The sequence below is a fragment of the Lissotriton vulgaris genome, chromosome 7 (assembly GCF_964263255.1).
Source record: "Lissotriton vulgaris chromosome 7, aLisVul1.2, whole genome shotgun sequence".
Lineage (NCBI taxonomy): Eukaryota > Metazoa > Chordata > Amphibia > Caudata > Salamandridae > Lissotriton > Lissotriton vulgaris.
The window spans coordinates 40,149,619-40,221,707 of NC_141695.1; the positions used below are offsets into that span (position 1 = coordinate 40,149,619).

The following is a 72,089-nucleotide window of genomic DNA, read 5'->3' on the forward strand; positions in this document are numbered from 1 at the left end:
GGACCTGATCTACTTTGGTCTTCCAAGCCAGCAGTTTGCCTGCACCTTCACTATATTCGAAGTGGGCCAACTTGCTGGCTTCCCATCTCTGTTGGATCCTCAAACTCAGAGTCGATGCAAGGGTACCCTTCAAGGTCGCCAATTTGTTATGTAGGGGATCTAATATCGACCTCGAAGATCTGTTGTTTAGGTCGATTTCCTGTTGAACACAAGCCATATCTGATTCTATAGAAGAAATTGTTTCGTTGTAACTCTTTCTCCGAAAGGCTACTTTGGCAACAATCAACCCTCTCAATGTTGCCTTATATGAGTCCCAGATAATTTTACCAGAGGCAGTTCCTTCGTTAGATAGAAAGAAGTTACGTGTCTCTGTTTTTGAAAACAAAATGTCCCCCTCATTAGTGAGTAGGGAACGATCAAAGGACCAAACAGTTGAGGGTTTTTTTACTACCAAGTCCCATCACCAATTTAACAGCAGAATGATCTGAGTGGTGCGACGGGAGATATTCTATTGTTTTAACTGAATCGACCAGTCTTTGGGTCATTAAAATATAGTCTATCCTTGACTTATGGTGATACTTATAATTCCTGTAAGAAACCCCCTGTTGGTTTCCTGACCCTTGTCGCCAAACGTCAACGAACCCTTGCTGTCTCATGGCATCTAATAAAAAGGATCTGCTTTTAGACAAAACCATGGAACGATTATTAGGGGACTTGTCCAAGATGGGGTCCACAACAATATTAAAGTCGCCGGCTAACATTATAGGTCCTGAAATTGATAGTAACTGCAAAAAAATTGTTTCCAATGTCGTGGGGTCATCCTGATTCGGACCATAATAGCCAACTATTGTAATTGAAACCCCGGCAATAAGAACTGTCACTATAGCCCACCTACCAGAAGAGTCTACGACCTGTGAGAATAGCTAGCTTTGGCTCCCTTTTTAAAAATGATTGCAACCCCTCTTGTGTGGGATGTTTGTGTGGTAGAGACCATAAAATCGATCCATCTATTCTTTTTAATTATTACCGACATTTCAGTATACGTAAGATGGGTTTCCTGCAACACCATGACCTGCACAGCCGATTCTTTCAGATATTGTAGAATTCTATTTGCACGGGGCTTTGTGCGCAGGCCATTGACGTTCCAGGAAAGAAGACCTGTACTACTCATCGCTTATCCGATAGGACAACTTGATTGGCGTTGCATCAGAAAGAGATACTTGTAATACTGTTAAATGCTTGTATCCAACGATTATATGTAAGATATGTGAGATATATAAAACATGAATTACCATTCAAAAAATTTCCCTACTGTTTATTTAGGACATTTTATATTTTTGCCACCCCTGTGCACTCACCCGCTCAAGGTGAGAGCCCCCCGTGAAGAACCCTTGCATTATCTAACCGGAACATAGTCCCAGTAGATAGTGCCCCACCAGTTGATCCCCTACAGAAAAGTCTATGCGCTAACTATTCAGGTAGGTAGACCTAAATGAATGAGAAGATTATTGTCTCACTTTTTTTTTTCTTAAATTTTTTTTATCCTCTATTTCCCTTTTTTCTTTCTTTCTCTCTTCCCTTTCCTCTCCGCCTCCCTTTAGCCAAAAAAATATATAATTTTATTAAAGCCATACTGTTTTTTGACTAATGAATATTAAGTGCGTATATAGTGCAATTTAGGAATATGTGCCTCTGCTCATTATCTTCAAAATTAAGATTATGACAGAATAAACATCAGACTTACTAAGGCTATTTAGCGAAAAGGAAAGAGGAAGTTATCTAAGATTTAAGCCAAGGTTCTTTTCATCCAAACCCATTTATGGCTCATACTGGTTATTCGGATCATTATTATATATTAACCCTAACAGGCTGTTTTACCCAGATCCATTAACAACTCATCTGCAGCTTGCACCAACCTGATGTTATACATCTTGTTATTGTGCATTACTTTAAGAGCTGCCGGAAACATCAGCTGAGCTGTTGCCCCCAATCTTCTGAAAGTATCCAGGCGTTTGCCAAATTCCCATTGTTTTTCGAGTGTTATTCGGGACAAGTCTGATCTTATCAAGAAGGTAAAGCCTTTCCCAGACAAAGACTTTTGCTTCAAGGCCATATTCAAAATACGTTCCTTCAAGACGTAAGTGTGAAAGTTAACCAAAATCGTTTGTGGTTTAGAACGCTGTGGATTAAGTCTGAAAGGGTCTCTATGTACCCTCTGGATATCAACTGACAACTCTGCAGTAGTGTGTTCTAATGACAATGCTTCCTTCAGTAGTGAGACGATGTATTGCTTTATGTCTGACTCTTCGGAACCTTCCGGGACATTCAAAATGCGGATATTTCCTCTTCTCGCATTATTCTCAAGGGTCTCCATCCTCTCACTAAGAGCCAGATCTTCCTTTGTAAGTTTGACTATATCCTGCCTTGCCTGATCCAGATAAACTGAGTGAATGCCAACTATTTCTTCTACTACTCCCGTTCTTATAGTGAGACCTTCGATTTTACTGTCAAGGGATTCACAATCATTTTTGAACTCTTGTTGATTGGCAGAAGACTCAGCGAATCCTTATCCTTTCCTTATCTCCTCAGTGAGGGCTGAGAACATCTCTAGTACAGAGGCTGCCGTCAAAGGGGCTTGAGAAGTTAGAGGAGAGACCAGTAGGGAATTAATATCGGGTCGAGCCGAATTTACTGAATCATCCTCAAGTGGACCCCCAGATGCACCACCCAACTCAGTGGAATCTGATTCTTCAGCCTCTTCAAAATAAACTGTAGTGGGAGCTTGGAGTTCGCTCAATTGCTGCTCCAATGACGACTGTGACTGAGGTTGACCTGGCTCTCTTCCTGGATCTAGCGATCTTCGCGAACTAGACTCTACAACAGAGGTTACATCAGTAGCTACAACCATTTCCATTGTTTGATCAGGGAGTTTCCTAGCTTGAACCGACTCTTCGGATAGCACTGTATCCATTGATATGAGTGATTTACCAACTGATATAGTATTGCACTCTGATGTCGACGCCATACCTTGACTGTTTAAGCCTTCAGAAAGATGTAGGATCTGTGGAATGGCTTTAAAATAGGCGCGGAGTGAGGGAGTTAATTTAGAGCCTGCGGGGAGTTATACTTTAGCGTCATTGGTCTTGGTCTTTGCTTTATTTTTGGTCCTCACGCTTGGGGTTTTGGGCTTGAATTCAGTATTTAAATACGAAGAAGGTTTGGTCTTGGATGATATATTGGTCACTTCTCCTGTTTCTGTCCCCCCTTCTAAGGTTCCGACCTTATTTAAATCTGTCTTCTTTTTTTGTCGGCAACCTCGACCACATTTAGACCCGCTTTTGGGAGTATTAAGTAAGCTGTTGGATGCGTTAAATGCACCAAAAGTGACTGAAGTATTCTTATCCAGGGGGGCCTGTAAGTGTTCCCCTACCCAGACAGCACTAATGCCAAAATCAGACAAAGTGTGCCTGGTCTATTGAGCTGACATTGACCAATTCCTGCCCAAGAGCCCCCTCCACTGCTGAAACAAAAGCAGGAACTTGTGGATATTGGGGCACTTCGTGAATGTCACCCTTAAAGGCTGAAACCACACTTACTTCAGCATCTGTGACAGTGCATCCATCAGGCTCTGAAGCTGTCTTTGTACCCTTGTGGGGAGAAAAAAAAAGACTCCTCAATCTTTTGCCCTTCCTAAGCTCCAGGGGGGCTATGCAGATCCTCGGACTAAATGAAGTGTCCGGTGTACTTAAACACTTCTCAACAGGAGGTGAAGGAGGTATTAAGGTGTTGCTGAATCCTGGCTGTTGAGGGGTGCAAATGTCTTTGAAATTTCCTCTAACAAAATCAAAGCCACTCTGGCTGCAGCAGATCTCGAAGTTCCAAGCATCAAAAAGCAACTTACTTGTGGCTGATGAGACCTCACCGTCCCCCCTGCAACACCCGCTACCTCTGCAGCCGCACCCGCAGCCGTCCTCCTCACAGCACTCACAGCACTCACTCCAACCGAGATCGAGAGTGAGCGAGCATGGAGACAGAGAGAGGACTCCCGCACTGCACCGGTCGCTTCGCCAGGCAACCACCATCGGAGCGAGAGATGAAAACTGAATCCGTTTCAAAAAGTAAGCAGAGTTTTTGTTCAAAAATCGCCACTGCTCATGACCGAGAAACACGTCTCACTCAGGTCCCCATACTCGTGCAGTCTTCTGCTCAGCGGGAGACAGTCCCGCGGGGGATCAACCTGAAGCACCGCGGCGAGCTAGTATGCCGCCGCCATGTTGTCCCTCTACCAAGTTACTTTATAGTTGTTGTTAACTCCATCACTTATAATTTTTTTACTTTCAATCTGTGAAAGAAAGAACAAAAATTTGAAAAATATTAAATATTAAATAAGGCAGTAAAAGACAAATTTCACTAAAAAAAGTGAGTTGAAGGTATTCATCATATAACAGCGGGGAAAAAAAACACAATCAAAATGATCGTGTTTAAAAAACCCATATAATATAACAAATCAGAAATCAGAACTCATCAAAAGTACACTTACTTTCCATGACCTCGAATGATATGCGATGAACAGCTTATACTCTGTTGTGCTCTAAAAAATCTGTGCCCGCCACTTTCTGAAAAAAAAGCTCTTTCTTTCTGAGTAATATGTTAGAAACAATAAATGACTTTTTGCTCTCTACCACACTTCTCCTCACGGCCAAATCGTGTTAGAGCCAATTTAATCTCTTCAAATTCCTCAAAGCAAATACCCTCATTTTCTTTTTCCCCGACTTTCAGAAAGAAAACGTCAAAAATCACTTTCACAATCTTGTACTAATAATATCTCTCCTTCTAGTTTTGTTTCACATTTCCTATAACATTGATACCACTTACTATGAGGCACACTTACACTACCTCCATGACTTTTCCAATGTTTTCATTTTCTTGATCTCAGTTACTAACAAAGCAATTTTAAACAACAGAGTAAATCATATCAACTCTTTGAATCATTATAGACCAGTTATGTATCTCTATGACTACTTTACATTTTATTTATTATGATCACTCTAATTCACAAAGCAATTTAAAATAGCAGACTAACATTTATCAACTGCTCCAATCTTCATAGGCCACTTTCCTTCCCTAAAATTTTGGTTTTAAAAACAAACGGTAATTGTTTTTTGAAAGTTAAAACAGAATCATTGCAGAATGACCAGCCGTTTCCAGATTTTAAATAAGCTGTGTAATGTCCTGAAGTTGTTGAAGGACCGTCATGATATATAATTGCTGCAGTTACAAAAGTCCTTCCTGATATTGACAACTGCGAAGCCACAAAACTTTTAATTAAAGTTGTCAATTTAGTTCCATCAGACCTACATCTTTGGAACATTAAAATGACATACTGGCCATAACTTCGTATAAATAATGTAGACAGCATTGCAGACTTACATTGGCTACACTCCATGTTTTGATCGGCTGCTTTTACTAGCTTATTAAAGGATACTGATTTACTGTCAGGCAAAGTTAAATATATAAATCTTTCTGAGTCTACACTAGTAGTACTTGATAGCCTACAGTTCTCGCAGTCATGCTGCCATTGATAAGAAAGGCCAAACAGATAATCTACATCTACACCTTCATCTTGCAAAACATCAAGCATATACATTAAAAACTCCTGACAATCCTGTTGAATATTTTGAGAGAATTGCGTTTGACCTGAACATTTGTCTAAGAGATTTCGAATTTCAGATACACTTTCTATTTTTCTTCTATCAGTGCTACATTTCTCTAACACAAAATTTAACAAATAGCAAAATCTTTGATCTGAATTGACCACAATCTGTTCTTTTATAGTTACTAGAGAAAAGACAACATTAACCACTACATTAGCATAGCAGTTGACACCAGAACTATTTTCAAATTGAAAACCAACAACATCTTGAACAGCATCCATTTTCTTTTTGCTTACAATTTCGGGTTCATCGACTTTTCGTGTTTTTGCTAGAACCTCCCTACTATTGGTCACATTAGTTTGTTTCCGGCCTACCACAAGTTTTTCAAACAAAGGATATTGAGGCAAATGTGGCGCATACTCTCTTCTTAACCTATTGTATTCCTTAACACAATCTAGATATGCACAAATATTTGTTTCATCACACTCAATCAAGTACAATCCAGATAAAGTTCTGACTCGTGACAATGCCACATAAGCCATACTCTCCTTGAACACAGAACTACCAATATTCACCAAAGCACTGTCTACACTTAAACCTTGTGATTTATGGATTGTCACCGCATATGCCAAGCAAACAGGAAACTGCTTACGGCGAACATATAAGTCTTTAACAAGCAAAAAGCAGAGCAGAGCAACAACCAATTTGCTGTACATCCTCAATGCCATCAAATTTAATTTTTATAAATTCAATTCCATCTCTATTTCTGTATTTCTCAAAATCAACAACATTACCCATTGATCCATTTACCAGACCTCTTTCAACATTTAAATTCCTTCTCAAAATGATACGGCAATTTAAGCACACATTTAGAGTCTTTTCAAAACCCGCAGTTTTAGATATAGTCTTCTCTAATGAATCCAATTTAGATTTCAAATTTTCAGACAAAATAATTGTTGCTCCCATATGCTCAATTCTGTCAATAGCTTCCAGTTTCACTATGTCTTGGTTTTCTAAATTCAACATTTTGTTGTTGAAGATGGAACATTCTTGCAGAGTTGGCATCAAACATATCCCAGATTTCTTCTCAGTAATTTTCTGAAAAATATTCTCTGGCAGAACGTCTTCATCTGGATACAAATTTGACAATAATCATGCATGTAAAGCTTCCTTCCCATGCTCAGTCACTTTTCCCATTCTAACATCTTGTAGAATATTCTTATAATCTTCATCCTTCGCCTGACGCATATTTTCACGCAGTTCAGCATAATTGAAGTTTAACCATATATTGACGTTGCCAATGCTCCCTAGGCACTTCCTGGTATCTTCATGCGTAAGTAGTTTAAACACTGGTTGTCCTTTCACTGGTGTCAGCTGCAGAAGATCACCGAAAACAATGATGTGTTTGCCACCAAATAACACATCATACTCTGTTTTAAGAACTTCTTGCATTCTCAAATGCACAAAGGCAAGCATGACATTGGAAACCATGCTTACTTCATCAATGATAAGAAGTTTCATCTTCTTTAGGAATCTTGAAACTTCACAACAAGCATCTCCAGATAACTTGAGGTATTGTAATGTGTTATCATGCTCCACTGGCAGCATCAGTAGATGATGCAAAGTAATACCTTTAATGTTATGTGCTGCCAGACCAGTTGGAGCGGTGACAACACAAGACAGCGATGACTCAGTCCTTTTCTGCAAATAACATGAAATTGCTTTAATGAGGAAACTTTTTCCAGTTCCTGCTTCTTCACTCACGTACAGTCGGACAGGCTTCAACGACGTACATGAGCATTCTTTCTTCTCATGACTTAATCCATGATCAATTTGGTTGGTAACTTCGTCATATATTTTCCTCTGCTCAACGTTGAGTTGTCTTTCCAAATCTTCTAAGTTAAACGCATCTTCCTGAGCATGTGCCATGGCTCTTTCCACTTCAACCATGGCAGTGGCAGCCTCATTTTTGATAGTGGGTCCTCCTAGTGGATCCTGACTCAATGAAGTGGAACTCTGACTATCCTGAGAACTGTCTCTAGCAATCTCGGCTGCAATTGTTGCTTCCTGCTCGATTTCTGCATTCAACATTTCTAGATATTTTGGAAAAACAGGACATTCTATGGACTCCTTGGCTGCATTGAAAGAATCTTCATAACAGAGGAAATCTCCAAGCAGTTCCTCTTCTGCACCCCAAGGCTTGAAAAGTTGCAAAAGAGCTAAATAGAAAAACTCTTTTACTTCAGGAGATTCGCAATTCAATTTTCGATGATTAACCAATTGGCATTTTCTTTGCTTGACCAGACATCCCTCACTTCCAATTACAGCATACACTCCTTTATCAATATCTTCTTTGATGTTCCTCTTGAATATGTAATTTTGTAGAACCTCATACAGACAAACATTCTCGAGATGACTGCTTCTATTTGGATAATATGTATCCAACATGTTGGTCTTCAAAATATCTGTACTGTTTGGCTCCTTCTCCGCCAAATACTCAATTTCCCGTACAGGTTTCAGAACTCGATTACGTGTTGCAGCAAGACCAAGACTCACCCAAATTATACTCCTAGATTTGGCATAGAGACTTGCTGAAGATAACCGATCAGGATTCTCGATGCGACAACATCTTTAGACTGAAACTGTACAACTTCTTACTGAGGCTCTTTTCATGTGAAATGTCATCCCACATATCCTTCAGTTCTGTCTTTTCTTTTTTTGTTATATAAGAAGTCACATACCGAGCCACAGCCATACAGTTGTCAGCCACAAACTGTATATCCATGTTAGCATTCCACATGGACAAAATCACTGGGTTGTAGTCGTTGATGTACTTAGACTCTTCATTTCTTTTTAAATTGTATGTATTTTTGGGTGATTTCCTCGTCACATTATGTCGCAGCGAAGACATCAAATTGTTCACTCTTCCTTCAGATATCACTGATCGTGGAAACCCAAAACGACATTTTGTATAGAACTTGTTCTTGTTTCTGAATTTACGACGACAGCACTTTCCACAACGATGGTTTTGAAAGCGTAAAACTTGTTCTCTTAAACTTTTGTCTTCCTTTGTCTTTGGAACAGCACATGTAGAATACTGTTCTATGAAACTCATCACTAACTCATCCGGATCTGTTCCAAATTTCGGTGCATCTTTGATCCATAGCAGCATATGTATATGAGGAGCACCTCTTGCTTGATACTCCTTTCTCCAGAAGAAATCCAACACCTCTCCAAGAGGTGGATTTTTCTTGTTCCTAATGAAAGACATCATAGCTTCAAATCTATGATTGAAGTACCAGCATACATTGACTGGATCCAAGGAGCACAGTTCTCCGGGCGTCTTGAATTCGATATTTTCAATGTTTCCATTTGCCTCTCGTAGAAATTCAAGTAAGTCTTCCCAGCCATACTCGGCACAGCTGAGAGTGAGGAACCATGTAGGAGTTCCTAAATTCCTCAGCATACATTTTAAGTCACCATGACGACGGTACCAATACTCATTAGTACCACGCTGACATGCCATCAGATTAATCAGGTGAGAATCCAAAATACTGTCTTGCACATTGACTTTATCCATAAACTCCCTTGCTGAGATATTTTGCAGCTGTACACCACTTTTCAGGATGTGGTTCACTGCATAAGACAGTCCAGACAGATCACTTTCATACAGTAGATGAAACAAATAGGGAATGCATTGACGAAACCTAGGATCTTCTGCATACAATCGCAAAGTCCGGTATTCAGAAGCAGGAATTTGATCAGGTCGCTCATCATATCTTCCTCCTCGACCTGTTGGAAATAACTGTGGGAAACACAGAGCTTCCAAACTTTCCTTCCAAACACTAATGGGACTCCCTTTCGCTTGTTTCATTTGAAACAACTCAATAGCATTCCCCATGACTGCTTTAGAATGCAAAGGATGAACACTATAATGTTCATATATTTCTTCATTTTTAGAGGCATCTACTTTCTCTATTGCCCAGTACACAAATCGCTGTCCTCTTCTTCACTTAGTTTGTCTTCTGCAACACATACATTCTTGTAGTACTCATTGTTTTTCATCAAATACAACGTTGCAATTTTGACTTTCCTAACATCCACTAAATCTTGCCAGATTTTCTTACTCTTTGTCGGAACCCCATTAACTAGGATAACCAGAGGTTCCTCTTCCACTTTGTCTACACCAATTGTATCAATATTTTTCTTCAAATCCAGAGGCAAATAAACCACTCTTCCCTTTAATCCTCTCTGTAAATCTGAAGGAGGCAATTTCCCTGTCTTAGGCTCCATTCAAACAATAGCCTGAAAAGGATGGACACTTTGAATCAATATAGATTCATAAGTATTTAAATCCTACAGTTCAGAAGGAATGTCAACCAATTCCATATTATTGTGAACCGCTCTAGCAGGCATTCGGTTTTGATTTAATTTGTTAAAACAATAAGTACACATACGTTGATCTGATCCCAAATCAAAATGATTTTCTACCATCAAGTATGTTGCAAAATCCTTCCATTCACCATTGTTTACCATTTCACTTTTTGTATATAAATCCACTAACTTAGTCTGATTCTTATAATAAGTCCGTCAACCACACACACAAGTGAAATTAGGCCTCTCACTTGATTTCACCATAAACATAAATGACTTCAAGAAACGTTTTTAAATACATCAAGTAAACAAATTATTCTCCCTGATTCATGGGGAAGTGACTTAAAATGCCCTAACACACATGGGGGCGTATTTACAAGGCCCTTGCACCACTTTTGCGACACTATTAACATGGGGAAAATAACGTGAAAGTGGCTCAAAGTCCTTCTAAATATGCCCCATGCTGGCTATAAAACTCTAGCAGTACATATCAAGATACCTAAATGACTTGAAGAAACGTTTTTAAACACATCAAGTAAGCAAATTATTCTCCCCCATTCATGGGGAAGTGACTTAAAATGCCCTAACACACATAAGGGCGTATTTACAAGGCATACTAGTCTCTATCTAAATTAAATGAATGTTTTCTCTCCTTATCAAATGCTTTTTGAATTTCAAAACAGTCTCGGACACACACCAATGTTTCTTTAGCAGAGCAAAGGGTATACACTCCAGAGACAGCAACCAGATTATTCTCCCAGATTCATGGAGAAGTGACTTAAAATGCCCTAACACACATGAGGGCGTTTTTACAAGGCCCCTGCACCACTTTTGCGTCACTTTTAACATGGGGAAAATAACATGAAAGTGGCTCAAAGTCCTTATAAATATGCCCCATGCTGACTATGAAACTCTAGCAGTACATATCAAGAAACATAAATGACTTCAAGAAACGTTTTTATACACACCAAGTAAGGAAATTATTCTCCCTGAATCATGGGACAAGTGAAATATTTGTTTAAAGAAGCAGACACCATTTTTTCCTTCTCTTAAATTTAAAAAGCATTGCTTTTCCTTAAAAACGATTTTCAAGTCATAATTTGAAAACACAGCACCGCTCCTATGTACAAGCACACCCTGTCAGTACTAATACTTCACATTATCTCCAAATACAATTTCTCAAAAAAGCAAAATCTTTTTATAAAACACTTGACACAAAGCAACATTTTAAATACACAACTTTCTTCCTAATTTTCTCCCTAAAGCATACTAGTCTCTATCTAAATTAAATGAATTTTTTCTCACCTTAGCAAATGCTTTTTGAATTTCAAAACAGTCTCAGACACACACCAATTTTTCTTTAGCAGAGCAAAGGGTATGCACTACAGAGGCTGCAACCAACAATGGCACAGAAGTGCTGTAATTCATCACACATATCTCTTATATCACCCAATCAAAACTCTTCCCTCACTTTTTTCAAATCAACACCCTTCCCCCCTCTGCCCTTTCTGCCTTTTGTCCATAGCAACTACCTCCTGAAAGACCTCTCATGTTTACAAGTTCACACAACAATGTTTCAAATGAACTCTGAACTCTCAGTACACCTGCTTATCCGGTGCAATGTTTCTTAAAATGATTTTTTCTTAACCATTCGAATTACATCTTTCAAAGAATACATCCATGCACCCTAACGTTCTGTTTTCAGCAATCAAAATCCACCAATCACTGCTAGTGAATCATTAGCACTGAAACTCCATAGTTTTTTTCATTACAAACTCCTACTGTTTCAACTGCCATTTCATTCCCACACTTCATTTGACTGCAGCAGAACCTCCTCTCATCATGTTTTCTGTCTGGATTCTTGGACATAGCTACATCCACTGGGCTCACAGGTATGCTGATAACAGAAATTTACACAACCTCAATTTACAAAATGTGGAAATCAAATGGATTGGCCAGAGAGGATTGAAATGTTACCAATTGATACCATTGGCGAAAACCTTTTTGCATTTGCCAAACCCTGACCTCATAATAGTGCACTGTGGAGGAAATGATTTGGGCACTTTGACTGGAGTAGGTCTGGAAATGCTTTTAAAGGACAACTTTGAGCAATTGATGCCACTTTTTCCTCAAACTGCCTTTGTATATTCCAATATATGCCAAAGACAGAAATGGCGGTGGTCCAATCAATTTTGTCCACAAATTGAGAAAGCGAGGAAGCATGTAAATAAGTCTGTTTCAGCTTACATGAGAGACCATGGAATGGGGTCCATCTACAACAATAACTTGCGTTACTACATGCAAGATATCTACAGAGGAGATGGTGTGCACTTCTCAGATGAGGGGAACAGAGTTTTCATCCAGAATTTAAGACTGTGTATTGGTACATACTTATAAGTACCTACATCTTTCACAGACCCAAAAGCTCTTTTCAGAGCTACTCTAACTATGATCACTCTAAATAAATTTAAATTGTAACTTTTTTTCACTAATTTTCACGATTTACGCTTTCCGGAGCGCTACCCGGTTCGCGCACCGGGCGCTAACCGCGCAAAAATTTGAATTTCTTTTTTCTTTTTTGGGCACATATGGGCCTCCTCATCCACCCTCACAAAACCTAGGGGGTCAGGATATGTCTCCCTTGCCCCCTTTTACACAATCCCAGCATTGTTTATCATCCATCTTGTGTCCAAATTAGACCTTAACGCAAGATGGCGGACTCCCATTACGCTACCGGTAAGCTACCCGGTTCGCGTACCGGGTAGCGCTTCAGCGGCGAAAAATTGAAAACATTTTTTTTTTTTTTGCCCGCGGGGCCCTTTAAAAGCCCCCACATCAATCCTAGGGGGTCAGGAAGGGTCTACCTTGCCCCTTTTCATTCTTCTCCCCCTTCGTTTATTTCCACCTCTTGTCTCTCGATCCTACAGAGAGACAAGATGGCGGCCGCTCCGAACTGTTTAGAATGTTCACAGAGACCGGGAAGCCAATCCGCTTCTCCACGCAAAGTTCCGTTACGCGTCTGGTACGCGAACCGGGGCGCTAATTGGGATATATTTTTCTGAACATTAATTTCTCAAAATCCACTGGAGCACATTTCTTGAGACCTAGCAAAGGCCCATCGGGCTACCAGTCCCTACAATTTTGCCAAGTTTCATAGAAATCCATTCAGCCGTTCGAGCTAAAAGTGAGTCCAACCGCCCTATGGAAATTAACATAGGGAAAACACGTTTTGGGACCCCCCTTTTTTCTGGTCCCCCGCTTGACGACCCCCCCCCCCCCAAACTTTCAGGGGACGCTCAGAAACAAAATGTGCCATTTTCCTGACAATTTCAGCCAATTCCGTCCATCAACGCCTAAGTTATTCAACATAGAATTTTCAGAAATCCCTATTCAAAAAAATCCTGACTATATATACCTACTGGCGACCGCCAACATTGATGAATTGTCAAATTTCAAATGAACTTAATTATAGATTTATGAATGGGCAGTAATGAAAATTGACATTATAAACAAGCAGGCTCTATCTCCACACGACTCAGTGTGAAAGGCAGACCCTTCCCAATCCAAAATGGCACCCATATAAACAACAGTTTAAACAACTATACTTAAGGCATCGAATATGGAAGAGTGCAACACAACGATAAAGCGCCCCAACTTTAAAAGGGCTAGCAAAAATAGATGCAACCGCTAAATAACATCGTGAAAATCCCTTGGACACAGGGCTCAGAAATAAACTCCATGCAAAACACACCAACTAAATTACTTTTAAATAAATGCCAAAAGCACAGGGCCACGCAAGGGTTAAACAATGAGAAGCTGGGATAACAGTATGCCAACAAAAAGACTAAAATAAAAACACCCAGAACAACTTTTTCCTTCAAAGCAAAGGGAATAAGAGACATGATAAGGGTAATAGATTGCACATTACAAGATGGCGGCCACGTTATGTGACCGAGATCACCATACAAAGAAACCGAGCCCGGTTTGTACATCCTGGCACCGGCGAATAACGTGAGCGCATTAGAGGTGTTTTGAGTAAAAAAGTGAGCACTGGTACAACAAAAAACAAAAATACGCTGCTACTATCAAAAGCAAAAATACGCGAGTATTATATAAAAATTAACACCGAATAGAGACAATTCAAAAAAGTCCGCAAGAACGCTCCGTTTTAAATGGTCTAATGCCGTAAATACACGGAATTGATATAAGACAAGAAGAAACCCATTCATAGATACTTAAAAAAATAGAGAGACCCATAATCACAAGGAACAGTAACAAGTATATTAACTAAAAAAGGCACTACAAGATGGCGACCGGTGTGCCCAACCAAAAACATCCATCGAACGCAACAGATGGAATGATTAACCACAGGTGCAAGTAATTACCCAATAAGATGTAGTATAAAAAGGAGGGTTTAGAACAGCAATCATTCATTCCAAACGAGCCCAGGAAGGTGGAGGACGCCGTGCAGTTCAGCTATCCTTGACAGGTGAGCAAGTGAGAAAGGACCCCTCTGACTACTAACAACATGGCTAGACTTAGGTACTCCCTAAGAGTTGAAGTAGCTAAAATAATTTATAACAGTTAAAGTTAACTTAAGAGTAGAGTATAGCAAGGCAATGCTTGACTAAATGTGAGTATTTTCTGATTCTCCCTGATAGAGTGGACCGCTAATGTGATAAAAAAGCCCCACAAAGAAGAAGCTATAAGGAGAAAGAAATAAACTTAAGATGTATTCATTCTAACCATACAGGTAATAAATTTCCCCTGTAAAGTAGAATTGAGTGACAGAAGTTAGGGCATCAGAGTAATAAATATAACAAAATGTATTTCACAGAGTTAATGGTGGATGAAATTATCAGAAGGTAGCTCCCAGAGGCGTCCTCCATCACTCTCAAAAGACCAAGAGTAAAGCGGACCGGTAAGAAATGTCAGGTTAAACTTAGACTAAATAGAGCCTCTAGACAGCCAGTAACATGCTGTTTTAGTTGCAAAAATATGTTGAATGTTAGAGCAAATACACTAGATAACCAGTGGTATAACCAGAACACATCCTCTTAACAGGACTGAAGCGTGTCCCCAATCTTTACCAAAACAAGTGACGCTCAACCAAAGACACTTGCATAAGGTAAAACATTTTTGGAATAAGTTCATTATAGTGCAAAAACAACAGTTAAAGTAAAAAACAAGCACAGTTATCGATCATGACCTACGATACAATTTTCCTTAGAAATAAGTGATAAGGAAAGACAGCGAGCACAAGAAGAAACGTGTTCAATCTGAAATACAAGAAAGATCACCAGGATGTTCGCACCTGGGTAAGTTAAAGGGTTCAGTTTGAAATTTAAAAAAATCAAAGAACCCACTAAGGCGATATATCTACCCTGAAAGTGAGAACCTGTAAGGAGTAGAACACTAGGTGTCTAAATAACAACAATTAGAACCCCCATAACACAAGGGATGTATTCCATCCCTGGCATTCTGTTAACAAAATGAATGCTAAGAAACCGCAGGGCGCTTGTATTGATGTTCAAAGTTACCAAATATTAGCTAAGTCTAGAAATGTTATTAAATATCTATGTGCAAATGTACGAAAATATGGGCCTAACATTATGTATCACTGTATGTTTTCAGAGTAGAATAACTGAATCGTGAACGAGTCCTTGAAGAAGGTGCAAAATAAAGAGGCACCGAAACGCCGCGTCGACACTTTTTCGTTCCTATGTCCCAGTAATTTTTAACAAAAACCATTGTATAATTGACAGTATGATGTTTTAATAATAATCTTTTTTAAAATGATGAATGTTTTTTGCGTTTGTAAAAACCTAGAATAAATTTGTAATTTTGTACATGTTGTGACTTATTATAAATTGTTTGCATTATGTTTTTTAAATAAATAATTGATCAATAATTTTATACAACAACACTATTGTTTCATGTTTTTGCTGATACCTATGGGCACCATTTTCATTGAAGTGTAAATTTGGTAACTACTGTAACACTACAAACCCCCTTGCTTCTCTAGGGAAGACCCCATGACTAATTAAAGATTTGATAAATAGTGAATCCAGGAGAAGGAATTCTGAATTTTTGCTATTGTTGACCCAATCCTTTCCTGATAGAAAGGGTAGCTCCCAAACAACCTATGTTGTTCCTGAGATTACCCACCACAAAGGTTTGTTATTATATTAGTATAGATATTTCTTCCTTCGCCAAGCCTCAAAATGGCTTACCTCAGAAACCTCCCCATTAACTCCCCTTTGGCTATCGATCGAACATGATCTCTTGTCGCCGTTCTCTTTTAAGGAAGTTCTCACCTTTTCTGTGAAATCCTCTTACATGTCTCCTCCCTTGTTTAAACATACAAGTTCTTTATTAAAACCTATAATTTCTCTGAAGCCCATATCCAGAGAAACATTTTTGGAGTCGTCTATTTATAATGCTTCTCTTACATTGCTGCTCTGTTGTGCTGGTTCTACTGATATATTTGTAACTCTTTCAATGAAGCTTTTTAAACTGAAAAAAAGGAATCATTCCCAATGTTCAAACCATGATGCTACTACAGACTAAATTAGCTGCACTTACACCACGGGAGAGTGGCTTGTAGGGTAATGGAGTTGGGTGCTTCCTTGTGCCCTTTCGGCTCCCCCCTACGCTAGCACCACACAGAGAGGTTTTAAGGCAAGGGCACTGTAGGCTCTGGCCCTGGGCCCCTGGCTTTCAGTGGGCCCCTGATAGAGCCAACTCTGGTCCGCACAGTCTTGCCCTGATGACCTGGTATAATTTGTAAACAGATTGTTTTAAATACCGTTTTTCTTTCACCTATTTTAATGTGGGTGATGTGTGAGAGTCCATCACAGATATTCTGCAGATAAATGTTGTGTTAATGTTTCATGCAACAGCCATTAAAAGTTTATTTTAGATCAAAACAGGACCTCACATATAAGAAGTGGGAAGGTGTCACAGAGGTGATTTGCGGTAAAATTAGTGAGCTGCTGCTGTGGTACAATACTGAAAATGCATATCACTATCCCTGAATATTAGATGTAAATTCATTTCGAATTTATATGAGTGTGCCTTTACAGTGTCAGTGACCTGGCCAAAGAGGGCATGAAAGAGCTGAAACTGATCATAAATTCAAAGATGTTCTGGACAGTGGTCCCCAAAATATGTTTGGCCCCGGGTCCCCAAATTGCTTATGTCCCTGGCACCACAGTTTACTGGCATTGAAAATACTGAGGGTTCTGCCTTCCAAGTGTATCCACAGAGTGTAACCCACACAGGGGCAGTGCACTCTGACTTGCCTGCAGCAGATTTTGGTCTGGAGCTCTCATGCCAGAGGCTAACTGGGCAACAAGATGGCAGCCACTGCATGGCTGGAGGCTCTTTGATTGCAGCAAGCTCAGAGTGTGTAAAATTTACGGCAGTAATGGGAAAACTCTGCTCCCTCATTGGGCAACTCACTTACCTCAGATATTGGACCTGGTCCTACTTGTCAGTCATAAGCTGTGATGAAAAATGACAAATGCGGTACGAGCCAATGGAGCAGGGAGGGAGAAGCCACTGATTGAACAGAAGCACAAAGGGCTCCTTGAGCAGAGTAGCTGCTTCAAGACGCCAGAGCTGTACTCACTGTACTCAATATAAACACTAACTTTGGATTTGGGAGGGGTGGACCCCCTCATGATGATGAATCCCCCGTTCACCCAAGCTAGAATATTCTTGGACATTCCACCACCTTGACACTGGTGGGGAAGTGCATCTTACCGCTTGGGCTCGTGCATGGAGTGTTTGGTTGATGCGCAGTAGCTACGGTGAGGCAGAGACTGATAAAACTAGGACATGGGCTTTGTAATGGGGACAGCTGGGCCCATGCTGGATCTTTAATGAAGGTGCTGTGAGCAGATACTTTTGATGTTTTGTGCTGAAGGTTTTCAACATGGTAAAGGTGAAGTTGGTGAAAGCATTGCCCAAAAGGGGTCCCCATCTGACACAGACCTTTCTGTGGATACTGGAGCTAGCATTTCTCTCAAAGTGGTGTGTAATATTTTGGAGGGGCATAACAAAAATATTTCAGAAATCTTACAATTAGCACTAGAAAGCAAGATTGAGGTGTTGGTTTTAGAGGTGAGACTCCTCGAGGCTGAATAATGTAGTTAGAGTAATGGCAAGGGACACAAGCCGTGCTGCGTTAGACCCTACTGTACAGGAGCTACAGAGCAGCCATTGTGTAAGGTTTCTTTTAAAAGTATGCACAGTGCATATGGACATTCAGATAATACCAGATTATATTTGACACCACCACAATGACACAGCAACGCCCACTTGGAATACTTGAATGACAGTAAAACAATCCCCTGATAAGGAGAGAAAACTAAGATATTGACACTTGGTTTGCCACACTATGACTTCCACGTTATAGGAGTTGACTAAAGTGTTGTGCTCTGTTAGAGATAGCAATTTCCAAGAGCCTCTTTATGAGGGTTTGACGTAGGGCAGCCCTGCACGGAACCTTGCTGCTCTGCCCTACGTCAAAACAAAAGGGCAGCAATGCGCCATATCTATGTGATACGGCAAATTACAGTCCGTTTCCCCAGTGCCAACACACTGGCTGTCGTGCCCCAACGCAGGCTCCATTGCACCATGGGGTAAGGGTGCCTGATTTGTGGGGCTGTTTCATTTCTGTAGACCTTCCTGCACAAAATCAATCAATTCAGGCGATTTCATTTTTCTGTGTGTGCTGTAGAATGTAGCACACATTGAATAAAGAAAGCTTGAGGAGAAATTAAAAATGTCTCCTCTTTGCGCCTCCTAACGACCCCCACTCCCAGGTGGCGATTGGTTCTGACGCATTCCCAGGTTTACAATTTTTTATACATTTGGGAATGTGTCAGGTTCGATAGATGTTAGGTTGGAACACCCACAGCAACATCCTTGGAAAGACACTTTAACACAGTTTTGTGCGTGAAAGGGGCACATATGTATAAGGCCATAAAAAGCCACATAAAGTGGCTTTATGTGTCCTTATAAATATGTTGAGGTACATTTTGCCATCAGAAAGTCAAAAAAAGAGAGGGTCGGTGGCGCAAAAGCGCTGTTAGGGCCTCATAAATGAGGACCAAGCTTTTTAACATAAAGTGGGCAACAACGTGATTTATATTCACCTTTAGGTTTCGCTGCCACCAAGTAGGTGCTTGAAGACGGACAAGCTAACAGTGGTTCTACTCTGTTGAGTGGTTGAATGGTTTATGGTAGATCATGTAACCCCATCTGAAAGTGATGGGCTAATGCTATGTGGAGAGTCTTTGGTTTTGGGGAACACCATTGAAATTTGGGGATTATCAGCTTCAAATGATAAGGCAGGTCTGATCTATTTTTACAACCTGGGAGCAGTTTATCCTAAGGATGGTATATCATTTAATTATTTACTCTGTGAAGAAATTACTAGACATAGGATCGTTTTTCAGCTGTAAACATAAAGCAGTTGCTACAGCAACTCAGGCCTGTAAACAAGCCACTCCTAACAATGAGAGTCGTCCACCCCTAAAAAAGGCCGGACCCTTTCCCATGCACTTTGTGCTATCCTTCCTAGCCAGCATGCGATACCCCAGTAAGGGAGTCTGGTTCTCCATCCTTGAACCCCGTAGCCACGCACTCGTGTGTCACTGAGTCATTCATCACTAAGAGAGCCAAACCTTTAATCCTGAGCCTGTGAGCTACCACTAGTGAGCTTGTGTGTTCTACCCCTTCATGAGCCAGTAAGTTGAACCTCTTCCTGAAACTGCAAACTTTTTGCATTCCAAACATGTCAGGCTCTACTTAGCTGTACTCTTGTGAAAGCTACACATTTCATATATTTGTTCGACAGTTTCTGAGCATGAACCAATTATCTTAGAGCCAAAGCACACTATCCCTTTCTGAGTCTGTGAGCTCCACCTGTTTCACACCCTTTGATCCTGATTGTCCATTCCAGAGCCTGAGAACTACATCTTCTAGTAAGCTGCTGAGCCTCCTCTGTTTCTGAGAGTGTGAGCTGTTAATTGTGGAGCCTGGTTTATACTCTTTAATTCATAAAGTAGAATCTGGTGTCACCAACATAGGAAAGTCTTTTTAATGCATTTCAGGCACACTCTATCCCCAAATCCTTCAACATTGTGTAATGACATTTCGTAACAAATGTTCACTCAACGTCATTTGAGTACACTATGGGGCATATTATCAAGCACAGCATTAAAATTATCGCCGCTTTAGTGGCAGAAAACTGCCACTGAAGCGGCGGTAATGGGCTTGATAATATGCTCTTGAGAATTCCAATAGAAGCCCATGTTGACACCAGAACATGGGATTCTTTTGGAATTCTCAAGGGCGTATTATCAAGCCCATTATTGCCGCTTTAGCAGCAGTTTTCTCCCGCTAAAGAGGAGATAATTTTAACGCCGTTTCTTGATAATATGCCCCCATGTTTCGGAAAAGCTGGTTGTGGAGAGCAATAAAACGAATTGATGACTGAATTTCACAACAAAGTACACACCTTCATCCAGAATTGTATATTAGATTGGTGTCCTTCCTACTGGTTCGCTTGAGTGCCTTCTTTACCTCCTTATTTCTAAGAGTGTATATGACAGGATTCAGCATTGGAATGAGACCCGCATAAAGCAAGGAGAATATCTTCTCTTGCTCTTTGGAGTACACTGAGGTGGGCTTGAGATAGGCACTAAACACAGTCCCATAGAAGAGGAGGAGAGCGGTGAAGTGAGCAGAGCACGTTGAGAAGGCTTGACGCCTCCCAGCAGCTGAGCGTATTCCCAGGATGGTGGAAATGATGAAGACATAGGATGTTAAAGTAATGATTGAGGAAGTGACCCCTAAACCAAAACCGATTGTGAAGGTGGCAATGACAATGCTTGTGATGTCAATGCAAATAAGCTGTATGAGTACAGGTACATCACAGAAGAAATTAATAAGATTCTGATGCCCACAGAAAGACATGCTGGACAGCAAGAGTGTATGAGGCATTGCATCCAGTACTCCTATGGTCCACGTGATAGCTGCCAACTGAGCACACATCATTCTGCTCATGACTGTGGCATATCGTAAGGGATTACATATGGCAACATATCGGTCATAACCCATGGCGGTAAGCAGCATTACCTCTGTACTCATGAAAAACATGAAAAAGTAAATCTGGTTGAAGCAAGAAGCTGAAGAGAAGGACTTCTCATCTGTCAGGTGGATGGCAATAGCTTCAGGGAGAGTGACAGAGGTGGAACAGATGTCTAGGAAGGACATGTGGCGCAGTAAATAGTACATAGGCTTGTGTAGATGAGGGCTGAAACTAATGATGAAGAAAACCATGAAATTCCCCAACCCGGAAATAAGGTAAATGAGAAAAAGTAGAAGAACGATGGGCGCCCGCAAGGCTGGATTGTCAGAAAACCCAAGCAAGATGAACCCTGTCACCGAGGAGTTATTTCCAACTTTCATGTCTTCTCCATTCTTTGGCTGTGGGAGAAAAAATGTGCATTGATTAGAAATAGAAAGAACATCTCACAACACTGACCAAAGTAAATGGCATGTCTGAAACTACTCAGGGGCAAAGTTGCAAGAACTGACACATCTCTGAATTTTAGCAGAGATGCGTCCGTTCAATTGTGTCACGCAAAAAAACCCTTGCGCTTCCAGGTATCAGTTGCATTTACAATGCGGCGCACCGTGGTGCAAGGATTGACAGATTCGCCACAAATCTATTGGCTTAAAGGCAACGCATTGCAGGAGTCATGTCGCAAGTGTGATGCACTCCAGCAATGCTCAGGAATGCCTAATCCTATTGTGCTGCATCACTCCTTATGCCTGCTACCAGAAGGCATAAGGTTTTGATGCAGTAGGATCGTAGAAGTTACGCAGTCACTTTTACAAGACTTTCTTGCATTGGAACGCCCACCCTGCATACATTATACCTGACGCAGGTATAATTTGATGCAGGGCTTTACAAAGTGATGCATCTCCCTAGATGCATCATGGTGTAAATGTGTCGCAACGTGGTGCATTGTTTACGATACCACTTCGTCACAAAAGTGACACAACTGCAGCGTTAAAGTGTTGCAAGGGGCTTGTAAATCTGCCCCCTCCGTTTTTTATTTCTCTGTTGTCTTTCTCAAATGGTATTTTTCCATAATCTTGCCACCAGGCTCTTCTACATCAGCTACGTCTACAAAGAAGCCATGTCTACTTGACTAGCGTTGTCTTGGGCTTCAATGCTTCTGACACACCCTTAACGTCCTTCCTCAATCCACCATGTGGTCCCCAACATTACCAAGTCTGTCTTTTGGGTAGAAGTTACAATTGTAAAATAATTCATATGCAAAGTATTCAATGGTCATTTTGATTCTACATATAAAATAGTTCAGAAAGTGACCAACATTGTTGCTTTATAGTAGGAGCTTTAGTCTTGCAGGACCCACATGGTGTACTCACAAGAGCCTGTGTATGGAATTTTGGGACGCACATCATCAAAAGAAACCCATTAGATTATATCACCTCTTTCGACCTGGCAAACCTTTGTGGCTCATAAAGGCCTTTGTGAATCAGCCCTGACATTTGTAATCATTATGTGCAAGAGCTCTCCCACTCCCTACATGAATGTTGAAATAAGTGTGTATTGTAATAAACATTGATGTTCTTAGTTTTCATCATCAATATTTGTGAATAAGTTTGTGAAGTGAAGACTGGCACAACAAGCTAAGTGCAAAAGTGTCTTTAATTCAGAGTTGTAAAGGGGATGATGTCCTGCTCCTACTACTCCTGTGACTACTGCAACCAACTGCCAGTCGGCACCTCTGACTAGAACCCAGGGAGTGGAGAACCAGAACGCAGAACACCAGACAAAAGAATTCCATCTGAGAACATACAGGTAAGTACAAATACACATAAACACACATATCGGATATACAATTCATCATCTTCCCCTTCTTAAAGAAGTAACAATAAACCTAGTGGCATTAACTCCTAAATGCCAACGTGAGTGTCCGTTGGAGTATACTGTTGGTTTTACTCTGTCTTTTTAGAAAAGAGTTTATCCGCACGAATGCATACCTTATACTTGCCGATTATTGCTTACATAGTCCAGTCTCACCGATCATGGTGTTCATCGTGGTTTGAGTCTGTGACAATGAAGTTTGTGTTACCTTAGAATTTTTCAACTTGCTGATCCTTTCCAGTTCAGTTGCATACTTGGCTTTTAGTTTATTTTTCTGCCTTCCAAAGAGCTTTTAAAATCTGTTTTTGGATGTAGATGCCTTTGAATTTGCCAAGAATTGTTGTTTTGGATATATACTCTTGCCTCCATTTCTTTAATTCTTTCAGTATTCTAGCTTCTTTGGCACGGCTCAATGGATTTCTTTACCATGAATTTTCTTACTGCTTTATTTTCCAGTTATTTGCGTTGACTTTTCAATTCAATTCGCATGAATTCTCTTTTAAGTAAATGCTTGAATATTCTTCAGACGTGGGTTCTTGTGCTGGCGATCATCACCACTTTGTAAAGTACTCAGCATACACCGTATGTCAAGTATAAGTTGTTCTTTATTCTGTCCTTGGACCTGTTTTCTGTTGCTTTTGGCTCCGTGCGGTCTAGTTCCGTGCTTACTCTGTCATCCTTCGCCCTTTGGTTGGGCATATTTTCTGGCAGCACTTCCGGTCTCGGGGTTTAAGGTTTTTGGCCCTCCCAGTGTCTTTCTGTCCCGTGCTGGTTCTTCCTGCTCGTGGTTGCCTCTCTCTTGGGTGGTTCTTCAATTAGTCTGGTCTTTGGGGTTTGGTCTTTTTCGTGGGCGTCCCATTCTTGGCCGTTGGTTTCTTGTGAGTTTTCATGAAGCCACTTGGCTTGCATATGAGCTCACTCTGTTGGTCATGTGGCGAGGAAGACTAACGAGGAGGTAATGCCCCAGTTACTTACCTGTAATCTTCATCACTCCGGGTATAGTCTTCCTCGCACTATGAGTTCCCATCCCTCCCTCCCTGTCTGGCTATCGGCTCCATGTTTGTGCTTGGTAGTATCAGGCTGATGGGTTGGGCTGGCCCGCTTCTTATAGAGGTCAGGGTGTAATGGGCCGGCAATATTGGGAAGGGATGCTAGGCTGACTTTTTTGCTATGGAGAGTTCTGGTGTGGAGCTAAAGCTCACTTTGTTAGTCATGTGGAGAGGAAGACTATACTCGGAGTAATGAAGATTACCGGTAAGTAACCAGGGCATTAATTATACCCTGATCGTTTCCACTTTCCACTATGCTCTAAAAAACCTCATACCTGCACTTGCTTCATCATTACTTATAATGATACAGTTAAAGGAGTTCCGTAACTTGCTCTTTTAGCTGTGTGATTAGAAATGCAGCGCATCCACGCTAGTCGGTACGCAAACGCGACACAATGAAAAACTTTGAGGACGTTGAGAATTATGGTGTACATTCTGCCATCCCCAAGTTGCATTCACCGGCAGTTTGCACCCAACACATAAACAATTGAATCAGATTACCATCAAACAGTAACATCATCACGAGAAAGGCAGTGTTCTATTCATGTTAAAGGGATAATGAGTCAACTTTGGACGGTTCATTTGGGTCTACAGTCGCAAAAACATACTGGAGAGGAATGCATATATTCCACTGACAATTGTCTGTTTTGTTTTATAGGACATGGATATATTAAGACACAGTATTAGTAATGGAAACACGAGATCACATTGGATTGTTTGTTTATGTTAATGTTTTTTTTAGGTCACTTTTTTACAGTTGAACGAGCAAATAAAGGGGATGAAGGGCTTGCTGTGTGGGTTCACATAGATTTGGTGAAATCAAATCGAATACAATTAGCAGTAGGTTATGGTATTATGTCACGAGGGGTGGATAGCACCAACTGGGAGTACAAGGCAGGGGTTAGAAGTGATACGTAGGGGTTGGTGGAATATGTAGTTCACTATGTAAGTGGGTTGAAGGTAATGAGGAACAGGTGTTTTGTGGAAGTTACAGTGGAGGAAGAGCCTAAATACTAAGTATGGGGAGGAGTCAGTTGTTTGAGCACCCGCCTGGCAATATGGTCAAGATGAAAGGAGTTGTTGGTATCATTAGAAGTACCGATGAATCAAGTGCAGATATGAGGTTTTTTAGAGCATAGTGGACAGTGGAAACAATCAGGGTATAAGTAATGCACAGGAGTGTTGAATTTGAGGCAGAAGACATGTGGGAGATTTGACAGATGGAGGAGGAATAGCAATAAGTACAGCACGTTGGGTAGTTGAGAATTCGTTTCATAACACGGTTTTGTTTGGCAGGTATTAGATCGAGGATGGATGTGGGGGAGGTTACTGCATTAAGTGAATTATTCCCAGGGTAAAATTACAGAGGTTCTTTATACCAATTTGACAGCTACCCCTGAAGAAGGCCCAAAATGAATTGGGATATTATCTAATCTAGAGTTGCTGATCATGAATTACATGAACCCACGTGATGCAGTAAAAGGCCAGATGTACATAATTGCTTCATTTAAAAATATTGGGGCTTTCACCAGCCTTATTGTGAATAGAAAAGTAAAGATTGTTGAATCAAGAATCATATGGAATAAACATGGATTAAAGTTAAAGGCGTTTCGTAACTTGTTCTTTTGGCTGTGCGATTAGGAATGCAGCACATCCACTCTGCATCTGGCTATGAAGTCCAGATGATCTTGACATGAATGATGCAATCAATACTTTTAACACCACTTTTCCCATATTGTGAATGACACTGCTCCTATTAAAGAAAAAAGAATCAAATGCAAGGGGTACACCAGGGACCTAAATGATGAGAAACAATTGCTCAAATTGATTCAGCCATCATGGCATTTTAACTGGTCCATAGCCAATCTGGAAAGCCTATGTGCAACAAGATGGCATACAAAAACATTTTCAAACTGAATTATCCACATATTGGTCTATACAGCCTTTTGAAATTGTTAATACTGTATCTAACCTTTTGCCCCCTTTTATTGTTGTAGAACATAAACTAAAAATCGGAGAATTTAGCCATTTTTGCCCCCAAAGTTTAAACTAAAAAAACATGTTCTCCTTTAATCTGCAATACATTCCATTGGCAGAAAGTCTCCAAATAATTGGTTTTAGGGATCTAAAGATTTTATTATTTCCTCACACGATTAATCAAAATCATTGCAAATCATCCGAAGAAAGAAGAAGAAGAAAGGAAGATAAAGGGCAAACATAATAAAGCCTGACACAACAAAAGTGAATGATAATTAATTAGTCCTACCATATAACTTATTTTAGTTGGCTGGCATAAATCACGGAATTAGTAAAAATATATATTGTGGCTGGCATAACGTGGAGTACATTTTATAAACTTTTAAAAACACAATTAAGGCACAATGAAATAAAAGAAATTGCAACTTCCTCAGATAAATATTCTTAGAGTGCATGCACCATTGCCCTCAAATGATGCCTGTACTGGCAGCCCTAGTACCAACACAAGCCAATCGCATATAATAATTGGCTAAAGAATTAGTTGTGACCTATAACAAATAGAGCTTAAATACATGAGGAAGGGCTGTGGTAAAAAATTGCACAGAAGATCATGGCCTTATGAGAAACTGTAGGAATTATGCCATAATCGCATTAAATATAAACATTTCACCTCAAGAGCAATTATAAAGCCATACAGTTAACATCAAAACTAAATGGAAGGTTTTGAGGTGATCTCTCCATCATATCCACTATCTTATCCATCACTGCAACATTTAATTCATGCAGATGATCCAATACCTAACCACATTGCTAAGGCTATGTGTTTTAACCTGTTAGCATATTGAATAAACTTGATAAATCTATCCCGCCCCCAAAGGGTATTTCCTGTTTCAAATTGCATCAAGTCTTCTTAATAATTTCCTCCCTCATGCTGGCCTTCCTTTCATTTCCAAAATTCTGTAAAGTTGTGTGAAAAATCAAGTGAGATAATTTGTGCGAAAGGATAAGCTACTGGACAAGTTCCAATCTGGTTTTATAGTGGATTAGATAATATTAAAAAAGGCTGTGCACATTCTAGACAATGCAACAACAACTCCTGCCTTTCAAAACCACTCAATCTTCTGTAACAATCGACAAGACATACTCATTCTCAACCTAAAGGAATGTGTGTTCATCAACGATAACATTCCTGATTTGTTCTACTCTTGTCTAACAAATTGGTCCAAAGTGATTTTCCAGCCTGATGCCACTATTGCAAGGTGTCCACCACAGGTCTTTGCAGACACCTTCTTGTAATATTTTGAACAAATCTGCAGACACTTTGGAATTTCATATCATCAATATACTGATTACACTCAGCTTGAGGGCTGCCAGTGAACAAGATCTCAAAGTATTTGCCCATACACTGGCATTATTTAGACTTGTTTTAAGCAATGGCTGCCTCACTAGCCTTCCTAAAGTTCTTCTAGCCCCACTGAAAACCGCATTGCATATGGCAGCTCATGTGATCTCTTAGACTGGCCATTCTGAACACATTACCCCCAAACTGAGATCCCTACCCTGACCCATATTGATGGAACCGCAAAATACATTCATGCTGGTGAATGAACGCTACATTTCAGAATACACTCACTACTTAGCCTAGACGTTAAATATCTCTAGGAGTCACCTCTATTCCACAGCTATGAGACCCTCTTCTGGGAAACCCCTGTTTTTAACAAAAAAAAACACTGTACATGCCACTAGATTATGGAACAAGAACTGCCTAATCAATCAAAGCATTTCTCTACCTTTTGGTATCCCTGATCTAGGGCAGCATTTAGAGTTTGTTGGGTGGAATACCCCTTCACAAATGTGACAAAAATCGGGTCTACTGTACTGCAAGTGCATAATATCCTATGGTACTTGTAATACCCGGGCAGGGTATCTATCCCGTTTGTGTTTTTACTTAATAGCATGCACTGCAGCAGGTTAACCCGGGGTGTAGTGGCGAAGCGGGCTACGCTGAGGTCCACAGAGTTGCAAATAAACTCCTTCGAGCTCCGCTACACCACCTGCCTCCACCCTGCCTATTAACAACTAAGTAAACATTGATTCAAAATAAATTAAAAGTTTAAAATGACTTACCTCTGTACTGCAGTGTCCCTGGGCTGCCCTCCTCCTCTTCCTTGCCGTATTGGTAATCCTTGTGAAAATTGCGCATGCGCGCGCACCTGCTCATCAGCATTTCATGCGAGAACTCTCTCTTCTCCTCTGTAATTACTACAGCCACAAAGGACCCACAAAGTCATAAACATACATTAGCTTGGAATTGGGGTAAATCTAGCATAGCAGAATTACCCACCCCTGTATTGTAAAACTCTCCCATCCTAAGAAAATATTGGATACAGAGACTTAGGATAAAACCCTGTGGGAACAAATGAAATAAAGGATTTATTCAGAAATTAAATATAAATTATTATTGTTAAAAAATGGTCTTGAAATAAAACATTATTATTAATTATTAATACAATATTGTAATATCCTACAAAAAAATGTATTTTAATGATTAGATTTACTTTTAATAATATTTATCATCAAACATTTCTTAGCTGTAACTATCGGAATATAATTTTATTTACATTTTTTTATTTTTTATATGTAATTATTTCTTTAATTTGGAATTATGGTATTAATGTTTATATCATTCTACATTTAAAATAAATATATAATGGAAAATATTGTTAAACATTTAAAAACATGTTTTATAAACATTTCTGAATACTTAAGCATTGGGAGATGTCTGCTCTGGTAGTAAAGACCTCACCCTATGTGTGAAAAGTTTCATGTTGTAAAGTTACACTTCCAAATTATGCTCTCAACCCTGAATTCAAGAGGTGGGGTCATGTAAATCCACACTTTTTAGTACCTTTATACTCGAACCATGCGAATAGTCCAAAGTATAGTTACTAGTCTAGAAATGCTCATGTATAACTTTACCTTTGCGAATAGCCTCTAATGTGTTTGCTGTCTCCTTGTGACTGCAACATACCGGTTGTATTCCTACCCAGTTTCTCTTAGTTTATAGTCCAAAGTCCTTCATTTCTATATTTACCTTTTCTGGAGATCGTGTTTGCATTTTCCTTCATAATTAGTTTATGGTAAGCGCTGTGTAATACTGGATCAATGCTGCCATCTATTTTTACATAAAAAAATGTTTTATTCTGCAGTGTACAACTTTAGTTTGTATTTACACACGTTGCAGCTTCAGAATGCTTCAGAAGTACTTAATCTTCCTGAACTTGCAATAGATAAATCCAAGGCAACAAGCCCATTACCCATGCAAAACTAAACAGGGGTAACAGAATATGTCTTGCCTACCCTTTCTGACCACTGGCCATACATATAACATACCTTCCAACATTGTTATGCTACTTGGGAAACCCACAACGACCTCTCAAGTCTTTGCAGGTGCGTGGATATTGGGTTGGGAAAAAAGTACAGGCTGGAAGGAGGAAACATTGCATATGAGGAGGGAATTGATAATGTTTCAATGGCAGCCTAATTAAAAGGGAATGCATGATTAAACAAAGAAGCACATGGAGAAGCTAAGGGAGGGGACAATGAAATGGGCGAAAAGTTGAAAGGACTATCAAGGGGTTGATGAAGCATCTCCAGGAGACAACCTCTAAAGGATTCAAAACCAAATAGTCATAAGAAAAGCCAATGGGTGTTGTCTTTAAATTTGAGCGGTAGGCCAACTGACTTTAAAAATTCCTGCTTGTTTTTGGCCTAATAAATAGTCAAAAGCCTTCCAAGATTGACAAACTTGCTTGTGCATGCATCTTGGGATTTTTTTAATTGAAATATTTTCAAACTGTATGCAAGATTGCTGCCCTGAACACTTCAGCAGCCATTTTGAAATCATTTTTGTTGTATTTTAACAAACACCACTTCAAGGTGGTTGCCCAGCCATTCACATGCATTACCATGCACTAGGGGCATTTTTAACCAAGTAAAAAAAAATTTGCAAGACGGGTAAAGTTTATGAGCATACTTGTGCACACGGCAGAGGTCCTGTTACATTGATTTCTGTTAACCTTTGACATACACCATTTCTACATGCTGCCTGTGTGTCTACATGCATTAGGACATATTGGTGCCTATCTTACAATGGTCATTGTCAAAGTATAACAGACATGAAAGCACGATGTGCGCCACCATAACGCATTCTCATTAATACATCTGATTCATTTAATCCAGTCTTGGATGAGGAAAAATAACTCACAGGATTTGAATAGATCTGAAAAAAGATCTATAGTTGGTAGTTGCTATGAACAATAATTTGTTGTAGAAGATCCCATAGGCCTCATTTATGAAAAGTGACGCATCGCGGCGTGAAAACAGCGATGCGTCACTTTTCATTGCTCCCTCCATGTGACACCAATGATGCGTCATATTTACATTACGACGCATCATTGCACAAGGAGTTACAGATACGTCAGTATTTCTGACGTATCTGTAAGCGCAAAAGTGGCACATTGCTGGAGTGTGTCACAAAAGTGACGCAACTTCAGCAATGCATCCTTTCACATGGGGCAAGCCCCATGTGAAAGGGCCTGCGTCAGTCTTACGCCTGCTGTGAAGCAGGCGCAATATTTTGACGCAACAGCGTTCTGGAAGTGACGCAGTGAAATCTCATAGATTCCACTGCGTCACTTCTACGACCCTTTCTTGCGTCAATACGCCCCCCTTGCATGCATTAAACCTGGCGCAGGTATAATGTGACGCAGAGGTTTACAAAGTGACGCACCAGCGGCGTAAAAGTGACACAAGGGCTCATAAATGAGGCCCCATATTTTTTCAAAAAAAGCAAATGAATTTTGGTTTTTGCTTTAGTGTCTTCTTGATGTAGAGCACTAGGTGAACGCCTTCAATGGGCTTCAGTTACAATTTCCATCTTCTAGGGAAACAGTCCATTCCCCAAAGTACAATCCTCAGCAGAAATTGCTAGAGCCATAGTGGGTTTACTGCAGCAACCTTTACATAGGGACCAGAAACTTCAAAATGCACAGTTAAGGCTGTTATTGATTTTAGGAAGTTAGAGCAATCAGTCCTGCTTTGTGTTTTCCACACTGACTTCCTATGAAAGGCAGTGTGTAGAGTATAGAAGCCTAGGGCCCATGCACTAGTCTCTACAGTTTGCGGGTTGGTACAGATGCTCAAGCTGGCTGTATGGTTTGCACCCAGGCTTGAGTTGATATCCTAGATTGGCTTGAGATGCCTGTTTCCATTTAAAGAAACGCTAAAGGCTGAAAGATTGTATTCCAAGTAACCAGCTCACCATGGTGAAATGATCTCTGTCCTCCTTTAAAACAGACTATGGAACTAAAGTTTTTAAAATATGCTAAGTAATGAAACCCATTTTTATCTCAAATGTTAGTTAGACTGCCCTGGAGCACTTAAATATCTATAAATATTTTGTAACATTAAATGATGGAGGAGTCTATTCTTTTAATATCAAATTGAAGCCACACTTTTGTAAAGAAGAAACTCAGGAAATTGGAGTAAATTTCTAGTTTATTTGTAGAGTAACAGACCCTTGATATCACTAGGTGAATATCCCAGCTCCAACTGCTTTCTACATTCTAATGCATATACAGAGGCAGAAGCCAACATTCCACATCTATTAAAGGAGCAGTGGTGTACAATATAATATGAGAATGTAACACATCTTCTTTCCCATATAAAAAAAATAAAAAAAATGATATACAATAAAATTAAATATAACTATCAACTGTTTACAACATAGTTACAACATATAATCCTTAAGCTTAACAGGTTTCACAATAATGCGTCCTGACAATCTCCTTGGCATAGGGACATCTTCCTTCGGAAGTTCAGTTAACATGGGTTTGACTGAAACAGGAAAATCAGAATTTGGACCTGGTTTCAACACAGGAATCGTCGTCAACAAAGAGGGAGTGTGATCAATGGATCGAACGGGCACCGATTACCACCTCAAGAGGGGAGGTGGAAGGTCCAGTTACAGCGTGTGCCCGTGTGTAGAGTACTCAAACAACAAGCGGGGTTGCTGAACTGTTCCTAATAGGAAAGAGGAATAGAGAATGGGCTGTACCTTAGGGGTATAATATCACCCTTGGGCATCCATTAGGTTGGACATGTTTGCCTCACACACCCCGAAGGATGTCATGCTTCATCATCGGCGGTTGCTCCTCGTCGGGGAGGCGGTGCAATCCCCGACAGGCTCAGCTCAAGGAGGGGCTCTTTAGCGGAGATCTTTTTGTCCACTTGCCTGTTGATGAAGTGTGGGTATGTGGGTTTGGGCAATAGTATCCTAAAAAAGGTAAGGTTTAAAATATAGTAGAGGGTCCCGGAAAAAACTTTATTCTGGAGGTCCTCCTACTATTGTTAAAAAGGTGAAGTTTAGTTTGCAAGGTCACGGAGAGTTACGTGCCGTGTTTCAAACTAGACTAATGTGATGGTCGGTCAACATGTTTCTCGCTTGGGTTCTTCCCGCGATTCTTCAGGACCTAGTGAAAGTGTGAGTGGGGGTTTAGAACAAGGGCATGCTAGTGTCATGAACCTAGTGTGTTACCTCAGGGGAATCCTGTGCCTGAAGTATGGAAATATAAAAGAAACATTAATGCAGGTATCGTTACAAATGTCAGCAATTATAAATGGTAACAGCCAATTTAAGCATCTCAGTGCAGTGAAGTGGAAGTGGTGTGTGTGAATTTACACATACGAACATGCCTGTGGTGTACAGAGAGTGTGTAGTGTAGTGAACACTCTCATGCCTATGTCCGTGGTGTATCACACAGTGGTTAAAACTAGTGGTTAAAAAAACAACTGCTATCTCTAGGAGAACTCTAGTCATGGAAGGCAATTACTGACGTGGTATATATCAGACTCACCTAAAGGTCTTGGATTAATAGCCACCTGAGTACTCGGCGGGTCGGAACAACAGAAATTGCCTCAAGATCAGGCTAGAGAAGGAGAACTAAGGTTAAGGAAGTTCAGGGAATCAAATTCTACCCTACTTGGCAACTCGGGGATTGTCAGATCTTACCTCAGGTTATCCGTGTCCGTGCTGAGTCACCTACCCATCACCGCCGAGCTCGAATAGGTAATGGACTAGCGGGGTGTGGGTTATTTATAGGTGGACTCGTCATGAGTAGGCGTCAGGTAACGCCCTATGTGTAGGTCACGTGGTAACCAAGGTAATACCGGCCATGATGGAGTGGTGTACTCAGTGTTTAAACAGATGTGGGTTAAATCCCTTGATAAGGCATCGCATGTTCACAGTGAATGCCAGGGGATGTCCTCGTTCAGACCTTGCCTGTCTGTCGAAAGGCGGTGTACCCACCTTTGTTCTTTACGGAACAGAGCGTTTTTTGGGCAATTAGGACATTAGGCAAGGATCACCCATTGTATGGAGTCAGCGCTGTGTTGGTTCTCTAGATAGTGTTTACACATCTTGGTGTGTGACTTTTTGCACCGAAAATTACTGCGGTGTTCGGTGATCCTGGTTTTAATTGTGCGTGTGGTCATCCCAATATACTTGAGGCCACATGGGCAAGTTAGCATATAGATGCAGTGAGTGGTATTACAGTTTGTGTGCCCCTGGAGAACCCACTTGAAAGTGTCGGTGAGCTGTATCGTCTTTTGGGGAGTGGTGTATTTGCAAACCCCACAGTTACCGCATGGGTAGTGTCCGGTGACTGGTGGCATGTTCCATAATGTCTGCTGGGAACTCTTTTTATTATTAGTCTTCGGTCTCGTGTGGATCAATATGTCCTTCACGTTCTGTGTCCTTTTGAAAGCAAACCTAGGTTGTTCAAAGGGTATATCCCCTGTGTTGAGGATCCCCCAGTGACGTTTGATGGTGTTTTTAATCTTGGTTGACAATGGGGTAAATGTCGTCACACAAGTGATGGGTTGGTTTTCAATTAGTGGTTTTTCCCGTCTCTCTAGGAGTGCCTCTCTGTTGTTGTTTCTTGCTCGCTTTTTCGCTTTCGTGACCTCTCCTTTCGGGTAGCCTCTATCTAGTAGGTTTCTAGAGAGGATGGTTGATTCCTTTTTGTAGTCTGCAATATTGCTACAATTCCGTCTGATCCGAAGGAATTGCCCAAAAGGTAGATTGTTCCTTAAGGCTTTGGGATGGTGGCTCTCAAAATGTAGGAGGCTGTTACGGTCTGTTTGTTTCCTAAACATTGTTGTCTGGAGTCCACCCTCTTTCAGTTGTACTGTGAGGTCGAGAAAAGCAATCTCTTTAGGTGAGGAAGACATAGTGAACCGAAGATATGGATTCAGTGAGTTAACCCATATGAAGAAGGCCTCATGTGAGTTGGGACGACCCGACCAAAGGATCAGGATATCGTCAATGAAACGCTTCCACATTATGATGTTTGCTGAGAATGGGTTGGATTGATGGTGAATGTGTTTGTCCTCAAAATCGGCCATATACAGACATGCCACCGACGGCGCAAAGGTGCTGCCCAACGATGTGCCTTGGGTTTGGTGGAAGAATTGGCCCTTGAACTCAAAGAAGTTCTCAGTGAGCGCAAGGGTTGCGCATTCCATAATGAATGACGGTGGGGTGTCGGAGTCCCATTCCTCCATCCTCAGGCGTGATTCGATTACCTCTAGAGTAGCCCTCTGTGGGATGTTAGTATAGAGGGCTTCAACATCTAGGGTAATCAAAAGGTCAACTTGGTTAGCATTGCCGATTGTGTTGAGATGCCGTAGGGTGTCGGCCGTGTCCTGAATGTAGGAAGGGATGCGTTTAACCAATGGCTGAAGAAAATGGTCGCAAAATTTCGACAATGGTTCTAATACCGAGTCGATACCAGAAACTATCGGTCTCCCCGGGACTGGTCTTGTCCCTTTATGAATCTTTGGAAGGATATAGAAGTAGGGAACCCTCGGGTTCTTTTGGTTCAAAAATTCTGCCTCCTTCTTACTAATCCAACGTTCACATTCAGCGGTTTCCACCAGGCCTGCGATGGTTGTTTGCAGGCGAGGGGTAGGATCACTTGGAATGGGGGTGTAGTACCGATTGTCGTTAAGTTGCCTAAGGCACTCAAGCTCATAGTCTTTGGTGTTCATTAAAACAGTGGCCCCGCCCTTATCAGCTTGTTTTATAGTGATGAGAGGGTCGTCTGCCAATGTTTTAAGTACCTCCATGTCTTTCCGGGAGATATTGGAGTGGGTCTTTCTCCTGTCAAGGGTCTCGATGTCTTGACTCACACAGCGGTGAATTACTTGGTTTACCCATCCTGGGTAACCTATCCTCTTTTCTTTCTTTGTTTCTTTTCACCGGCTCCACCTGACTAGTACACAATGGAAGGTCAGGGGCTCAGCTTTGGTGAAGAAGACGCAGCTGCTATTATGAGAACTCCATCACTTTTTGGCATAGATGTGGAAACCGCTTCCGGGAGTAACACCACCGAGTGGCAAACTTTATCGGACCTGAAACGAGAATGGATCAGGATCACAATACATGGAGCTATGATGGCACAATACTTTAAAGCCAAAATAGCCCCGAATGGCCTAATAGTGAAAAACTTCCCAAGAATATTCTGGGAAGATGGACAGTTCAAGATCGAGTGGTCCCAGATAGCATGGAAATGCACCCACGATCTCTTGATTCTGATTGTCAACACTGCTAAAAGACTAGCAGATGCACTACTAGTCCGCATTCAGGAAGCTGAGGCAGCACTAAAGACCGCAGGCCAGAACACAGGCTTCAAAACTAAACTGGCTGAATTGAATAAAGAAATGGCAGAACACAAGGAGTACTTGATGAATCAGAAAGTGGCTAAGCTCCAGAAGGATATCAAAAGATTTTCCAAGGAGAAAGTCTACCCGTACCTAAAGGACGACTACGTCCCGCCGGGAATCAACTACAACTCGGACTCCAGTACAACTTCGTCCAGACGAGGCTCCAACAGTGGCTCCGAAAGTAGTGACGACAATGGTACAACCGATGTTCCTCCTAGGGCCAAAAGAGGTAGAGGGCGGGGACAACAGAACCCCCACAGTAACCAGTACTATACAAACCAAGGGCAACCAATGGGTCCCCCGTTTTGGCAATACCCTCACTTCCAGCCGTTTCAGCCACCATTTGTACCACAATACCCACCTTTCTTTGCGCCCCAAGGGTCAGCACGCCCCCCTTTTTTAGGCAGAGGCTGGGGCAGAGGGCGCGGGCGAAAGCGAGGCAACGCCACCGAGAAGAAAGTACAGTGGGAGGACACACGCCCCCACGGAATGGACACCCGGAACACGAACAGGTCAGGGCCAAAATGAGCCTCGTGGTCAATCTCTCGGATCGCATACTGACCGAGCACGAGGAACAAGTTCTCCAAAAAGGACTGGGCTTTGTCCCTACACCAAAGGTCGACCTATTCAACCAGACCAGGGAATTGCAATCTTTCTTCAGGAAGGTGAGACTTAAGGCTTTCTTCGAAGGAAAACCCCAAGAACCAGCACAAGACTCAGGTTTACATAACCCGTCGACATTTACACCCCACAATGGGATGGTTCCCAATGAAGTCCTGACCTTTGAACAGGCGGTACTGAAAGACATCGAGACCCTTGACAGGAGAAAGACCCACTCCAATATCTCCCGGAAAGACATGGAGGTACTTAAAACATTGGCAGACGACCCTCTCATCACTATAAAACAAGCTGATAAGGGCGGGGCCACTGTTTTAATGAACACCAAAGACTATGAGCTTGAGTGCCTTAGGCAACTTAACGACAATCGGTACTACACCCCCATTCCAAGTGATCCTACCCCTCGCCTGCAAACAACCATCGCAGGCCTGGTTGAAACCGCTGAATGTGAACGTTGGATTAGTAAGAAGGAGGCAGAATTTTTGAACCAAAAGAACCCGAGGGTTCCCTACTTCTATATCCTTCCAAAGATTCATAAAGGGACAAGACCAGTCCCGGGGAGACCGATAGTTTCTGGTATCGACTCGGTATTAGAACCATTGTCGGAATTTTGCGACCATTTTCTTCAGCCGTTGGTTAAACGCATCCCTTCCTACATTCAGGACACGGCCGACACCCTACGGCATCTCAACACAATCGGCAATGCTAACCAAGTTGACCTTTTGATTACCCTAGATGTTGAAGCCCTCTATACTAACATCCCACAGAGGGCTACTCTAGAGGTAATCGAATCACGCCTGAGGATGGAGGAATGGGACTCCGACACCCCACCGTCATTCATTATGGAATGCGCAACCCTTGCGCTCACTGAGAACTTCTTTGAGTTCAAGGGCCAATTCTTCCACCAAACCCAAGGCACATCGATGGGCAGCACCTTTGCGCCGTCGGTGGCATGTCTGTATATGGCCGATTTTGAGGACAAACACATTCACCATCAATCCAACCCATTCTCAGCAAACATCATAATGTGGAAGCGTTTCATTGACGATATCCTGATCCTTTGGTTGGGTCGTCCCAACTCACATGAGGCCTTCTTCATATGGGTTAACTCACTGAATCCATATCTTCGGTTCACTATGTCTTCCTCACCTAAAGAGATTGCTTTTCTCGACCTCACAGTACAACTGAAAGAGGGTGGACTCCAGACAACAATGTTTAGGAAACAAACAGACCGTAACAGCCTCCTACATTTTGAGAGCCACCATCCCAAAGCCTTAAGGAACAATCTACCTTTTGGGCAATTCCTTCGGATCAGACGGAATTGTAGCAATATTGCAGACTACAAAAAGGAATCAACCATCCTCTCTAGAAACCTACTAGATAGAGGCTACCCGAAAGGAGAGGTCACGAAAGCGAAAAAGCGAGCAAGAAACAACAACAGAGAGGCACTCCTAGAGAGACGGGAAAAACCACTAATTGAAAACCAACCCATCACTTGTGTGACGACATTTACCCCATTGTCAACCAAGATTAAAAACACCATCAAACGTCACTGGGGGATCCTCAACACAGGGGATATACCCTTTGAACAACCTAGGTTTGCTTTCAAAAGGACACAGAACGTGAAGGACATATTGATCCACACGAGACCGAAGACTAATAATAAAAAGAGTTCCCAGCAGACATTATGGAACATGCCACCAGTCACCAGACACTACCCATGCGGTAACTGTGGGGTTTGCAAATACACCACTCCCCAAAAGACGATACAGCTCACCGACACTTTCAAGTGGGTTCTCCAGGGGCACACAAACTGTAATACCACTCACTGCATCTATATGCTAACTTGCCCATGTGGCCTCAAGTATATTGGGAAGACCACACGCACAATTAAAACCAGGATCACCGAACACCGCAGTAATTTTCGGTGCAAAAAGTCACACACCAAGATCTGTAAACACTATCTAGAGAACCAACACAGCGCCGACTCCATACAATGGGTGATCCTTGAGGCAAGTCCTAATTGCCCAAAAAACGCTCTGTTCCGTAAAGAACAAAGGTGGGTACACCGCCTTTCGACAGACAGGCAAGGTCTGAACGAGGACATCCCCTGGCATTCACTGTGAACATGCGATGCCTTATCAAGGGATTTAACCCACATCTGTTTAAACACTGAGTACACCACTCCATCATGGCCGGTATTACCTTGGTTACCACGTGACCTACACATAGGGCGTTACCTGACGCCTACTCATGACGAGTCCACCTATAAATAACCCACACCCCGCTAGTCCATTACCTATTCGAGCTCGGCGGTGATGGGTAGGTGACTCAGCACGGACACGGATAATCTGAGGTAAGATCTGACAATCCCCGAGTTGCCAAGTAGGGTAGAATTTGATTCCCTGAACTTCCTTAACCTTAGTTCTCCTTCTCTAGCCTGATCTTGAGGCAATTTCTGTTGTTCCGACCCGCCGAGTACTCAGGTGGCTATTAATCCAAGACCTTTAGGTGAGTCTGATATATACCACGTCAGTAATTGCCTTCCATGACTAGAGTTCTCCTAGAGATAGCAGTTGTGTTTTTAACCACTAGTTTTAACCACTGTGTGATACACCACGGACATAGGCATGAGAGTGTTCACTACACTACACACTCTCTGTACACCACAGGCATGTTCGTATGTGTAAATTCACACACACCACTTCCACTTCACTGCACTGAGATGCTTAAATTGGCTGTTACGATTTATAATTGCTGACATTTGTAACGATACCTGCATTAATGCTTCTTTTATATTTCCATACTTCAGGCACAGGATTCCCCTGAGGTAACACACTAGGTTCATGACACTAGCATGCCCTTGTTCTAAACCCCCACTCACACTTTCACTAGGTCCTGAAGAATCGCGGGAAGAACCCAAGCGAGAAACATGTTGACCGACCATCACATTAGTCTAGTTTGAAACACGGCACGTAACTCTCCGTGACCTTGCAAACTAAACTTCACCTTTTTAACAATGGTAGGAGGACCTCCAGAATAAAGTTTTTTCCGGGACCCTCTACTATATTTTAAACCTTACCTTTTTTAGGATACTATTGCCCAAACCCACATACCCACACTTCATCAACAGGCAAGTGGACAAAAAGATCTCCGCTAAAGAGCCCCTCCTTGAGGTGAGCCCGTCGGGGATTGCACCGCCTCCCCGACGAGGAGCAACCGCCGATGATGAAGCATGACATCCTTCGGGGTGTGTGAGGCAAACATGTCCAACCTAATGGATGCCCAAGGGTGATATTATACCCCTAAGGTACAGCCCATTCTCTATTCCTCTTTCCTATTAGGAACAGTTCAGCAACCCCGCTTGTTGTTTGAGTATTCAACACAGGAATGTCACGCGATCTATTTAACCATAGATCACGTTCCAAATCATTGCAAAGGACAATATTGCTCAAATTCCATTTACGCCCATCATCTAATAGTACACAGTTGCCCATCACTTCCAACACTTTCTTGGGATGAGACCATTTGGAAGAACCGTCTTTTGATAACCCAAAACGTTCTTACCCAATCATCAACCTGAACATTATTCACACATTTCTTAATCTTATCATTGTGTCTATCAACATATTTTTGTTGGTATGAATTCATCCTACTGCTAAGATTTTCTTTGTAGTTGTGACTAGCAGAAATCTTAAGCATCCATGCAGGAGTTACTTTATTACCAGCTCAACGCCCCTTTAAAAGATGGAATGGAGACACCAAGGTAGCTGAATGTGGAGTATTTCTATAGCTCCAAACCATATTTTTGACAGCGACCTTGCAATCATCACCATCAATCACAGCTAATTTAATACATTCTTTCAAAACACGATTGAATCTCTCTACCATACCGTTCTCCCTAGGGCAATAAACAGCAGTGGTAATGTGTTTTATTCCACACAAACGCAAGTAACTTTGAAATTCTGAAGCAATAAACTGTGGGCCATTATCAGTAGTAATGCTTTCAGCGAAACCTTCTCTATGGAAAACCTCTTCACAAAAACTTATGACATTAGAAGCCTTAACCTCTTTGACAAACGCAACTTCTGGCCATTTACTGTAATAATCCATTAGGACAACGGCAAACTTACCAGCAATACCGCCAATGCTAAATGGACCACAGATATCCATAGCCAATTTCTGCCACGGTTTGTCTGGGAATGGAACAGGACTAATAGTAGTTTCTTGAGAAACATGAGATTTGTCACTACATGTGCATGCAGCACAATTCCTCACACACCTTTCAACATCCTTGTCCATGCCTGGCCACCAGAAATCACACCTACGTCTTCTTTTCATGCCGGACATGCCTGAATGTCCCTCATGCATAAGGTCCAGTAATTTATTGCGCAAAGAAGACGGTACTACAAGTTTATCGGCTCTTCTAACTACACCAACAACAAGATCGTAAGAGAGTTCAGCCCAAACTGTTTTATACTCAGACAAATCAGAATCACTCCAAGAAAAATTGTTGCACGGTGATGTTAAACGTGCAATTACTTCCTTCAACACAACATCATCCTGAACAGCTTGTTTCCACACTTCTAAACTAAGAGCACCCTTACAAGCTTCGTCAACAGTAGCAATTGACCAGTCTTCATCATGATCCACCACATTGTCCTCATTGCCAATTGGAAGACGAGATAGACAATCTGCATTAACATTTTTGATACCAGGTACATATTCCATTGAAAAATCGTATTCTTGTAACTTATAAATCCATTTAGCAATTCTAGGAGTAGCCTTCCCTGCACCCTTAGTAGAAAAAATATCAACAAGAGGTTTATGGTCGGTTCTCAACTCAAAATTGGTGCCCCAGACGTAATTCCTGAAATAATTCACACCCCAAAAACAAGCTAGAGCTTCTTTTTCTATTACAGAGTACGAAGGTTCTGCACCCATCAATGTACGCGAAGCAAATGCTACAACCCATTCGAACTTGCCTTTGACTTGCATTAAAACCGCACCTAACCCATATGCACTAGCATCTACTACAATGATCGACTTTTTGTTGGGATCAAAAGGTTTAAGTGCAACTGCATTTGCAATTTTTTTTTTTACATCATCAAAAACTGATTGACATTCAGTACTCCACAAGAATTTTGTACCCTTTTTCATCAACAATCTTAAACAAAAAACCTTCGATGCAAAGTTTGGCACAAATTTGTAATAGTACTCAGTGAGTCCTAAGAATGAACGAAGCTGATCTTTATCACATGGTGACGGGGCATTCTTGATAGCATCTAATAGATTTTTTTTTGGTTTTACACCTTCGGCAGATAAGGTGTGTCCAAGATATTCAATTTCATTAGTAGCAAATTTACATTTCTCAGCAGCAACAGTTAACCCAGCCTTTTGAAGTTTGCATAACACATTATGCAAAATCATGTCATGTTCAATTTTATCCCCACCCCAAACAAGTACATCATCTTGAAACACTAACATGTTGGGTATACCCTCAAGAACTTTGCACATGACTCGCTGAAAAACAGCTGAAGCAGAAGGTAAACCAAAGGGCATTCTTAAAAACTGAAATGCCCCCTCAGGAGTGATAAAGGATGTCAGATGCCGAGACTCAGGATGTAATTTTATCTGATGGTAGGCATTAGACAAATCAATTGACGAGAAGTATTTGGCATCTTTAACAGAAGCAACCATTTCATTGATTTTGGGTAAAGGGTAGCGATCTATCCAAATATTTTTGTTCAAATCTCTCAAATCGACACACGTGCGCAATTTTCCATTAGGTTTTCGTGCCAAAACTACTGGACTAAGCCAATCAGATGCTTCAATTGGTTCAATAATATTTTGCTGACAAAGGCGATCAAGTTCTACCTTGAGTTGAGATCTTAACACCAAAGGAACGTTGCGTACCTTATGGACAATGGGTACACATTCGGGTTTAAGGATTATCCGATGTTCAAATTTTTTGAGACATCCTAATTTAGAATTAAATAGGTCTGGAAATTTTTTATGCCATTCTAGCGCTGCTTCATCATCTTGGGTTACTAAGACTTCATCAGAGTGTTTTTTATGCCAATTGGGAGATAATAAAACTTGATCTGGATGATTAGGATCAAGAGTCATCCCTAAATTCCATAGTTCTTTCCATCCTAGCAAGGCTCTGCCTTTTTCTACAACGTAGATAGTTCCAAGAGTGTTCCTATCTTTAAAGATAATTTCAGAAGTGAAACATCCGATTACAGGTAACTTAAAGCCTAAATAACCCACAGGGGTTCTTTGTGAACAAACCAGAACTGGTTTACCACAAGTTTCCCACATGATCTTATCAATGATAGTATATAATGAACAAGAATCAGCCCAGAGAAATAACTTGTGGTTATTGATAGTGACTTCACATTTAGGAGGATGAATTTCCTCAGAAATATGGTTACATTCGTCATTCCAAATTGCCATAACTTCAATATCACTGTCACTATTGGAACAATTAGGTTCATCAATAAAATTGACAGAACTTTTCCAAGCATTAGGATTGCCCGATCTACACATTTTTGCAAAATGACCAGACTTATTGCATTTGAAGCAAGTAACATTTGAAGCAGGACACCATGAATTTTCAGTAGTATGCTTAGTATTACCACATCTAAAACAAAATTGTTTGTTAGAAGTAAATGTTTTGCTAGAAGATGGTTTGTTATATGACAAGGTGCTTTTGTTATTACTGGATGAAAAACGAGGTTTAAGCTTAATATCACGTTTGACATAATATTTACTATCAAAAGTTCTTGGCTTATTAGATACAGTACATAAATCACTGGAGTCTTTACTATCAAAAGATTTGCGATCAGAATTATGTATGCTGTTTATTTCCTTAACATAACGAGAATTATTCTCAACTCTCCTAGCAACTGAAATAGTTTTATGTAAAGATGGGTCTTTTAAATCTAATAACATCTCTTGAATTTTTACATTGTTAGTTCTGTTAATGAATTGATCTCTTATGATTTCTTCGTGTAAGTCTTTAAATTTACAGGTAACCGCTAATCTTCTTAAAGCAGTAACATACTGTTCTACCGTCTCACCAGCCAATTGTGTTCTTGAAAAGAACTTATGTCTTTCCACTACAATACTGGTTTTCTTACCAAAATTCTCCTCCAAAGCATTCAGTGCATCAAAATATTCATCAGATGAACACAAATCAAGCTTTGAACAATCAAATACAACCTCTTCTATACTGAGATCTTCATCTCCACCCACACATGCTTTGGAAGTAACACTAGGTACACTCGGAAGTGTTTATAATACTTTTCTACCTTCAACGCCAAGACTATGTTTAAGTAACGCTAACTTTCGTGAAGCAAGAAACACTTCTCCACCAATGGCTTCAAGGTAAGTTTCAAAAGACTCGCGCCAATCCTCCCAATTCATAGGAGGCACACCAGGATCTTGTAAGAATTTTGGTGGAGCTAAAATATTATTGGTTTCCATGCTTAATAGTTTATAATGACTAATGTATGAGAAACACACAGAAAAAAAATAATTAATGCAGTAATATAATGTGAAATAACCTAAAAAAAATAAACTAACAAATAAAAGGTAGTCACCGTTTTCTGCGTTGAATACAAGAAGAATACAGTTGTAAAAACTCAGTACTGTTTGTCTGTTGTGAGGAACTTAATAAAGCTCTTCTTTTTTTTTTAGAAACACACCCCAGAATGCTTTGCAAATTACCCAGAATGCATTGCGCGAATGGGGATAGAAAATAAACCAGGAATAAAGACTGGTGAGTCCGATGTGTTAATTATGCGGATACATGAGTGCTGGGTTGATAAAATGCCAATCCGTTTTAATATGTGTTCATATGTCAAACCGTTTTAGCATGAGTTCATTTTAAAGTATAGTTTGTTGTTCCAGTGAACGCATTTTGTTCGATATCGTTTCCTTTTGTAACGTTTACTCAATGCGCAATATACCGCGTTGTTGGGCTGGTTGCTAAGTAACACGAAAAATAAATATAAATGGCCGCCACGTTGCGTAGCGTCGCTACATCATTTCCACTTGACGATGCTCTTCGTGTGTGACGTTGAAATTTCGATCGAAGACATGAAGAGTTCTAAAGGTAAGCTCGTGTTATTTCTCTTGTGCAAAATTCAAAAGGCGCTTGTTTCAAAAGATGCAGAGAAATGCTCGATGTTTTGTTTATATTTCTCTCTTTTGACTCAGATTGCGACACGATCATCAACAAGTGTAGACAAAATTAGCAATGTAACAAGAGGTCCGCTGATGGTCCGCTGAAGCATTTAAAAACAAGGGAAGAGTTCCCAAAGTATCGTTGTTTCCTCTATTTTTTAAGCAAAACGGTTAGAACTAAAATGTCAGAGTTTCTTGAATAATGCTGCTTTCTCTACTTTTAAGCAAAACGAAAGGAATTAAAATGTCAGTAATCAGTAATAAGGATCTCTTGAACTCACCGTGGTTTGAAAAAAAAAAATGTTGTTGGTTGTTGGTTGATGAATTCAGTTCTTTCTTTGTTGTATTATTCTTGCTTGAAATATCTTGCTTGAAGATTGAATTTGTTGCTTGAAATATCTTGCTTGAAGATTGAATTTGTTGTGATGAACGCAAAATCTTCTTTTATGGTTTCCTTTTTTTTTAAATTTACGTGAAGATATTCAAGGGTCGAGATGGGTTGTTTCCTCCCTCGTCTCCACTTTTGTAAAGAAGAAACTCAGGAAATTGGAGTAAATTTCTAGTTTATTTGTAGAGTAACAGACGCGGAATGGTTCTGGTATGACTCTGTGAGCCTGGTCGTTTCCAGTGGGGTTGAAAAGGGGTCTTTGAAATTAGGTACCTTAGAGGGTATCTCAAGAGCCTGAGCTTGTTGGACAAGTATCTGAAAACTGGGTTACTGGATTCCTTTGCATGCTAAGTCTTTGTGCACCATTGACTTGTTTTACAGAGCTAACCTGTCTGAATCTCATTATTTCTATTGGGATTGCAGAAGATTACTGCGAATGCAAAGATGTGATTGCCATTTGCTTGGACCATCTCTGTGACACTTGTATAGTTGTTTATGGTGAGTTTGCCATGTGTCCAAGAACTACCTGAGGCTTCTGAGAAGTCCATACTTCACCAATAAATGTTCATACGCAGAAATATGGCATCATGTTTTTTGATGCTTTTGGACATTACTTAACTATTTGTGTTGATGCCAAAATCTAAACTTAAATGTTTGTGTATGAAGAGGAAGTTAGAGTACCCTCTTTTGTTTAACAATGCCCTATATTGATAATCATAAATGTTTCTGGTCCAGGTGGGGGTTATGGATTGTTGTTCAGTTTTCTGTATTTTCTCTTTTTCCTGCAACAGTGAACTTTGCACTCAATGATTTAAATCTGCAACTGGATTAACACCAATAATTATTTTCAGGTGCACCTTTTTTCATTCTTACTTCCACATCCTTGTAGAAAAATGATAATAGAGGCTTAGACAAACCATCGTACACCTGAGTGACTCGAACCCAGTTGATGGTACTGTCTTTTGTCATTGTTCATGGAGAATTGATCAAAACCACCTTTAGCCTCTCGGTACTGGCTGTGGGTGTGACCTCTGCAGCCTGGCAAAAGTACCTCAAAGTACCCCCCAATGGTGATGAGGGGGAGTGTCACTGATAGTCTTGGACCTGGGCACTTCAATTTTAAGCCCTTAGGTACCCATAGGCAAGTGTCAATCAGTGACACTTCGTCATTGAGTTGGGTGAGGTCAGTAGCCTCACTGACCCCATCCCACTGTGTGGCAAGTGAGGGAATGTTGTCTTCTCTCATTGGCAGTCCTAAAGTCAGCCAAGGAGAGATGGCAGCAGTCTCAATCCTCCTATGACCTCTGAAGCTTCTCTCCTAGAGAACTGCAGTGAGGGTATTTTTTATGTTCTTTGATGAGTGAGTGTTGCAAATGGGTGTGTAGCATGTGTGTGAATGCTTTCATGTGTGAGTGCATTTGTGCCACCCAACTCCCTCTCTGCTACAATTACAGGCCACCAGTGATTAAAAAGTGTTGAATTCCTGCTGTTCTCAGGAATATGTGTATGACTCTGATAAGGGAATGGACAAACACCTGTGGTGTGGTAGATCATATCTTGCTGTTGTTTTGCATTCACTTGGATGCTTTACTAAACAAATTGTCCTTTGCTGCAAAGAGTATAGTATTTAGTTGTGTCAGGGACAGATTCATTTCCAACAGACCTCAAACCACCCTCCCGAAAAAGATATGGGAATGCTGATGAATTGTGCGATGCTGCAAAATTTGTGTCTGTGATGGTTTTGTTTGGACTGTTGGTTATTGTCAGCCGACCACAGATGTTGTATGATTAGCTTGCTGCTTCTGGTGGGTTGACTAATTAATGAAAAATGATGCCTGTGGTGTATTTGTCAGTATTTTCTGCAGGACAGGTACTATTAATTATCTTTCCTTAAAGCAATTAATCTCAGAAGAACTAAATCAATCTTGTGTTATATTTTACACTCATTCGTCTAAGTGCAATCCAACAAATTCAATAAATCAAAGAAAACAGTCAAAGGTTGGTTTGCATATTTAGTTTAGTAAACCATATCTTTTTCAAAAAAACTAATTATCTTTTCTTTTTCTCTTTTTTTAACACATATATACACACATTCAACATATATATCTACACATATCTACAATATACATACAAATTCACAAAGTACAAACAAATGAAAAAATAATAAATGAAAAAAATAATGAATGAAAGAAATCTTTTGAACCTTTTTTATGGTTCTTTTGCCCATGATTATTTCAAAAAGGATGTTAGTAATTAATTACAAAACTACATTCCTTATGACCAGGTCACCAAGAACAAATACGAAGGAGCAACAGAAGGTATAGTCCTTTACCCTTCCCTTATGTCAAGCTCCTCTCCATTAATTTCATACATTCAACATCAATTCTTATATGATGGGCCCTTTTGAAAAACAGTTGACACGTTTCAGCCTTTCATCAATTCAGGCATCTTCAGGACTTTGGGCAAACAAAGCTCTACATCCATCTAAAGTATGGAATGCCTTATCCTTCTCTGTCCGACAACAAGCCAAAGCCACAATCAGTAATGCGAGAGTCCTCACTCTTCACAATGTGGCCAAACCAACATTTCTTCGCATTAAACTCGGACTCACATATCCTCTATTGCATACTGGGCTGGTGGCCAAGGAGGATATGTGACTCCGAGTTTAATTCAAAGAACTGTTGGTTTGGCCACATTGTGAAGAGTGAGGACTCCTGCGTTACTGATTGTGGCTTTGGCTTGTTGTCCATACTTCAGACTGTTTTCTTTGATTTATTGAATTTGCTGGATTGCACTTAGACAAATGAGTGTAAAATATAACTCAAGATTGATTTAGTTCTTATGAGATTAATTGCTTTAAGGAAAAATAATTAATAGTATCTGTCCTGAAAAAATACTGACAAATACACCACAGGCATCATTTTTCATTATTTAGTGTTTTATACCCAGATGCCTCTAGGTTAAATGGGTCCCCCCTGTTATATTGATGCTTCTGGTGGGTTGAGTATCTTTGCAACTATTACTTTAATAAACAATATATTCTATGTATCTGCATAAGCTACTTTGTCATGAAACTCCATCATCCCTCCTCAACAAGCACAGCAAAGGAGGGCCAGGAGGACAAGGGCACCAGTTTTCAATGTGCATTGTTTGTTTATCATTCTTCTGATGTAGGTAAGAGCTTTATTCACCTCCTTATTTCTTAGTGTGTATATGAGAGGGTTGAGCATTGGAATCACAGCAGCAAAAAACAAGGAGAATATCTTCTCTTCCCCGTTGTTATAAAATGATTTTGGTGTAAGATAGTTACAGTAAGCAGTTCCATAATAGAGGAGCACAGCGGTGATGTGAGCTGAGCAGGTTGAGAAGGCCTGACGCCTCCCTGTACTTGAGCGGATTCTCAAGATAGTGACGATGATAAAAACATAAGAAGTGACAGTCATCAGAGAGGCGGGAATCCCTAAAAATGCCCCAATGGAAAGGCTGAGGATGATGATGCCACTGGCATCACTGCAGGTGAGCTTAGTAAGAACTGTGACATCACAGCAGAAGTGGTTCAGATTCTGGTGCCCACAGAAGGACATCTTGGATATCAGCAGTGGATAAGGTATGGCATCCATCATTCCAATGGTCCAGGAGGCAGTGGCCAGCTGAGCACACATCCTTTTACTCATGATGGTGGCATACCGTAGAGGATTGCAAATTGCTGAGTATCGGTCATATGCCATGGCGGTGAGGAAGAATAACTCAGTTCCCACAAATAACAGAATAAAATAAAGCTGGGTAAGGCAAGCTGCAAAAGAAATTTTCTTTTTGTCACTCAAGTGGATGGCTATGGCTTTAGGAAGGGTGACAGAGGTTAATGAGATATCTATGACGGACATGTGGAGCAGGAAGAAGTACATTGGTTTGTGTAGATGAGGATCAGAACAAATTGCACAGAAAACCATGGAATTCGCCAACACAGAGATAAGATAAATGAGTAGAAGCAGAGCAGCCATGGGCTCCTGGAGTTTTGGATACTCAGAAAATCCAAGGATGATAAACTCAGTGAGTGCTGTGTAATTTCCCACTTCCATTTGTTTTCTACCCTGTGTGAAAACATACAGACTCTAATAAGAAATGGGAACTGACAGGATTAAGGGGCACATTCACACTTCAAGATACCTGCTTCAAAGGTAATGTCTACTCTCACGAAGATATCATTTTTGTAAACTTTTTCATACACGAATGGATTTTAAATATTTAACTTCACACACTTTCTCAATATTTTTGTTCTTGGTTGGGCTTGCTTACCCTGTTCACATGAATGCTCTCTATTACTGACATATTCTATGTCATCTTTATGATTATGTTGGACCATCTACATGTAAAACAAAAATCTCAAGAGCAATTTCACATATATGAAATAATTGCAATAATTCATGTTTTCTATAGAGACAAGATAAATCTACATAAGAGTTTATAAGGACAATCAGTTTATCTAGTTACTGTGGGTTTGACTAAAATGTAAGCAATTAATTGGTTTTGCTTTCTCCATTTCTCAAAACTGTTTGAAGTACATGAAAAATAAATCATCCATTTGTAGTCATAGCAGTTGTTGTCGCTTGACAATGTCACTCATGGCAATTGTGTGGTTTTACATTATACCTTAATCTTTTCTGAAGCAAAATAAACCTTATCTAAAATAAAAGAAGCAAGAGCAACATCAACTGCGAAGAGAATATTGCATTTCAAGAGAATAATGGAGAATATTGCAACATAATTAATCCAATTTAGCTTTAAATCAAAGTGCAAGGGTTTTTTCCAAAAATGGAGGTCCCATATTATCTTTGTGAAAAACGTGTATGTGATCCTTGAGAAAAAAAAACACACTTAAGGACACTTTCTTGGAGAAACCCTCTCCATAAACCTGTTTTCCTGAATCTTCAAATGACTTGGATGTCCAGGATGGGATATCCTTCTCAACAAATGGCCTTCATGTTGAAAAGTATTTTTTTCTAAATTTGCCAGCATCCTTTAAAGGGGGGCGTCAATCTTTCTTCTCTCTAACTCATCCCTCTTTCTTTTAATCCCCTCTTTTCTCTCTTTAATATTAGCTATTGGTTAAATATTTTATCAGATATTCATACCTATTGCAATGTCAACCACTAGCTGAGCCAGGGTCTGTGAAGCAGCTTTTGTGGAATGCATCATTTTACCAGACCGCAATCAACCAGCTTGCAACTAATGAACTTATTCAAGTTTCTTTCTCAGTGAAAAAGTTGAAACAGACCAGGTTGCTGTCAGATCAGGATGACCTGCAAGTTATTCGCACAAAAGCGCGTACACATCTAATCATAGATTTCTATCAACCAGTAACATTGCCAGCACATTTATCACATCCATATTCTCACTGTCAGAATGCAATTACTTCAACTATGACTCGGTCTGCTTTCACTAAAAGCGTACAAGTATAGACATTTGACTGGTGAACAAGATCATTTATGCAGGGGCTGCCAAACCACAAAGGAGTCTCTTTCTCACATCATTTGCCTGTGTCCTTATCTTTCTTGTCTCTGGTGTTATTGGCATCCACCTATTTTTAGACAACTGAACATTAGATTTTGTGAAGCTGCTGTTGATGAATATCTGTAGAGGGAGTCATGCCAGTTACCAGCTAGATCTTTTTAAATGTATTAAGTTTGCATCCAGCATGATGAGTGCTGTGGCTTAGACTGTTATCGATCTGTCCATCTCTTTTTTTAAATCATTGTTTTAGCAGCACAATAATGGCTCAGTCCTGGTTAAGATGCCTTTTTTGTATCAGCTGCACATTTTTGTAGAAATGGACATGAATAGCACTTACTTTTTGTCCTAGCAGTGGGTTGTTTGCGCCTTCTTTTATACATGCACAATTTTCTAATTGCCAACTTCTGTTATCATGGTGAGCTGCCATGTTTGCACAAATTATAACACAAAAACTACTCGGGTCTATACTAGCACGAAGGCAGTCTAAGAAATAAAGGACTGGTGTCTCACAAAATCTCCAAAGGGGAAAGATCCATTTTAGGACAAATACCCTCACCCACCATAGGTGGCATGCTTTATCATATGGGTTTCTCCTCCCAGTGGGAAAACCTAGTCACACTGAAGTCTACAACTACCTCACTGTGAGGCAGGCGCTCTGGGATGTGTTTTTGGATAATAATACACTGTTAAGGATGCTAAAATCCCATATGCAAGTTTCTGGTGTAGTGAGGACACAGCGGAAGTAGATAGAGAAGTGAATTAAAATAGTGAGATTAAAACTACCTAGTGGGGGCAAAAACAAAACTCTTTATTCACTTACTTGTACTTGTAGGATTAAAAAGCAGTGCAATAAGCAGTATGGTTTTGAATTGTTAGGTATCAAAAACGGTTGACATGTTTCAGCCTGAGCGATCTAAGCAAGTATCTAGGCTTCTCCAGGACCAGAAAGAAAATAAAGCTGCTGCTAGTGCAAAGTGAAAGAAAAGATGATACAAAACCAGTAATCCTATGTTTTGTTGTTGAGCATTACTGAAACTATCGATAAAAGTGAGACAAAAAAACAAGTGCAACAAGTTAAACAAACATCAATCGTCATTTACAATAAGATATGTGCTACTTTAAAAGGATTAATAATATATCCTTTCAAGCCCAACCGGGTGCTCAAAAGTAATTAAGTAAATACACATACCCAAGAATATTGGATAAGTAACCACACCTCAACCTGGCAACAGCTCAGATATTGTAGAATGTGGTTAATGTTATTTGAGCAATACCATGTGTGGTGCATGTACTTAACATTGCAGTGACAAACTAGATCAAAAAGCTCTTGTTTATGTCAGTATGTCATAGCTGACTCTTGCTGGCATGCTAGTAATGATCATGTAGTGCATGTCACAGCGGTGCAAGTGCCATCACGAGTGCTGCATGTGTGCATATAAAGTGCTAGCCAAGAGATCTCATCTTTACGTCCAGTGGTATCCCTTTTAGTTCTGTATACCCAGCTTTGTTCACGTCTGAACAGAAATTTGGATATATCAGTGATGCGTGCTGAAATCCAAGGTTGCTCTAGGACTGACCAGTGCAGATCTTCTTCAGTATGATTCATAGCCAAGAAATGATTTGTCATTTTAGTGGATCTTTTTTTACACCAAATGGTGCTTTTATGCTCAAGTATCCTTGTCTTAATCTTGCACGTAGTCATGCCCACGTAGCGAAGGCCACATGGACAAGTGATCTGGTAAAACAGTTTGTCAATGTTACAATTAGTATGTTTAGACAAAATCCAAGGATTATTTGTGCCTATGTCAATCTCAGTTGTGCATTTAGTTTTTGGACAGACAGCACAAGAGCTACATGGGAAATGTCCTTTAATGGGTGGCAAGCCCCACAGAGATTCTTGGTCAGAAGTTTTCTTAATTAAGGGCTGGGTATGTACAACTTGAATGTTTATGTTCATACTCTCCTCGCAGATCTCTAAACTATCTCCCTTGGACCCTCTCCTCTTGTTTTTTGTGTTACTATGTTTGCACAAATACCATCTGGTGACTTCTTTAGAAACTTCCTTCACCTGTTTTAGCTGTTATTGGCCATCTGCAAAGTTCTGTTAATTGCCAGCTAGACACTGCCTTTAGTTGTCTACCAGTTGCAAGTATAAGTTGAGTACAACCATTACAATTGCACTTTATTAATTGCGTTTGTCGTTGACCTGGGTCAGTTGTGTATTTTTATCTCTTGGGTATTTAAACTATGCTTTTAAAGGCTTATGAATCACATGCATCAATGTTTTATTTTCACTTCAACTCCCAGATAGTATTGATTTCTTTGTCCCATAAGGTTTGTACTTTTTTTAGGCTTTGGTAAATTATTGTTATATTGTGTCAGAAATCTGGTTTGTATGGTACTGTACTTCCTTTCAAAATTATTGTTTTGCAATGAATTTGACTAATTGTGCAAATATATAAATATATTTGAAATATGATTGGAATTTTTTTTAATGGAACAAATTCGAAATGTAAATGTCTGATAGCATAGTGTTTTAGATAACAACATTTTAGAAACTACATTTTCTCCCACAAACTATTTATTTTAACATGCAAATGAATGTGGTAATATTAACAATCTCAGAATCTTACAGTTTATGTAACAAGCTTAAACAAAGAAAGGACAAGAGCAATATTGATCCTCTGTTAGAAGTAAAGAAAATAAACCTAATTTAAAGAGGATGAAACACACCTATTCAAAGTATCACTTCAATATAAAACAATACAATTCCTAAAGTACTCTGTGGCTTATTTACAAGGCCCTTGAGCCACTTTTGCATCATTTTAGCTTATAAATTTACCCTACAATTTTATGATCCATTCACATAACATAACAATGAAAACTATTTTCTACTACGAATATGTCAACAATGGGCTTTCTAACCTGTACACAGTACAATGCTAGTCATGTAGATGTAGATAATCTCCCCTTTTAGACTAAATATTTCCAATTGACCACTAAATTGATGGCCCTGTATTCTGGCTCGCCTTGGGTTGGAAGTGAGCAATATCTCCTTTCTGCCAAATCTGGCTCCAGACTTTGACACTGTCAGCTGTTTCACATATGGAAGACATTGCTAAGAGTTGGAGCCACGTATTCTTATCAAATCAATGTATCTTTCAGTGTTGAAATCAATACCCAAGCCGATCAACTGGAGTATTTTGTAATAATCGCTTATTGGAAGTTTTGCTAGTCTCGTAAATCTTTGATCTAAAATTCTAACTTCCTGAATATGTGCAAAAAAGTAAAAAATTCTGCCTATAACTGGTGGTGCGTACATGATTGGCAAATTCAGAATTTCCTGTAGATATGTGAGCATCAACGTAGTTTGTACATATAACATCTAAAGAATCACCAGCAATACAAACCATCGCACAATTTTTAATCATCCTGCCATCGTTGGGGACAATCTCAATTGTGTGATGCACCCAACCTTGGACAAATCTTAGAAAAGAGTGGGTGGCACACGTATTCTATAAGATTGCACAAAATCCCTTCTTAGTGGTGCTGCTATTGATGGATGGCATCACAGACACCTACTACTGGTAGACTACTCGCATTGTTTAACTGCACATCAAACTACACTAGAACTGACCAAATACTGATGGACCAGAGGTTGAACCTGATGTTCAGGAAGTGGAACAGCTTCCACAAAACTTCAGGTAAATACAGATCAGGACATAGAACTGCTTGAATCAGAATTGCCTTCCCACAAGAGAAGTGGAGTGGAGAAGTGTGGCTCACTTGTTAGAGGAGGCTTACCCTGAAGCAGAGGTCAGACCCGGGACCAGGGTTCAATTCCCGACGTGACAGGGTCTTGAGCCCAATTGTCCACGGACTCGATAATTCTCGCTTCGGTGCCCACTCTAAGCACGGGTTCACACTATGCAGATCTGGGCATTAAGCTTGCTTAATCTCCACAACGCCCCCCTGCGGTGGGATGCCTGGCTTTCACCTTAGGGATGCCCAGTATGGGTTATCTCACAGGAAAAAGCCAGGCGGGGTTCCCAATGCAAGCGCCGAGATGCCCTAGGGTAAGTCGAGCGCTATATAAGAACACACATACACACATACATACATACAACACCATACATAATGCCACGGTGTAAACAAATCCCTCCTACAGGACTCAGTAGGTGTCCACGAATGATGGGAGACAATATTTGAGAATATTAAATTGTACAACACTGGAGAGCTGTAACCTTGGACAGTCTGAACTCCTTGAAATTATTCGCTAGATTGAAACATATACAGTCACCTGATATGCAGAGAGAAACTGAGTTACAAATTGGATGAGGAATGGAACAGAAACACAAATCAACTCAAATCCCTCTCATAAATTAGGTTGACAACTAGCGACGATACAAGGTCAGGTTTGTACGAGTATGATCAGGCAAGCCATATATTGTCATATATATGGGCCACACATGCACAGAGGGCAATTCTGGAAATAAAAGAGAACTTTGGGCTACTCCAAACTTCTGAGGACAATGGGAAACTACATGTGTTCCAGACTTACTACGAGCAATTCTACAAATCAGTATACATATGTACTCCAAATTATGTGATAGCTGATCTCCACTCTGTATCACTTCCCGCTGTGACAGGGGAAGTCGCTGGACAAACCATTATCTGAAGCAGAGATATTAAAAGTGATTGAACACTTAAAGGTGAGGAAATCCCTGGGCCCTTATAGTTTTAAAGTAATCTTCTTTAAAACATTTAAGCCACAGTTGTCTACTCTCTTAGCAGAACTCTATAATAACCTGTCTCCCAATAAGGGCCAGCCTCAATCAATAACTGAGATGCCTTTTGCTTTCATTTGGAAGCCCCAAAAGGACCCTACAAAAATGCTCAGCTTGCAACTGATCTCATTGTTGAATGTAGATATTAAAATCCTCACCAACATATTAGAAAACAGCATGGAAATTATACTATCTAATCTAATGCATGCAAAGTAGGCGGGATGTGCACACGTCATATCTACCTGGGATAAAACTAAAAGGGCCATTTATGTGATCAAATGGCATGGAAGCAATGTAAGGAGGAGGTATTGTTCTCCATCGACACAGAAAAAGCATTTGACACCGTGGACTGATGCGTGATGATGTAGTGTAGTTCCTATATTCCCAATAGGCTCTGCGCATTGGAATAACCTAAACAATAGTGTAGACGTAGGACTGAGGTCGACTAGGTCTCTATTGAATATGTTAGACTTAATTATGAAATGCCAGCTAGCTCAGAGGTCACTAGAAACTTTCCCGAGTAAACAAGGAGGTGTTAACTTTCCTGAATAGACAAGAAGGGATTAGTTTCTGACAACTGCATAAACATGACAACTTTGCTCCCCCAGAATAAGGAATATATCTCCAGAGTCGCGGAAACAATAGATAGCTATTTCACTCAGTTTATCGTGCATGCTTAGTTTCACCAGAAGTGCAGAGAAATAGAGAGATGGGCGTTTTCAATAAAAAGGGTATTTATTGAGCAGTCTACTTTCTCATGCAAGAGAAGTGAATTGCCACAATTGCAATACTTGTCATAAAGTAAAGTGCGTACAGTAAAATGAGTATTATGAAATAATACTGTAAAAGCATTTATATGGTTTCTAAGCCATGAGATAAAATACATACAACGATAAAATAATGACTAAACGCACTCAACTGGTGTTTCTAAGATACGCCTACACCGGTGTACCTAACCTAAGCCTAGTACAGGGAAGGAGTAGATGAGTTATCGTTTTTGCGAAGAATCTGAATCAAGAATTCTCTATGGGTCTAATCAGCTCCGTACCTTGGTTATAGAATGAAGGAGGTCTTATATCTCTTTCTCAGGACTCAATCTCCCAGCAACCCGCAAGGGTGACAGGGAAACACTGGAGCTGGATTTCTTGGCAGAGGAAAAGACAGCGTCTCTCTCAGTGCGTCAGCAGGGATACTCGGCTTCCTTCGGCACTCGCATCAGCAGGGCGTCGGCAAAGTAGATAGCCGATCTGCTCCAAACCACCTTGTGTTGCTTAAGGCAGATGCTGGTATATTTATACCTGGAAGGTGCCGAGTTTGACGTAAGGTTGGGCATAAGACGTCACTAAGAACTCGCAGTTCTTTCAGGACTCCAGGAGTTCTAGGACAAATCAATACAGAAGCAGGGGGAATTCCCAGGCTGCTGGAGGCTTGGTTTGTTTAAGAACGCGTTGTGCTTTCTAGGAGTCTATGGGAGTAGCCTTGCCATATTTGGACTGCATTGGCTATGTCTTAATATGGGTATGATTCTTATGCCTGTATAAGGGTATGATTTGATATAACCACATAAGGGCATGAAATCAGGAATATTGACTAGAATCATCTACAACAATGAAAAGGGTCTTCAACAAGGTGGGTGTTGCCTCTAGATTTAGAAGGTGGATCAATGCTGTCTATATGGAACCTTGGGCCACAGTTAGAGAGAATGTAATAATACATGGGTTTCTAATGTGTCCAATCCTCTTTGCTCTTTATATGGAGCCTCTAATGCAGAAAAATCAACCAAATATGGGAAATCAGAGCCTTACTTTTCACAGGAACACATACAAGGTCTTGGCATTTGTGGATTACATATTACTAGCATTCACTGCTTCCTGGTACTCCATTAAAGAATTGAAGAGTTAACGTAAGTACTGGAGCAATATCAGCGGCTAGTGTGCCTTATCTTCAACCTTACCAAGTTGATGGGTCTAATATTGTCAGAAGGCTGCAGGTTAGCAAAATCCTTACAAAGGAGAGCTACCTTTGAGAAGACCACGCACCTGTGATTTTATCTCACTCCAAATCTCTATGAGTGTGCCAAAAGTAACTTTAAACTCCTTCTTAAATCATCCAAGCACTCATGTTTTTTTCGGCTGAACAGGATTTATAACATGTAAAATATCTATCCTCCCAAAATACTTTATAATTTCTAAGTTCTTCTACTAGCACTTATAAAGGATGAAATCTATCAATTGTAAAAGGTTTGTGATAATTTTATCCGGGAAGGGAACCAATCTCAACTACATATACAAATTAGCAGAGTTCAACCTAAACAGGGGGTTCCACATCTACTTAGTTATGATGAGGCAGTGCAGATCTGATACATAATAGTATAGGTCAAGGGAGAGACATACATTGATGCATATTCGATCAAAGCCTTACACCACATCCCTTAGCTGACATTATATGGTTATCAAAGGGACAGAGATGTTGCGAGCTATGTGCCTCCCGTTCACTAGAGTTACCCTGCATACCTTGGAGCAATAGATCACTTACAAAACCTGCACCACACCAATGGTACCAGTGGTGGGGAACATGGACCTTTCCCCGGGATGTGATAGATAGTGCCTCCAGGATATGGTATCCAGGAAATGTCATATTCTTCATGATTTTTATCGTAATGGAGTAATCCGTTCATGCAAAGAAATTTTCACTTTCTATTAGATCCTGGAGAAGGAACGGTACCGTTACTTACAACTTCGACCCTGGATGCCTCAACCACAAAATGGAGAAGCAGCCATATTCAACTCACGAGAGTCACGACCTTCAGGTCATTTTTTAAAACTATTTGTATGAAAGTAGGATCTGCTTTTATGGTTACCCTCACTTGTTGCCTGGTGCTATGCTGTTTCTGACTAGTCCGAATGGGATCCTGCTAATCAAGACCCCAGTCTCTCTGCTTTCTCCCCTAAATTGTTATGGTAAGTACTTAGGTACAACCCAGATTGGACACTGGTGTACACTTATCAGTCCTTCGTATATTATACTAAGGTACCCAGGCCATAGGTACACCTGGGGTCCCCCATGGGCTGAAACATGGATTATGCCACCCATGAGAGACCACTCAATTTGTAACTACAGACCTGCCATTGCAGCCTGTGTAAGCTGGTGCTATCACCACTTACAAAAGATATAGGTTTCCTTATATCTAAGGTCACTGCACTTAAAACCTATAAGTCACCCCAAAGGCAGGCCTTTCAATCCTTAAGGCAGGATACTCGGTTCTAAGTTTGAGGTGCCCCTGCATGAGCAGGACACCCCTACAGCCTTCAGAATCCATTCTCCTGGGTTGTAAGTGAGACAGCCATATAATATATAGAGGGGCACCGCATCTTTACGTAATGACCATCTCAAAACTGGCTGCAACAAACCATGTTGTGTTTGGTATCAAACATGTTGGAATCATACCCCCATTCCATAAATGGTGCAAGAGGTATGATTTCAAGAACTTTAAAGGCCCTCCGTTAAGCTGTCAGTGCTCCCGGTATCAGTCTTCTAGACCCGGACAGCACAACATGGCTGCTGCTGACCAGAGACACAATTCTGCAATCCTGCTGCTGAGCTCGAGCGGGGAATGGTAGATCAATAGTTCTCCTGTCACAGGGAGGTGTGATCACCTCTCAGGCAGGATTTAGTGTATTGGGGCCGAGTGGGCGTGCTTGCCAGCGCCACTTAGTCTGCTTAAAGGGCACATTTGGTGCCCTCCTTGCACACTCCAGTTCAAACCAGCTCAGGAAGTTCTTGGCTTCTGCCCTGGTGCAAAACTGGACAAAGGACAAGTGAGTATACTCCCCATTGTGCAATCCCTCCCCTAGGTGGGAAGCTTGAATTGTCCCAACCCTTTCCTTAGGGTGCTTAAGGGCTTAAATGAGAGTCAGTCCCTAAATTCATCATGGGACGTGACACCACTTTAACTTTGAGCATCTGGGCACCCTGGACTTCACTCTGGGTATGAAGGCTGCAACCGGGAAGACTCCTGCTGCTCCTGCTCTCTTTGCCCTGCTTGTCTGCTGCAATGTCCGTGCCTGTGCTCCATACAGGAATTCGTCCAAGACCTGTGGGCATCAAAGACACCGGAAATGATCTCCCATGAAGTGAAATAGTCACTTCCCTGCATCTGGAGGCACCGCTGATCTGTCTGTCGATCCTGGGCTCCCACAGACTTTAAAAGCCTGAGTGCCACAGGTGGTTATTCACACACCTACTTACCTATTTTTGAAGCGGAAGGCATCACTCACGCTGTAACTTATCAGCCCAGCAGCGCACCGGCCTCCCAGCCCACCTCTCGCCGCACCCGCTTCGCGGGTGCCGCTTCGCGGGTGCCGCTTCGCTGGTGGGTGCTGGTAGAGGCAGCATGGCGGTAAGGGGCGCGAGGAACCAGCGGGGCTGCGAGCGTGCGGGGACTTCATTTCCCAGAAGCCCCTGCAAGACCAAGGAAGAGCTTCCGGTCCGCTCTCCCTGCCGGCCCGCCCCCTGCCCTTTACGCCCCCTACTTAATAACATCTCACTCCCGCAGCGCGGGACGCAGCACGGGCGAAGACTGGGCAAAGACAGGGCCGTTTGAGGCCGTTCGAGGACGGCAGAGGACGGCCCCGGCCCTGTCACCCTGTACTTTACTTCGTTCCCGCAGGCCCCCACGACTTCTGACGCACATCACTGGGAATCACGATGCGTCCCAAAACTAGAAGCACGTCTAAGAAAGCTACACTGGTGACACAAGTGACCGGCCCTATAGACCTTTTCATATCCAGGGTAAACGACACCATTGATAAGAGTATCATCCTACTGGAGAAAAGAGTCTCCTTGGACCTCATGCAGGCCAAACGATCCTCGCTCGGCTCACTTGCCACCGCAAATTCCCCTGCTCACCAGGTTGCTAATAATTGCTCTTTACCACTGCCACTAACCATCGTTCCTACGATGACTGTTCCAAATTCTGTAGATTTATCCGTAACCCAAACTGACTCTGATCAATCATATGTCGACCTTGAAGCAACCCCAGACTTAGAAGCCTGCCAATCACCGATTGAAAAATTAGACCAGAGTGCCATCAGTAATCCCTTACTACCTGATCCAGTAACGACCCTAGAACCAACAAAAACAAGGAAAAACACCTCCACCCTCCCTAAGGCTATGCCAATTATCAAGGAAAAACCTAAAACAAAAACAAAGAACCATAATCTGACCACGCCCACCTCAAACTCCTCGGCAGGTATCCCCTGTTGGGTGGAAAACATGGTTATGGACCTAAAATCAGACCTCGAAGCCAAAATTACAGCACAGATCAAACCCCTAATATCAAAGTTGGACAGACTTACGTCACTAATCAATACCAAATGCAGTTGTAAGGCAAGCGGGAATGGTCCCGCCCAAACGCAGGGGGCAAAGGAAATACTCCCAAAAAAACCATCTAGCACTAAACAAATAACAGGTATAACAAACAAGCCTCACACTTCACCAACCAGAAAAGCGGCAGTAACACAACCCCTAGCTAAAAAAGGGAGTAATCTAGATGCCTCCCAAGTCATTCCGGTGGCGGTAGATCTCCCCTCTGCCACACAAATAGGTCCAGCAGGTCAAACTAAAACAAACAACCGACAAACAAAAGGAAATTCCACCATTCCAGCAGAGACCCCCTCCCAAGAAAAACCACCAGAACTGAAGACCAAGCAGCCTCGGCCCAAAATAATCAATTTACCCCCGGAAGCTTCTCCCTTCGTGGTGGTGTTAACAGCTGTTCCCCCACTGAAGGAGGGCGTAAGAGAAACTTTCGCAGAGCTGAGGAACAAATGCGCCCAGTGGCTCCAACTCCATAAACCCTTACCCGCTCACATCAGGGGTGACATCTTCTCCGCACGTAGAGGAGACTGGGTTGGCAGAAGCACGAAGGCAATAGCGGGGGATGTCATCAGCATCAAATTTAGGGAGATAGGGGCATCAAATTATATCTGCAACTCACCCAACAGAGGACCAGCCACCCAAATAAATCCCCTTCCGCTGTCCTATTTCCTACCCCCACCCTCAAGGCAAAATCTCCCCTTTCCCGTACTCCCATTAAACACCGGGCCTATAAACTCCTCTGAATACAATATGTATCAACACCAGCAGCACCCACACATGCCACGATTCCCACAAAATTCACAACAACCAGTTTTTCAGTGGCAACCACCCGCCCAACTTCCTCAACCCATACACCTTGCTACCCAACCACCTGCTCATCCTCCTCAATACCCATACCATACCACCCAACAGTGGTGGCAACCCCAGCAATCCACGCAATACAACACTCACTTATGGCAGCAGCCGCGGCAAGGACGGTTTCCCCCATTCAACCCACTAGGCCTTAATCACCAAGGCAGAGACAGGGACGAATGGAGTGGACAGGAACACTGGAGAAAGTACAGTGACCCCACACCTTGGGATAGCTGGAATGGCCTTCAATTAGCAAACGGGTATAGCGCCTTGGAGTGCGTCGATTGACTACCACAATCACAAGAACACTCCCAAATCCACACAGACCTATTGGAACCCACGGTCTCCCTATTAGTCCCTCCAGACCCAGAGATTCCTCCAGCCCCAGAGATCCTTAACGAACCAAAAAGAGTAAAAAGCTCAAGGGACAGTTCAACAATCCTGAGTCTGATCTCGTGGAACATCGCTGGATTAAGGACAAAAATAGAGGATGGGACAATTATGCACCACACGCACAATCACCAAGTAATATGCATACAGGAGACATGGTCATTACAAGAACATCACCTGCAGGGGTACAAAACGTACTCCTCTCTCGCGCAGTCGGGACACTCAGGTAGACCAAAGGGAGGTCTGTGCATCTACGTAGCCAACACTATCCAAAACGCTAAAATAAAGGTTATAGAACTGGCATCTAATTTGCAGATCCTTGGTCTTTTCCTCCAGAAAAAAGAGTCAATGGTTATCATAAATTTTTATAACAACCTGGATGAACTGGACTTTGAGAGAGTCCTAGCCCACCTTCACGAAACATTAACTACTCTCAGGATGAAACAAGGAGAAAGAGGCCCGGCCGCAACAATATGGGCAGGCGACTTCAATCTTCACGCCTGTACCCAACCAAAAAGAAAATGTCCTGGCATGGTGACAGAAGATGGCCTCTCACTCACCCATTTCTCACATAACAAAATGGGTAGACAAATGAATGATCTCCTATCCGACCTGGATCTCCAGATAGTAAACACCTTGGACTATGGGGATAATTCACTTGCACCTACTTATATAGGAAGAGGTTACAAAACCACGGTAGACTTCATAATTATATCAACATCCTTACAACTAAGAATAAAAAACTTCGAAGTCAAACCGAACCCCCAAAGTGACCATGCAATATTAACCCTGGAAGTCTCACTAAACTATCAACAATGTTCTCCAGTAATAATAGCTAATGCATTGACCCAGGAAAATATCAATATGGACAAAGTAAACGGGTACTCAATAAAATGGGGAAGGATAAACCCAGAGGAACTCACCAAAGAGTTAATAAGATCAGTCTATCCCCAAATTAAAATTTGTTTGGACATAGCAACTAAGGACGCGGAGCTTCTAAATAACTTTGCCCAAATTATGGACAAACTAAAGGTCTTACTCACAAAAAAACAAAAATTCGGTCCATCCCGGCACAAAGGCTGGTTTAACCAAGAGTGCACTAAGGCTCATACAAAATTGAAGCTAGCCTTAAACAAAAATGAAAGGGATTCCCGCACAATAGCCACCCTCAGAAATGAATATCATAAAACAAGGAAAAAGAGGAAAGAGGAACTGAAGCAAGCGCTGTGGCAAGAACTCCACACCAGTGCCCAAGAAAAAAACTCTCAAGCCTTCTGGAGAATTATAAGAACTCCTTTCTTGGCAGACGACACTTGCCCAAAAATCGAAGCTGCTATAGACGCTGCAACTTGGGTATCACACTTCACCAGCATCTTCCAAAAACCAACCTCTGACCAAGAGACGGAAGAACAGGAAAAAACATTCCTACCATACCCTATAGATATAAATTTTGAAATTCCCGAGATTCTTGTGGCATTGAACTCAACCAAAAAAGGAAAAGCTCCAGGGCCGGACGGAGTCCCGGCAGACTTTTTTAAATATCAAACAGAACTTTGGGCACCGATTTTAACAAGGGTCTGCACCGCTACGGCAAAATTAGGAATTTTGGAGTCATGGACAAGGTCCATTATGGTGCCGATATTTAAAAAAGGTAACCGTATGGACCCTGCCTGCTATCGCCCAATTTCCTTGCTGGACTCACTGGGAAAAATAGCAGGAAGAGTGATTTTAGAAAGACTTCAGGACTGGGCGGAAGAGAGAGGCATCTTATCCGACCTTCAATTTGGATTTAGAAAAGGACTAGGTACCGTGGAACAAGCCTTAAATTTATCAATAATCTTTGGAAAATACGTGCATGCAAAGAAAGCAAAACTTTATATGACCTACGTAGATTTGTCCGCGGCTTTCGACTGCGTCTCCCATACAAAATTGTGGTCTCTTTTAGCACAGATGGGGGTAGATCCATCACTCCTGAACTTTTTAAGGGAGCTCTATTCCAACCCATCCGCAAGAGTCCGCTACGGGACAAAGGGGGAACTGACGGCGTCTTTTAGAGTAGAGCGTGGGGTCAGACAAGGATGTGTCCTGGCACCCTTCCTTTTCTCCCTCTATACCAACAACTTGGAGGTTGAGCTCCTGAAGGGTGCCCGTGACCTTCCACTGGCCAAACATCGCCCGATCCCCGCCCTACTCTACGCGGATGACGCCGTCCTCCTTGCACAAACCCCCCGTGAACTCCAAAGGTCCCTTAACAGATATTTGCAGTTTATGAGAACCCTTGACCTTCATATAAACGTAAAAAAGACTTTCGTAATGAAGGCTGGGGTTGGGAGGAAACAGCAAAACTCCATCTACCTTGACAGCCAAAGAATAGATTCTACAAATGAATACTGCTATCTAGGAGTCATGATAGATAATAAACTCTCCTGGAAACCAGCAGTAGAAGCCAGAAAACATTGTTTTAAAAGAGCATTAGCCGCATTGGTGTCGTTTACACAAAAACTAGGAAAACGTCCGCCCAGGGAATTGATAACCATATATAAAGCCAAGTGTCAATCTACAGCTTTATATGGAGCAGGACTATGGGGCCATACGGATGTCACCTCTCTGCAAATTGCAGAAAACAAGTTTTTCAGATTCCTCTTATCCGCCCCCAAAAGTTCCTCGACTTACGCCTGCCACTTAGAATTGGGGGCACCATATATCGAAGATCTTGCCAAAATTCAACCACTCCTCCTCTGGCGACGTATCTGGGCGTCAGATAAAAACGACATCACAAAAACAATACTGGCGGATGCAATGTCTCTGGACTACGTTTTAAAAATTAAATGGCTGGCCTATATCCGGACCTTTCTTTTTGACCTCGGAATAGAAAAATATTATTCAAACCCCGAAAAAATTGGAGAACTCTCAAAAAATAACTTAAAAAAACGAGCCTTGGACCATCTGGGCAATCTGAGACTACAAATAGAAGCTGGGAAACAGTCGGTGCAGCACGCAATAATGGTTCAATCTACCCTTTTAATGCAGCCCTATTTAAACCTTGACATTGGTACCTTCGAACGATTTCTCCTGATAAGATTCAGACTGAACATATTTCACAAACTGGTAGCTTTCCCAACGCCAAACGTTTGGGACCCAAATCCACTTCGATGTCCATGCGATGGGATATCAGGTCAAACCACCCTTCACACTGTTCTGTTCTGCAAATTTTATCAGGAACACCGCAAACTCTGGTTACTAACTCTTTTAAAATCTTGGGGTCTTAGACAATGCCGAGTAGCCATGTTGAGCTTGCAGCTTTTGGATACCGAAGCCACATGTTACCATGTCCTTAACTTTCTGAAATGTATATACGGACACAGGAAAAACCTTTAATTATAATAGTACTGTATACATTACCGAAACTCTTTTGCTGTTTTTAAGTAATCTGTAATTATATTTCACTGAAGAATTTTTACCTGTACTGCTTTCATGGATCTTTAAAATCCGAATAAAGTTTATTATTATTATTATTATTATTCACATTCCCTTGATGCCTGCCCTACCCTCTCACCAAGTTTGAGGCGAATATTCCTCGTCAGAGCTGCAGTAATGGAACCCCTGTGCAGTTTGTTGACTTGCCATTGCAAAGGCTTGTTGGCTTCCTTCCATGAAGAACTTCGCACTCCAAGTAGCCCCCACCTCAAGCATCTACAGTGACCAAGATAATTGTCCTGACCACATCACTTACACCATGGGCTTGCTTCATTAGTGAGTTGTTCGACATCCTCTTGTGACTCCTGTGCCTCCATCCTGTGGGTTGAGGGTCACCATTGAATTTGCCCGGGTCTGCCCTGACTCCCCTACTTGTGGTGAGTCCACTGGACCTTTCTGGTCCAAACACTGCACCTGCTTTGCTTTCCACATTGTTTACAGTTGCCAAGGCTTGTTGGTGCTCCCAACGGACATCTACCCCTCAACTCTCAACATCCCACATGGGACAGCTCGTGAGCACCTCCTGGTCTTCCACAGCATTGCCTGGTCCTCACAGCTGTAGCTCCAAGGTCACTGACACCTTTCCTGCAACACCCGACAACAGTGGGCACTCATCTTCCATGCCCCCTAGTCACACTTGAGGGATCTAGATTCTGTCCCTTCTGCTTCCACCTTTGGGTTCCACCAGACATGCTCATGTTCCCCAGCAGCTGCATCTTCCTTAAGTCTCTCTTTGAGTTCAATGACGGTTTCCGACGCCACTTCAACAATGAGAAGCCAATTTCATTTAAACTCAGAACTATGTACATTCACTTTGCAAAAATGCAGGATCCAGTTTTGATATCAGTGGTCTGACATGACCGAACAGCTTATGGGCCATTAGACTCTCATACACAGGTCACCGCTATTGGACCTCAGATTAAATTTATCAGACATTATGCGATTGATGTGTCTATTCACGATAATGTGTGGTATGGGAGTTATCCCTTGGTGAAAAATGATGGAGGGATAAGGGGTTGTTTGTTCTTTCCATTGTGCCAGATAGGAATGCCTGCCTAAATATTCTTCATTGCCTAAAAAAAAGAATAAAAATGACTGTAACCGGATGAATTGCCAGTTACATCCAAGTCCAAACTCAGCATGCTCAGTGAACCACAGAAAAAGGAACTCTAACAACTGCTAAGGATCTGTTCATAACCTCCTAACCCATTTCTTCTCATATAAAACTCTATAGATCCTTCTCAATCCATTTTCAAAACGAACCACATCATTTTTATACTACTATGTGCCAGCATGCCCACATACAGCATTTTTTGACTAATCCACAACATAATCCTACATTTGCCCTTCTTCCACTACGTCAGATTTTTTAACTAAGCCCCTTCACCAATATTTACAAATCACTTCTTTGGCTAATAATATGTCTTATTGTCTTTTACTTAATGAACTTGTGCTCCTGCATGGGACAGTTCAGACTCAATCTAGTCTCTACCCACCATTAGCAAACCCTTTGTCAATAAAGTAACAGGCGTTTTTTCACATACTATCTTAAACATTGAGAACTATTACTTGTATTATGTTTTTAATGTATGCATAATATGGGGCTAAACCTGTTGCGTCCAGGCTAGTGGGTTTTGAAAAGTAATATAAAGCACAAATATGGGAAGACACCCATCCATCATGAATTGGGAAGAGTATCCATAGGTTCAAGAAACACAGATTAGTCATGGCCTTGGAAAGGTTATTTATACAAAGTTTTCATTACTTGCACAGACATAAGACATTGGATCACAGTTCTAATATTCATTTACAGATAATCAAACCACAAGTAACACATCAAACAAGTGCCCATGCTCCTTCGCCATGGAGAACAAATACTGTATGTGTGCAGACTAGTGAAAACATATTTATTGTGAAAAGTAGTCATTTGTATTAAGGGAAATGTATTGAAGAGATTCATGTTGAAAGAGGAGTGCCACATATTTTTGTATTTTATTTAGAGATTAAAAATCAAGGGAATCATTCTTTGGAGGGATATATGGTAGATGATAAAGACTATCCAATCAGGAGATCATATGAGACAAAGATATTCTGTGAGATAGGTATGACAATCAACAGGGTCTATTTCTCATGGGCAGGACTATAATTTGTGCACTAAATACAAAAACTATTTGTGGCCAACACCCCCAAAGACACAGAAGCAAGTGAACAGTGGATGAAGTTATAGGTTAGTCAATACAACAGGTATGGTTTTGTGAGCTAATGTTCAGTCTGCTTCATTGGGTGAAATTAAGAATTTTTTTATTTTCAATCATATCATGAATATTTTTTGAAGGCCTGGGTGCCATAGGGAGTAAACCAGGGTTTGGCTAGTCATTCTTCCATTCTTTCCTGTATGATATAGATATTCAACTGATTAATGCCACTGCAGATGTTTGGAGTCACCACTGATATCATAATCCTGATGAGTCCATTTATTGACCCTCAGGTTCTAAGTGTAATTTGATAAGACATACTTGATCCTGTAGCTTTGTGATGATAACTCATGGTATATTGCCTTTTGGGCTCTCCATGTCCACCTGACACAATTCAGACAGCTGTTACCACGTATTTGCTTCATTCATTGAAACTCGGACATACATATTCTTACTTGCAGGATCCAAATTCCAGCAATGGCCCCTTTATCAGAAACTTCAACACTGACAGGGTAATGTCAAATCTAAAACGTTCATGTCTTCTGAGTCCTTACTGCAAATGCTTTATCAGCATCTCTGCATCAACTGGCCCTTTCCACTATCCATTACCAATGCATTTCAAATGGCTCCTGAAAGCATAAACACCTGTGAGTTTTAAAATATAAATCTTCCGCAATTAAACAATTTTATGACTTAAATGTTGGCAGCAAAACTTTAATGGACATGTACTGAGGTGTTTGCTCTCTTTTCTAACCACTTCTAGCTGGTGAGGGCTAGAGTCTACTCCTCAGGTACTGGTGTGACCACCTGCAACATTTTACGGGGCCCCATTCTAGAGCTGTAGGAAAGTAGGATCTGCTTCTTATGGTTACCCCCACTTTTTTATTCATTTAATACTGTTTTTGAATAGTCTGACAGGGATCCTGCTAACCAGGACCCCAGTCTATCTGCTGTTTCCCTAACCTGTTATGTCATGTACTTACGTACACTCCAGAATGGATACCGGGGTACCGTTGTCAGTCCCTAGTATATGGTACCTATGTACCCAGGGCATAGGTATCCCATAGGCCTCCAATGGATTGAAGCATGCATTATGCCACCCACGAGAGGCCATGGAAAATGGAACCTACAGACCTGCCATTGCAGCCTGTGTAAGTTGGTGTATGCACCACTTACTTAAGAAGTAGGCTTACTGTATCTAAGGGTCGCTACACTTAAAACCTATAAGTCACCCTTATAGCAGGCCTTGACAATCCTGAAGGCAGGGTGCTTAGTTGTAAGTGAGAGTGTGCCACTGCATGAGAAGGACACCCCTGCAGCCTACGGAGACCATTCTCCTGGGTTGTTAGTGCTGCAGCCATTTACGAAATATAGAGTGGCATTATGCGACCATGTGATGACCAACTTTAAAACGTCTGAAAGTAACCCTATTTGGTTTGGTGTCAAACATTGTGGAATCACACCCCACACCAGTAACCGGTGTGGGAGGTATCATTCCACCCCTCAGAAATGAGCTTTGTGAGGTCCCTGGTGTTCCTGGTACTAGCCTTCCAGTCCCTGGCAAAACTGGACAAAGGACATGGGAGTAAACTCCTCACTGTGCAGACCCTCCTCTGGGATGGTCCCCTGAATCTGTTAACCCTCTCCTGTGGATACAAAAGGGCTTACCTGGCTGCGGGACACTAGATTCGATGTAGACAAGATTCTGATGAAGAAACCACTGACCTTCGACTGTCTGGACACTCTGGACTTCGTTTGTGTCTGACTTCATCTCCCACTCTGTACAAAACATCATCTGCCCTGCTTCTAGGGTAGGTTTTCAATATTAGCTTTTCATTCGGACTTGGTCTTTCAACAACTACCACCATCTTGTTTACAAATGTTTTCAGAGTCCTTGTCCCGGATCCTCTATCTTGTGGCTCTCGACAGTCCCCCATGACTGATTCATACCGGATCCTGCATCTTGTGGCTCTAGACAGTCCCCCATGACTGATTCATACCGTGGGTCAGTAACCTGTGCAGCAGAAGTGACCTTTGGCCTATGTTGACCCCCTCCGAGTCTGCTTCACTCTTCTCTTCTTGTTTGGCCCTTTGTAGTCCCTTTCCGCTCCCTCCTTTTTTCCCCTTCCTTTTCTAATTTGCTACCCACCTCAGTGAAACAGTCCGGCACTGGCAGGTGTTTATCCCTGGACCCTCTCCGGTTTGTTCAACTCAATTATCTGACTTTTTGGGGACCCCCTGAAGTTCTCTTCTCCATGTCCTATCTCCCTGACTTGATCCTTTATTTTATTCCTAGTACTATTTCCCCCTAACATCTTTGGCCCTGATGACGTTTTTTATATTTTATATTTTGCTCTATAAATGGCTGTATTTTTGTGTTACCAGTTTTTTTCTCAATTCTATGTTTTTCTCTAGTAACTCATGTAACTTTGTAACCTTGTACTTTTGTATTGATATTCCTCATGTAAAGCGATCTGATACCTCCGAGTCTAGCCAAAAAGGGAATAGTTACGAGCACAGCTCCTCAAACCAAAAGAGAGCTTAAAGATCTTAGAACAAAAATGGACATCATGTCGGAAGGCATTCGAATTTCTCTGCTTAAGATAGGAAAACTATATGAAAATACTGAAAACACCCACAAAAAAATAGAGCACATCATAGAACTAATTCTTTACTCCAAAAGAAAAGGTAAGGAGATGGCGATGCCTCTATGAAATAGACATAATAGACCAGACAGAACACCTAAGGACCTAACGGAAGAAGAAACTTTATCCTTACTAACAGATTATGAGATGCCGGAGAGAAGAGGTAATCAAAACAGTACAGATCAACGTCAACAGAAAGCCTAAACCGAATGGCAGGCAACCAAACCTCAATAACTTACTACAAGTTCAGGTTTTTCCTGAACCACAAATGCCGTCCGTAAACGACATAGATAAATCACTGAAATGCCTCTTGATCAACTGCAGATCCGCAGCTAAACATGCTTCAGACATAGCCGACCTCATCATTAGTCAAGAAATAGATGTGACAATCCTCACTGAAACATGACTATCTGAATCATCATCGCCAGTGCTGGACCTCCTAGTGCCCCCCCACTACAACATTGTGAGGCTGGATAGACAACAGAAGAAAGGGGGTGGCATAGCCTGCATACATCGCTCGGAGATAGAAATAGGCCAAATACAATCAGAACCGCTCAAACAATGTGAATACCTAGGGCTAAAGATAAGGTCGGACAGCAACAAATCATGCACCCTGCACGCACTATATCACCCACCTGGTAATAATATGCTGTTCATAGATCAATTAATGGAGATAATCACAGCAAATCATAACTCCGACGTAAACAATATATTTTTAGGGGACCTTAATCTACACTGATACAACAACAATGACAAACAAATAAACACCTTTACAGATTTCCTAGCTGAACTCAACCTTTCACAATTTTGTACACAGCCAACTCATTCGAAAGGAGCTACGTTGGACTGGATAATTTCAAAAAACAAGAACATATCAGGTGTATCAATAGAGCCTTGTGACTGGTCAGACCATCATGTCATAACATTCACGATTCCTACATGGAAAAAGAACAATCACACTCAACCGAACCGAACTAAAAAGTGGGTGAGGGACACGAAAGACTCGAACATCAAGCTTTTACTAGAAGGCTGTGAAAAAGACCTACAACCGCCAAAGAACATACAAAACGTAATTGATCTAACCGACTACTACTATACGTCTATAACGGATATAGTCAACTCCACAATCCCTCTTAAAATGAAAAGAATCACAGAGAAGAGTAAAAATCCATGGTTCAATGGAACACTTAATGAGGAAAGACTGAAACTGAGAATGGCGGAAAGAAAATGGAGACAACACCCCACCTCTCCAGTTCTGAAATCTCTAAGAAAAACCAGAAAAGAGTATAACAAAAAGATCCTCAACTCCAAAAAAGAATATATCAGAACGGATTTAGACACCGTCAAAAATAGACCGCATAAATTATTCGAAATATTGAAACAACAGTCCAACTAGGGAGCCAAAACGAACCAAGAATTCACAAAAACACAACTAAACTGTGAAAGCTTTTCTACCTTCTTCACAGACAAATCCAACACCTTGGAAAAGGAGCTCAAAAGTGCAGCGGATTACCTAGAAAACCAAACTCAAACAAACATTTCCAATACATTAATCACGGTTAATGAAGCTAAAAACAAAGCCCAATGGGACTCTTTCAAGCTATTGGACCAAAACTACATTGCCAAAACTCTACGGGAAATTAAACCCAATAACCACTACAGTGATCCACTCCCTTCGAAATACTTAAAAGAAATCGACCAGACCGTGATTCCCATATGGACAAAAATTGTCAACGCCTCTTTATCTCAAGTGATTCTTCCTGGATGCCTAAAAACAGGTCAAGTAGTCCCCATTATCAAAAAAACGACTGCGGACCCAGATGATCCGAACAACTTCC

At 41.2% G+C, this 72,089-nt stretch overlaps 1 protein-coding gene across 1 annotated transcript; it reads right to left on the reverse strand.

Annotated features, from left to right (window-relative positions):
* Positions 1-20,561: 20,561 nt before the first annotated feature.
* LOC147700650 (olfactory receptor 5V1-like) lies at positions 20,562-35,219 on the reverse strand. Its single transcript, XM_086929163.1, has 2 exons — positions 34,872-35,219; positions 20,562-21,530 (listed from the first exon to the last, which is right to left on the reverse strand). The coding sequence occupies exons 1-2, from the start codon at positions 35,217-35,219 to the stop codon at positions 20,562-20,564; spliced, it is 1,317 nt and encodes a 438-aa protein (XP_086785289.1).
* Positions 35,220-72,089: the final 36,870 nt, after the last annotated feature.

Coding starts and splice junctions, on each gene's coding strand:
- LOC147700650 (XM_086929163.1), bottom strand. CDS start 35,219: ATGGAGGTACTTAAAACATTGGCAGACGACCCTCTCATCACTATAAAA. Junction 21,531..34,871: donor TAGTTTCTGGTATCGACTCG/GTATTAGAACCA, acceptor TTTCTCCCACAG/CCAAAGAATGGAGAAGACAT.